The sequence below is a fragment of the Athene noctua genome, chromosome 13 (assembly GCF_965140245.1).
Source record: "Athene noctua chromosome 13, bAthNoc1.hap1.1, whole genome shotgun sequence".
Classification (NCBI taxonomy): domain Eukaryota; kingdom Metazoa; phylum Chordata; class Aves; order Strigiformes; family Strigidae; genus Athene; species Athene noctua.
In genome coordinates this window covers 4,591,889-4,663,977 of record NC_134049.1, presented here as the reverse complement: position 1 = coordinate 4,663,977, position 72,089 = coordinate 4,591,889, and the positions used below count along the sequence as shown (strand labels likewise).

Genomic DNA, 72,089 nt, shown 5'->3' with positions numbered 1-72,089 from the left:
TGAGTTGACAGTGCTACAAAGTTAGAAGAAAGGGAGCTATTTTACAGGTTGCATAATGATGACAGCCTGCATGACACCTGAAGTCATCAGTCTGGTCTCTTTGGGATTGGTATGGCCTCAACTTCTCTGTGATCGGGTTTGGTTGTCACATTTAAGGGAAGATGTGGACCAGTTGAAGAGAATTCTTCACTAAGGTGAAGAATAAGAATGATTAAGTGTTTAGGAAACATGACTTAAGAGGGAAGACAAGAGGAATTGGGGTTTCTTCACTTGGGCAAGCTTTTATATCCGTCCTTCAATATGTAAAAGGCTGTTGCAAAACCAAAATTGATTTATGTCTCTTGTGAATAAGACGTATAAATACAGCTAAATTATATTAGATACTTGGTAAATTAAGATAGAGGGGAAGAGAATACGTTTCCTGAGATGGTGGAATATCCATAATTGTTGACATTTCCAGCAACTTCTTAGGTACACTTCATACTATTTGGGGGCAGAAGGTGATCATGTCTTGGGTCAAGTCCTAAGATTCCATGAACACAGTTTTATTTATTTACTTACTGATTTTATTGGTTAACATTTGGTTTCAATCTTGAGTGTAATTTTGTCAGAAAAGCTGTTTCATATGGAAATGTTTGAGTCTTACATATCTTGGGGCAAGAAACACCTATAGTGATGAAGATTTATAAGCAACTTAACTCACCAGGTCAGTGAAAGTACACTTAAATTGAAGTGTTATACATACATACATACACAGCCATATGATACATCAGTATACACCTGGATGAGATCTGGGGTGCCTGTTAAAATTAAATAAAGATGAACTGTCATGTTGTTCACTACTTCCAGATAGTAAAATATTTACATCAAAAGATGGAAGTAGTGCAAATAAACTGAGAATGAGGAAAAATTATGTCACTTATAGAACTATGGAGAGGAAGTAGAGCTTCTTGATGTGTTATCATTAATAACTCTGTAATCTTGTTCTATCTCAAACTGCTTCTGGGTGTCAAGAAAACACCTTTAGCCAAAAGCTCTTTATAAATCAGTGTAAATTGCTTTAAAGATACTTACGTAATCTGTGTCATCTGCACACTGGATAAAGTAATGTACTGGAAGATAATTAATGCCATGCACTGTTTTGTCAGTTTGATTTATACTAAAATTGTCCATTGAATTTGTAACGGGTAAGAAAGCAAATTAATATTTTTGGTTTTAGCATAGCTGTTTCATTCCAATACCAACAGGAAAGGTGACACTAACTTTACCATTTGCTGTGAAATTTGTGTATTTGATTTGTGTATGTAATCTGTATACTTAGGATATTTTCAAAGGCTATATTACTTGTGGATTAAACAAAAAATAACTTTCTACAGCTAATTTTAATGAAGTACATCAATGATAACTCAGAAGTTAGGTTTTACAATAATATACAGGATGTGGTGATGTTGTAATAAAGTATTATTCATTTGTCTTGAGAAAGTTTAAGAAGTCTTACTCAATATAATATCTTTTTTAAAATGAAAAACCAAGGAATGAAAAAACACAAACCCAAAACGCAACTGTCTTACTTTATAGGTCAAGAGTTCTATTTTTTGCTGCATAGCAGACTGATTTCAGTAGATTTCATTTTTAAGTGGTGGAGTGATGTTCTGTAAAGATGAAGGCTTAAGAATTTCCCCTTGGAATAATTCTGTTCATGTGGTTTTGGTAGTCCTTATGAAGAGAGATTATTCTCTAAAAAAATTGCTTTCACAATACGGTTGACGTGGTCATAGATTTTTTTTTTTGAGGGCAGGAAGCAAGGGTGTATTAAGGATGCCACGTTAACATTTCAAAATATTATGATATGACGTCTTTAATGTCTGGACATTTGTATTGTAACAGTCTTGTATTTGCATATTACTTGCTCTTCCAGATGAACAATGCTCACAGAATACTGTTTTTTCTCCTGTTACAGTTCAGTGTGCAGTTCCCCTTTTTGGAGGCATTTATCCTCACAGTGTCCCTCCAGATGATAATTGGTCTCCCTAAACAAAAAAAAGTCTGAGATGGGGCAGCTGAAACACCTTGTGAAAAGATTTCTTTCTTTCTGACTCTGAGGAAAGTAATTGAACTAGTTCAGGCTGTGCATCTAAAAGTTAGATGTCTAGAATGAGTTAAAATGAATCCCACTCATGAATGCCGCAGGCTTGGCATCTAGAAAAGTAGAAACTGGTACACTGTGAGAAGGTAATTCTTTTCAGTCTTTCATGTAAATAAATGATTAAATATTAATAAAATGGAGAGATAATTTGCCTTCTTACTAGTAATGCAGACTTAAATGGGCCCAAGAGCCACAGCAGTAGTAATAACATGATGGTAAGGCAGTTTGACAGGACACTCTTACCCAGCAATAGGACACTCGAGTGTATGTGAAAAGGCAATGATAGCACCAATGTTAGAAAAGAAATAGTACCAGCAGTGCAGAAAAGTTAATTTTCATTGCTTAACTTTGTCTGTAACATTCATGTAACTTAAAATAATAGTGTAAAAATAATTCTTCTAGTACAAGGACTCAACGAAGTCTTGGGGTAAGTCATTCATGATACTGGCTGAAGTTTGTTTGCCTAGGCTGTTTTATTCGTTGCCTAAAATTTGAATGTTTTACACTGAAGGAGCAGATCAGTTTTACAGGTTTTATCAGCCTGTAAAGGTCTTTGCTCTTTAACTTTGAAAGATGCTGCCTATAGAAAAACGTGGTAGTGTTTGGCTGTGATACAAAGCAAATTCACCAGTGAGCTGACAGCTCGGGCTATCTGTGTGTCTCTTCAGAAGGAAAATGTGGGTAGAGTTTAGATGAAAGCTGCTGCTTGTTTCACTAGACCAGTTAGGAGAGAACTTGGCTGATAACATGATCAGTTTTCAAAAAACCAGGGTTATGTAAGCTTATTTTAAAAAATAATAGAACTGTGCATTCAGAGAATGAGTTAAAGGCTGTTAGTACTGAGGAGCTAAATCCAAAGGAAACCACTAGCTGTATTTTTGAGAGCCCACTCTTATGATTTCTGTAGGTTGTCAGCCCTGAAGCTCATTCAGATGGCATGGAGTACAATGGACATGTGAAATTGCAAAACTGACATCAAAGGAAAAATTAGTAAGAGTATAGGAAATTTGTGCTCAATTTTTTCCCCTATCAGTTAATATACTGATGGTAGTTAAGAAAACTACCTGAAGGAACAAAAAAAAAGAGATTTTAGGGTAAATATGTTCTGCTAAAGCTCCAGAGAAATGTAGACAGGCAGAGCTGTAGGAACTGGGTGTCACAGTGGAGTTGTCATTTTTTGACAAACAAAATGAATACATTAAGTGTGCTATTCTGTAAGCATTTATAAGAACTTGTTTATTTACTTAAAATTGGATTTACTTACGGTTGGATTGGATCCTTATTGTATTTAAACTCCTAATGAGGACAAGATTAGGTCATGAATCTCCCTGATAAACTTGACTATATGCATATGTTTTGAGGAACACTGCTGATCTATAGAGTTTTTCTCTTGGCTAATGAATTGTAGAGTGGTTTGAATTGAAAGGATTCTTTAAAGATCATCTAGTTCTAACTCCTCTGCCATGGGCAGGGACCTTTCACTAGGTTACTCAAAGCCCCGTCCAACCTGGCCTTGAACCCTGCCAGGGAGGGGGCAGCCACAGCTTCTCTGGGCAACCTGTGCCGGTGACTCAGCACCCTCACAGTAAAGAATTTTTTCCTTATCCAATCTAAATCTACTCCCTTTCAGTTTAAAATTGTTGCCCCTTGTCCTGTCACTACAGACCCTTGTAAAAAGTGTGTATCCATCTTTCTGAGAAGCCCCACTAAGTATTGAAATGTCTCCCCACAACCTTCTCCAGGCTAAACCCTAATCCTCTGTCCACCTTCACAGGAGAGGTGTTCCAACCCTGATCATTTTTGTGACCCTCCTCTGGACCTGTTCTAAGAAGTCCATGTCTGCCTTGTGCTGGGAACCCCAGAGCTGGACACAGTGCTCCAGGTGGAGTCTCACAAGAGCAGAGTAGAGGAGGTAGAATGACCTCCCTTGACCTACTGGCCACATTTCTTTTTGTTCAGCCCATGATACAACTGGTTTTCCAGGCTGCAAGCACACATTGCTGGCTCATATCCAACTTTTCATCCACCAGTATCCCCAAGTCCTTTTCCACAAAGGTGCTCTCAATCAATTCATCTCCCAGCCTGTATTGATACTGGCGTTTGCACCAGTCAGGTGCAGGACCTTGTGCTTGGTCTTGTTCAACTTCATGAGGTTCACATGGGCCTACTCCTCAAGTCTGTCAAGGTCCCTCTGGATGGCCCATCCCCTCCCCCCAGTGTATCAACTGCCCCTTTCAGCTTGGTGTCACCCACAAACTTGTTGAGGGTGCACTCAATCCCATTGTCTGTGATTTTGAAGATATTCGATAGTATTGGTTCCAGTATGGACCCTTGAGAGACACCAGTCATTACTGGTTTCCATTTGGGCATTGACCTGTCACATGTATTAACTCTCTGGATGTGGCCGCTGAGCCAACTCTTTATCTAACAGTCCATCCATCTTAAAGGCAAGAATGTTGAGGGGGGGCTGTCAAAGTCCGGGTAGATGACATCAGTTGCTCTTCCCTTGTCCACTGATGCAGTCACCCCATTGTAGAACGCCAAATCGAGGACAATTCAGGCATGAATTGCCCTTGGGTAAGCCATGTTGCCTGTCTCTAATCACTTCCCTGTGTTCCATATACTTTGCATAACTTCCAGGGCACTGGGCACTGAGGTGAGACTGATTGGTTTGTAGTTCCCAGCATCCTCCTTATTGAACTGTTTAAAAATGGGTGTGATATTCTAATTTTTCCAGTCACTAGAGACTTTGACTGCCATGACTTCTCAAATATGGAAAATGGCTTGTCAACTATATCAGTCAATTCCCTCAGGACCCTGGGATGCATCTCATCTGATAGACTTGTTTACATAATGAAACTCAATTGAATGTATTGGTATGTGTGGTCATTCATACAGTTGGATATAAAACAAATTTTAGAGGATATCCCTTGTCAGCCTGTCTTCATCAGTCCCATCTTCTTGCCTTCCTTTTGATTTCCTGTGGAGTCTTTCAGTATCTATAAGAATGTGAATAGAAGTATCACTCTTGAAATTTAAGTAAATAAAACTCCCACAATCTCTCCTCCAAATTACCTGTAATAGTAAGGATTTACTTTATGTGATGCTGAACAATTTATAGCTATTGGGCTGCATTTTCCCCAGTGATCTGAGACAGATTTATCTGTATCTAATTCTATGAACCCAGGGCTCTGAATTCTAAAGCGACTAGAGCCTACTTTGTACACTAATAGTGATGCAGACTGCCTTTAAGATTTGTGTATGTGGTTCAGAAGATCATCTTAGGTTATGTTGGTGTCAGAATCATTATTTCAGCCCATTTTATTGCTGTGATGCCAATAAGGAGAGGTTAAGAGCATGCATGTCTATCTGTTTCCCTAATGTCACGCTACCTCCTCGGGAATAATGTATCTGGTATAAACCAGCCATTTGGCCACTATAATAGTTGTATCTGGGACACAATCTTGTGCATAATAAGACCAAGATTAGGAGTCCTCTACAGTGATACTATACTACCTCTTTATTTCCTTTCTTCAATTGCGTTCTTTACTCCTTGGCTAAATCTTTTTTCTGTGTTACTTGGTTATCACTGTGACACTGCGATGATCATCCCTGAACTGTGAACTGAAGTACTGGGTATTTCTCAACTACAAATGCGTTGTTACAAAGTTTCAAGCAATGATTTTTGTAATTAAACTCTGTTTCCAGTTTACTTTGTTTACATTATCTGCTTAGGCAATCCTTGTCTGGAATGTAATAAAATAATCTCAATTACTGTTCTGTAAGAATAAATCAAACAATAATTAATATGCCATTGCTTCCTTAGGGACATTCTTTGAACATGTCAATAAAAAAGTTGAGAAAACATAAAGAGAAATCAATAGAATATGGAAACCATGCTGCCATAAAAGTATTGAACATTCAGAATGCTTAGAGAATGTTAAAAAATGTAAAATAAAAAAAAAAATTCCTATGGCAGGAAGCCTTTAATGCAAAAAGTGTAATGAATCATGTGAGGAATATTGCTCAAGTGCAGTTCCTGTTCTTAAAATCAAATGAGCTAGACCTTTACAAAGTTGTGGTATTAAGGGTGTGTGCTTTTGTGTACACATATGTGTGTGTGTGTGCATGCAACTTTGGTAGCAAATGTACTCACACAGTGCAACAGCAACTTTTTTTACTGTAATCAGGGGTAGACTTTTGGAAGTCAGAGTAAACAGACAAACAATAAGTCTGCTATAATGCTCACTGCCACATGCTATTAGCTGATCTTGAGCAAGCCACTTCCAAGCTATTTGTGTGAGTAGCTGAAACTGGATTTCTAAACATTTTTCATAATGCCCATCACATTAATTTCTGTTCCTAAATGAGGTCTTTAAATATCTCGCCATAAAAATGACCCTCTAACCAAGTAAAAAATAAAAAAAACAAAAAAACCACCCTCAACATAAAACCCACCAAAAAAAACCAACAAAAAAACCCCCAAAAACCAAAACAGCAAGAGATATACTAACCCTTCTCTAAAGCAGAGTGCAAAAAGCATTTCAAACTATTAATGCTTCTGCGTTTAGAATAGATTTTATAGATTGTCATGGTTGAAAAGATAGTGCTTTCTCTTGCTGGATACTCTACCTGTATGTAAATGAGTTATAAATGTTCTGTGCCTCACTACATATACCTCAGATATATTTGCCTTCCCACTGAAAGCAATGGCAAAACCCCAGAGGCTACTTGGTAAACTGTTGTCACTGTTCACCTAGAATCAAATGTGCTTTTAAAAGGCCTTTTTTCTTCACAAATTTTTTAATTTACTTTCCTGGGTTTTTTTTATTATGAACTTCTCAATGAAGGACTATCTGTTCCTGAATTCCTGGAAAACTGTTAGTGTGTTCTGTGAACAGTTATGGACAAATAACAAAAGTGGCTAACCCTGAATAGCCACTATTTTCTAATAGATTAAGACATATAGAAAAAAAATATTGCTTTATCCAATGAGCTTGGGCCTGGAGTTGGGTATGTGTGTATTATATAGTTCTTCTTTTTGCCTTAAACTAAGCTGTTGGGAGTTCCTTTAGAATATAAGAAGACATAAGGATGTGGTTTAGGTTGCTGCCAACTATATCCAGACTGAGGAGAACTGTGGAAAATTTTAATTTTCTGGAGGAGGTTTGACTTGGATGCACCAAGTGCTTGTTGTAAAGGGATTTAAAACCTTTAAGTGTCTGATGGATGAATTTTGTCAGAAAGGAAGAACTATAAATGATTAGACTGAATGCATGATCTATGATCTGTGTGGAATGAAATAATAAAACTAGTGATGTTACTACTAGAAGAATGAACGTAAATGTAGTAATGTAAAAAGCAAAAATCTACTGAAAACAAATGTCCGAGTTCAACAATATATTGAATATGTGGGAGGCCTGTAAGAGACAGCCGAAGAAGATTTTAAAACAAAAGAATAGTACCAATGATTTTCAGTAATTTACAATTATGTGTCTTTTCTTTCCTAATGGAAGGACATAACAATTGTGTGTACAGTAAAGATATGTAACTAATAAAGTTATTGACCTGCAGAAAGGAGCGTGATTGTAACTCATCTTGTACATATACACTGGCTAATAGTCTTAATGAGCTTGTAAATTCACTTTAGGACATGATGCTGATTATTCAAGACTATTTATATTACTAGAAGATCCCAGGAGCATGAAATTCAGAAATACTCCTGTGGCTTTGCTCATGGCACCTAAAAAATTTAATAAATTAACCTACTTCATATGCATCCTGGATAAAACCATAAAATAAAGGAAGTTACCTGAATTCTTCAAATGCAGTAGTAAAGTTTCCTGTAATTATTCTTTCTGCTGTAGAAATGGAGGACCTAAATTTATCCTACGATAACATTAATTATTAGTCAAATATTCTAAATTCAAGTGTTGTTTTCTATAAGCTGATTTACTGTCTGTGATGTGTTGTATTGCACATAGTTAATACACAGTGTACTCTGGACCATTTGGTAAAATGTGCTCACAGGAGAGTCAGGCCTGAAATAGGTATGGTTTGCAAGTGAAGACAGTATTCGTGGGAGCTCCTGCAGCTCCAGATTTATGACAGTGCTGTGTTTCATTAGCACAATTTGAAATTAATCCCCGGTTGGCAAATGAAATGAAGAGGTGTATGAGAGAAAGGAATAACACTCAGCTCCAGATCCCATTCTGTCTTGATTAGAGCCTGTCTTTAGGATCAGAACTACACTGTTTGTTTTTTTTGTTGTTGGTTTATGGTGCTGAAGAATGATTTATTTTTTTTTTTCCATTTGAGGGACAGTTACAGTATTAAGGTTTGAAATGTGTAAAAGTTTAGGCTGAGAATACAGGTGTTCCAATGACCGGTTTACCAGAGAAGAATAAGTCTGAATGTATCTACTTGACCGGCTTGCTCTCAAGCTAAACTCTGCCAATTTTCAGAAAAATCTTATGGAGTTTTGGATCCCGTTGATTCTAGGGTTGCCAGAACTTTTACTGCTTTTGCACATAGAGACATAATAAAAAGATAATTTTTTTATTTCCCAAAAAAGTGCCTATGGGCAGAATTGTATTAACAGAAATAGCAGATTTAGAATGCTTTTCTATGCTGCACAAGCTTTTAGAATAATATTTCACTTTAAGGTAATAGTCATAGATGCTTGCATGACACTGAAGCAGTGATAGGTCATGCAAGAGATTTGAGGATTCAGCCTTTTCAAATTTGGTATATAAATGAAAATACCATTTCCAATATAGAACTTGAATCTAAATCTCAAAGGCCAGATGCTGGTCTGTAGTGCTGTCATAACATCAAAGAATCAAAGTTGATATAGATGACTTATAGAATTGACTACAGATTGAAGGCTAGTGCTGAAAACCAGTTCTTCCTATATTGTGCAACCAGTTTACAAAGTATTAGAATGTTCTTATGGATTAAAAAAACCCCAACAGTTTTTTTCTGTTTGACCGTAGAATATAGGATACAAAAATTACTGAAGGTTAAATCTTCTGTTCCTTATATTTGTATAATTCCCTTAGCCATATGGAGTAGAACAGGATATAGGTTAAGCATTTCCAGAACCTACTTTGCCTCTCCTTTGGATTACTTAGCTCTTGTATCAGAGGTATTCTGTGCTTATTGCCTTCCTTCCTAGAGTAAATGGGCAGGGATTAGAGGGAGATTTTGCTTTGATTTACCTGCTACTCATTAACCAAGCAGCTGAGATACAAGTGCGTTGTGTATAGTAATTGCTGGTAGTGATGTATTAGTCTTCCTCCTGAAGGACAAGGAAGAGCTATTAATTTGAGTAGTGTATCTGACGCATGTTTTCTTTCTTTAAGGGTTGGTCGTGTATCTTTCCAGGATTGTAACAAAAAGTTTCTATTTTCTGTAGCACTTTACATATAAAGGCTTTCCTTTTTAGTTAAAAAAAAAAAAAAAAAAGTATTTTCTTTTAGTTTTTGTTATCTTAGTGGCCTGAAAATATCATGCACACATGTGCAGGATGGAACAGAGTTTTTTCCAGTGAACTCGTTATGACACTTGTCTTTGTAGAATTATAAATACTGGCAGTTATTTCCTTAGTTAAAGTTCTTATAGTTGTTCCCAGCTTTGCTCTAATGCCATGTGTATATCTTTTAAGCAAAATGTGCTCTGTACTAAATATCTTTGTTTAGAGTGTTTCTAATAGAAATGTCCCTGCCACATGTATCTGCTTGGTCTGTGTAATCTCTTGTAGAATGTTTCCTGGCATTGAACTGACAGTGTATGTTTAAGCAAGCATGCTTTAGTTTTGGCATCTCTGCTAGTAATTAATGTACAGCTTGGGGTATCCCCAGTTAATTACGGGGACAACCGAGTTTTAATGAGATGTATGCAGTCAGGCATTGGATCGTGTATAATATTTAAGAAAAACGTTATTTGCAGAAAAACTTTTGTGAAGTGATGTGGGTATGGGTGTAGTGATACATTTCATTCTCTTTTTTAATTGGTCTGTTTTGGGACTAAATATCAGGTCTGCTCGATGTTTGTGAATATTCCTGTTGAATTGGACAGGAAGAGTACTTGGGTGAAACTGATCTTTCAGGGTATCTCCCTGTTTCTGTGTGCGTGACACTTTAACAGACAGCATTGGGTTTTGACAGTATTCTGGAGGATCGAGCCATAAAGGTAAATCTAAATAGTTCAGGGAAGCAGTATCACTTATATTCTGTTTTGAAAGCACAGGCAGGATTTGGGTGATTCCTTGAACCAGTGCTCAGCACAAGGGGAGTGTAATGCTTAGAAATCCAATTTCCTTGAAGTCAGTGAAAATCCTCCACAGCCTGCAAGGGACAGCAAGCTGGGAGTATAATAATCTAGGACTTCATCCTTCTGTAGATCATCATATTTAGTATGGATATGTGTGTACAGTCAGGCATATGTATTTTTACATATTTCTTTTATATATTAAAAAGTTAATATGCATATATGTGCTAAGGGAGAATAGAGATGTTCCTTCGTCTGCTTCACAAAATGACTTCATTTCTTTATTAACAAAACAGCTTATTCACACACAAGCCAGGAAAAATAAAGTGTCCTTTCCTAATCCTGCAGTTTTGTTATTGGTTTTCCCACCTCATGTGTGAGTGGAATTGAGGTTGTCACCTCATTGTGGTCAGTTCCACACCTTTTTCAGGATAAACAGCATGTGAACTTGTATAAGCAGCATCTGAGCCAAGGCCCTTTTATAAACCAAACTTTAATTTGTTATTGTTTTGGCATCTACGAATGTGTGTGAGAGACCATGTGGGCTGGCTGTGGAAGACACTATAAAAACTAACAGTGGAATGTTCATCTGGAGATGTTCTGTGTTATTTATGAAAACTTGGGGCCCAATCCTGCCACCTTCTCTCACGCTAACCATCCCGCTAAGGTCAGCCAGTGATTTTACTTCTTTAAGGATGACTTATGCGCATAAAACTTTACTGGATTCAATAATGGATCGAATTTTCAGGCTTCATAAGGGAATTGGATAAACCATGTCTGCTGACATCCGTTAGATGTTGAAATGCAAACTGCCTTTGGAATTAAAAACCCCAACCCTAAGTTGAAAGTCTTTGTATTGAGTTGTATCTTTTATTTTATAGGTGTTCATGATAAGGACCTGGTTGTGGGAGTTACCGAAGAAACGTAAAGGTGAGAAGTGGGTTGCAGACTCCCTTACTGGTGTGCAGTCCTTGGTAAAACAAGGATTAATAGTGCAAGTGGAATATAAAGCTGACAAAAAAAGCAAAGTTCTCTGCTGAGCAATACAAACAAGCTGGAGCAGTTATTAATGTTCGGTTTACATATTGTTTTAAAGGTAAGTTTGACATTTGATATGAATAACGGATCCATATTTATTCTGAAGACCCAAAGTTTCTTTTCATATCTGTACCAATATGCCTATAGGATGAAATAGTTCAGCAAGCAGATGTAATTTAATTTATTTGCAGTAAAGGAATGGATATTTTGTGTGCCAACACTATAGACTCTATTAAATTTCTTTCCCACTGGAGATCTTGTTTTATGTATGTCCCAGACCATTCTATTAGTGATCTCTTAGCTTGTGTAACCTTTAGACAGATAAATCACTTACCTGACTGGTGGGATCCTGTTCATTTAATGCAAAATAACTTAGTCTACTTCTGTTTACTATCACTGGTTCCAGAGCCTCAATCCTGTACCAGGATCTGTTACTCTTAGTATAGGGAAGTATTGAGAGCACGGTAGAGGGCTGGATAAGGGAAGAGATTCCATACAATTATTTAAAGCTGAATCTTAAATTAGACTTAATGCTAGCTTAAATTATTATTAGTAGTATGTTTAACTAGAGAAGCATGATATATTTTGTGTCCAAGCTTAAATAAGTATCAAGGAGTGCATGAAGCAACATTGCTCAAGAAAAATGCTTGTCAGCCTTATCTATCTAGAACCCTGTCCTCCCGACAGACTTGCTGAATGCAAAGCTGCAGTTCTAGCAATGGACTAAGTTGCTCAAGGATATGATGCCCTGGGCATGATGGCCACCATCTGCAGAGTACTACCAAACCATAACATTAGTGCACTACTGTTACCCTTGCATGCCAGATCATGTTGGACTATTGTTTGTCCTGCTGTGGGCTTTCCCACACAGGTAGAACTATCTCAGAAGGGAGACTAGAAGCAATGCTGGCAGTTTCTCGAACCTGCTTTCTAGACAAGTACTGGAAGAGGAGCAGCCAGCTGGAATATTGTCTACATGAAGCAAAAGCAGAGCTAGCAAAGGATGGATTTCCTCACCAATTGGGCTACCCAGCACAACCCAAAGGAGGGAGTGAAAAAAGAATTCAATTAACCTAATCTGTGCCAGATAAATGTAATTGTCAATTTAGAAATTAGAGCAATTTGAATTTTAGGAATACTCCCTGTTTTCTGGCTTCTGCTTTACACAAGCAGTCCTCAAGAAATGGTTTTGACTGCTTTACCAAAATGTTGACCTTTTTTGGGGGCTCCTGTATCATGTTTTTTTCCCTGCTGCTTAAGCATCACTCTTTGTAAAATACACTATACGTACCTTTTCTAAGAATGATAGATATTATAGGTATAAAACAAAACTAATTTTAGTAAATCCATTGAGACATATGGTAAGAAATTCCATTGACAGCATGATAAATGTGTCTTATATTTGGCATAGCTTTAACATACCACTTTTTATGATTTTTCCATGATAATCTCTCACATAAGTAGGAGTGTAATATAAGATTGTTTGCAAAGGAAAGTGTGAACTGATCACAACAGGCAAACAGGATTGTCTTCAGCTTGGAGTAGTACCTATAATACTGTCTTTGAAGCTGCTGTGCTTATTTTGTGGCCTGGGGACAGTATGAACTGGGTAAAAGAATCTGTTACCCTTCCTAAACTTGCAGCCTCTGACAACTAAAGGTGCAAAATTCTCCCTGCTAGTTTTGAACTCTGGCTCCCCACGTAGTATCACATTGCATTAGTGGCCAAACAGTCAAGACTAGTCGTCATTCAGTATAAGACACATTTTGAAACAATTCAGATTTGGAACTGATTTCAAAGCCATTTAGATTTCTATAAGGAATTCATTAAGAAAGAAAAAAAAAAAACAACCCACAAACAACTAGTTTAAATGCTGAACCAATTATTTATGTACATAGGCTACATATTGAAATGGTTTAAGACTTGAACCAGTTCATCTCAAGCAGAATCAATTTGGTAAAGATATCAAACACATATAAGTGCTTCATTGAACAAGGCATTTTTCCCTGCCACTTGCTGCCTTGCCACTGATGTTTTATTCAGAAATCATCTGAAAACAGTTTTTCATATCGCTGCTTATGATATCATAGCATTCCACTGTGGAGGTACAGAGTGAATGCAGTCTTCTGTTTTCCACATCATGCATAACACACTGTAGCAAAGTAATTTTATGCTTTCTTTTCTGCTCTCTGAATATCCAAAAAAAGTTAAGTGCTCTTTCATAGCAAAAAGGATGTTTGGACCCATCCTTGGGCCACTCCTGCTTAGCTGTTAATATCCTATATGCAAAAGAGAAATAACTCTTTCCTGGGATTTTTGTTTCTACAGAACCTGTCCAGAACTCAGATATCTAAGTGTCTTGAAAATCAGTAAACGATAAGGTTAACCTTCAGTGTTAAAATGTACAAAATCTATACTTTTATGCAAGACTTTCTTTAAATCTTGACTAATTTTAAGAATAAGGTACAGCTGGCCTGATGTACTCAGAGGCTAATGCCTTTATCATAGTATGTCTAACAAAATAGCGATAGGACACGTAGGGAGTTAAGCTTAATTAAACCATAAGTAGTTTGCTTTCTTTGAATCTGAATGACAATTCAAACCAAGATCTCATGTTGCTTTACAGGAGACCACTTAGCAAAAAGACTTGGTATTTACTGCAGTCTGCAGAGCAGCAATTTGTACTCCCTCCTTTTCCCCACTAGAGGTGCACACTAGCTGCTGCTATTGAAGGGATTCGCTCTGGTACCTGTATCCTCATGTTGTTACTCCTTGGAGTGCCCTGTGAGTGCTTGAGGTCACATCAGCTTTCACAGAAATGCCACCTCAATTCTATTATAACTCCGTGCCACCATGTGCGAGTTTATGCTCTGTGCCATGTATATGTAGGCTTAGATTTGCCAAGGGGGGAGGAGGTGAGTGAAATTCAGTCCTTTCCACCATGTTTTCCTGTTTTCTACTTTACTGTCACAGTGCTGTCACCACTGGTTTCCAATGAAGTTCAGTTGCCAGCGTTTCTCTCAAACCTCAGCCTCACATCCTACACTGAGGGAGCTGGAAAGAGGCTGCTTTATTATATATTCTACCTGTTTTGGCCCTCCACATTTTTAGGAAATAATTTACCAATAATTTTTCCCTTGTGGAATAAAACTGACCTAGTAGAGAGGTCCCATCTCCTAGTATTTCTTATTTCTTTACCTTCTGAATCCACAAAGTCTATGGACCTTTTAATACATATATTAAATATCTTATAAAATATTAGCGTTCAAATTTCTCCATGTCTTCCCTTCTGGCAGTGGGCGTGTCTAGGGTGAGCTAACTGATCGGTATGGTGGGAGCAAGTGAAAGCTAAATGAGAACCCCCTGTCTATGATGTTAAAAACAAAAAGGTTCTTCTAGACCCCTTGGACTAAAACGTTTTTATTATTCTTACTTGCAAAACACAAATTATCAGGGTCTTTTATATATTTGAGAGAGAGCACAAAGAAGTGGCTAATGAACAGAACTCTGCAGAAGCAAGCAGTTAATTTCAGTATGCTCTAAATTAGTGTCTGGTTATTAAACTGAGATAGTTGGAGATGAGTAAACTACCCATTAACAAGCCTTATAACATAGGAAAAGAATAAGATTATGGTCCTGTTATTCCCTCAATAGAGAGAATCCACAAAATAGGATTCAATAATGATTACTAAAGAAGGAAGAGAGATCTAAAAACTCATATATATGCTGGTGTCTGGAGAGCTTTGATGTGGCAGTTTCATTCCCTGGTGTTTTCAAATGAGACTTTTGTAGTCAGACTAAACTGAAGCATATTGTATAAGCCAGAAATGATCTTTGCACTTTCTATCTGTATTTGAGAATGAAACAAGTGAGGTGAGGTGACTGAAGTTGGTGAGCAGTAAGATGTATTGATGAAGACAAGCTGGGAGTTAGATGACAGCAGGTGGGGATTAGCATTCCCCCCCCCCCCCCCCCCCCCCCCCCCCCCAAGGAAAGAGATATTAGTTCAGTGCAATCAGGAGTAACAGTATTGGAGAGCTAGAAGACTCCTTTGTTCTTCAGCCCAAATGTGATACAGTTGAAGTAAAACTTCTAGAGAACTAATAGATGTCTGATGCTTCTCTATGCAAACAACAACCTAAATTACAAGCTTTCTTGTGATAAATACATATAACCTTCCCACATCTCTAGGGACACAGAACAAGACCTTGTCCTGTATCTGTGGGGGAAAAAAAAAAGTTTGCTTTTCTTTCCAGCTTGGTGCAGTTTTTCATCTGACTTCAGTAAAATTTGAATTGGATTAGGTTTGAAGAAAGGCCTTCATCCACAGCATAACAGTTTGGTTCAGTAGGTTTGCTCCTTCATTTGTATCTCTGTAAGGAAATTCTGACTATGACCTCACACTTCAAATTGTCTTTAATAGGAAACATTTCCTAGTTAACTTTTCCAAAGCCAAATTATGTTTATGATGGGGATTATGTGTGGTTGCAGTTGGAGGAGACTGGGCCTCATGACTTAGACTGGGCCCTTCAGTTGCATCTTCTTATTTTATTAAAAGGGGTATCCTTCTGTTTTGTTGAAGAAGGAGATGAAGCTAAACAAATCACTTTCCATGTAGTCAGCCACAGTGAAGTTAAGGGGGAAAAAATTACAAGCCATGATAATGTCAGCAGTCAATATTGTTTCTTTTTACAGAACCATAAACAAAATCATGAAACTAGTCTCTAAAAGGCCTTGATGACAGCTCTGGTAAATTTAAGCAATCTGGCTACAAAGATGAATGGTATTTTCCTGTTGCACATTTTTTCTTTCTCTAAAGCTATTTAAATCTAATTAACCTAGTGTCAAACTCTCTGATTTCCCTCCAGTGTTCTAACACAGGGCCCTAAACAATGTTGATTTTTTTTTTAATACCAAGTTCTCTTAAAGTATTGTTTTTTAACATTTATCCTTCTATTTGCTTGTATACCAAAATAAATTATTACCTCAGGATTGTATGGCTATGACACTGAAGCAGATGGTATCCACAGAAGAAAAACAGTTTTTTGACTAATACAGAAAGCATGTGTATACACTGACTGTCTTGCCCTGACTCAACTTGGGTATTAGTAATTCTCATTTTAGCCAGTCTTTTATTTCCTTCCACTGGGTGAAATTTCACTTCAGTGAAGCCAGTAGAAATTTTGCCATTAACTTCAGTAGGGGAAAATTGTCACTCAGTGCTAGCTACTAAATACTAATTTTGTAGAGTTGTACAGGAATTCCCAGCATGACTGCCTATCTTACCTGGCAGTACTGAGAATGGACCAAGTTCCCTGCCATCTGTACGCAAGGAATCAGGAGAGTTTCACTGGATGCACCTTGCTTCAGCATTTAGATCAAGTTGGTTTTATATCTGTTACTCTTTTAGGATTTTATTCCTATGCCCAGCTTAGTTTAATATTAAGCTTTGAAAGAAAGAAGAAAAGGTTTTAAGTAAGAAAACAGTAAAGATGGAAAAGTTTTCCAATTGTTCAGTTTTGCTAAGCAAAGTCTTGAAGTTGCTTGGCCTTTTGGCCAAATACTGTAAAGCACTGAGAAATTTATAGTTAACTGGCATGAAAATATTTCTTTAACAAAACAAGCCCAAACCAACAGCAACTCCCCCCCTTCAAATTATTGCATACCTGCAACACTTTTGAAGAAATCAGTAATTCTTTCCTTAATTCCCCAGTAAGTAAAAAAACAAAAGGAAACAAAGCCAAACCAAAAACCCAAACCACCCACCAAAAAAAAAAAAAAGCAAAAAGCTGCAAGTATGAGATGTTGCTGAAAAGCCTGCTGTAACAAAGATATATTCTAGCATAGTCCATATAGCTATAAAATGTTGACACAAGATAGCATTTTAGTGAATATTTCTTTGGGCCACCTCCTGTTCTCCGAACAAAACCCAATAAATTGGAAAGGATTTTGAGCAATAGCTTGTTGGGAGAGATAAGTTGTACAGGAATGCTTAAACAATATACAAATATGAATGCAACTTATATGCTTCAAACATACTTCCTTTTGAAGGTAACTGAAAGATTTATCCTATTTTCCTGTTCATGTAATTTATCTAACAATCAACTCATTATTTTAGCAAGGAAATCTGTGCTGGAAATTCCTGAAATGGCAATGAGCAGTCCTGTACACTGTCCACGTTCTGTGCAAGTGAGATGACAGTCAAGTATGGGCATGTCAGCTGATATGCAGAATTAAAAATAAATAATTCAAATATTCCGTCTGCAAGAAGCACTTTATGCTGTGAGTCACCACCTTTGGTATGCATTCTTTTCCCAGCATTTGTCCTCCATCAAACATTTAATTTTCAAGCCACTGGTATAAATGGGAATGACATTTGCATGTATTGTTTCATAATTTATTGTTTTAGGATGTCCATTATGCTATTGTTATGAGGCTTCTATTAATTATCTAATTGATTTGATTTATATATTTGTCTCAAGAAGTTTTGGCTCTGCTTCTGTAATTCGTATACTGACATCTGAACTCTAGGGAGTGTGATAATTCATGTCACATTTTTGGCGTGGATACTGGAATGTTTTCTCATCTAAGGGTGTCACTACCCATCTGCGATGCTATCTCTTCACATATTACAGGTACAAATCAGTAGTGCTGGCATCTAATCATTACAGCAGGGGTTTTACTGGTCAGGTAACAGCAGCAGGACAAGTTTTTTCTGTGAAGGTGTAGTTGCTACAGCTGATGATCCCACATGACCTTTCTAAGAGATAACTAACAGTGTTTGATTCCTTGTGATTTTATTTGGGTTTGCTGGATTTTACCAGCTTTAGACATTTGAGTCATCCTGTAAAAGTGGATTTAACTGCATCTGAGCATTTCTGAATGCAGAATTTTCTTGAATAGAACATTGTAAGACTTCCCCAATGGGTCAGAATTGTTCACAGGATGGTCCCGGAAAGGATGTTGTACTAGATGTGCTTTTGCTAGGCAGGACAACAACATCAAGGGCTGCTGTCTGTTCTCACCCGCTTTAATGCGGTGCAGCTGAAGGGATTTGAAGTTTGTAGGTGAATGTACTATGCATGTTTTAGCACTGCCTTCGGTTTTTAATTTATTTTTGGCAAATACTTGTTCGATTGCTATTATTTTAACTGTAAAAAAATATGTTAAATGACATCATACCTCACAATGACCCTCACTATATTTTTAAGGATCTTAAAGCAGTCTATTTTTTCATTCTGAGACTGAACTCTGTCTTCTGATATCCATTTCAGCAAACCTTTCACAATTCATATCTGAGAAGAGCTATAGTAAAGGAAAACATAGCTGGACAAATAGGGTTAGCATCCTTTCTTATCAAAGTTTAAGGTCTGTGTTCTGTGGAACAGAAAAAGTGGCTCTAGTCACGCTTTGTTTAACTTAATCTTTTCTAACTTGTTTCTATCTTATTTTCCACAGACAGCACCTTTTGTACAGATGACCACCGCCTCTTGTAGCCTAAACCAGCGCTTTAACTATGTTGCATTGTTGAGATAAGATTTTTTTCTTTACTTCCCTGAAGTACTAATAGTTTGTAGCCTCTGATGCTCTATAAAGTTCAGGTGCTTTTGGAGATAAGGCATATTGCAGACACAGTATGTGATGAAATAAGTGAACATAAAATGCACTTTACTATCTGTTTGATCTCTCTAGATGCTGATATTGGTGGTGGCATTGCTGGGCTGGCTGCAGCAGGAACCGCCAAAGCAATGGGAGGTACTGTCAGGGGATCTGTTACCAGGTAGAGTAAGAAAATATGGCTTAGAATCTAGAACACTGCTTAATGCTTTACAAGATATTCTGGTCTAAGTTCTGCTCTGCTTTGCACTGAAGGATGTCCTTCAAAACAACCCACCAAGTTTCCCTGTGTCACAGGAGAAAGTCTTATCTTGCAGAATTTTTACTTAATTTATTGCTAATTAACACAAACTTCAAATTACAGATCTGAGTATTCAGAAAAAGAGAACATAATGTAAAAAAACCACTTAAATATGCTTCTTCCCTACTTCCCAGGCCCAACTTAATTCAAACATCATCATTTTCCTCTTCCCTTCCTAGTTTCAGCTTTCCTCGTTTTCCTCGCACTCAGTCCATCCCAGTTCCTTTGAGTGTGGAGTTGTGTGCAGCTGTTTCAGACCCACTCCTCAGGGCTGCCCCTGCTCCATCGTGGGTCATCCCTGGGTCCCTCTGATAGAGAATTCCCTTTATGGAATGCCCGCTTCCAGGAGCGTCTCACCAGGTGCCTGTCCCCTCAGCACTCCATCGGTGTCTTTATATACCTCTTCACATCTCCTACCGTAGCAGTTACTGCTCACCTGTGTGAGCAGGGGTGCCATGTGCTGCTCTGGCAGCTTCTGGTGAGTGAGAGGGTGTTTACGTGGGGTTTGGAGCCAGCTGGGTACTGGATAGCCCAGGGCAGCTCACAGCTGCCTTCTGCTCAGGTCACCTCTGCAGCCCCTGCCACCAAACCTTGCAATTTATGCCCACTACAGCGCTCACACATCAACAGATTAGGCATTCATGCATGGACTAATTGGGTGTTCATGGGTAAGTTAATTGTGTGTTCATGTGTTAACACTGCAATTTGCGCAGGATGCTGGCCCTTCTTTGATGAGGGTTCATGGTCAATGTGGTGTGCACAGAGACCCCAGGTCTACTTTTACAAAGCTCTTTTCCAGTCATTGGTCCTGAGCCTGTACTGGTACATGGTGTTATTCCTCCCCAGTTGCAAGTAAGGAGTTACTGGTAAGCAGATTTCCAGCTGGCATTCTTCTATAGGTCCTGTATTCCTGTCAGTCAAATTGCTTCATATTCAAACTTTCAAAAGCTGGAAAATAAATCATAATAATTTTGGATACAAAACCCTGGCATGTCATCCAGTCCATTCCTCTGCCTGTGTAATCCATTAACTACAGTCCCTTTTTATTTGACTAGTCAAATTTGTGTCCCAAGCAACCAAACTTCTGTGGTTCCTCTCACATCCTTTGGGAATCTATTTACTTGTAGTCAGGAAATGCCTTCCCCCCCCCCCCCCCCCCTTTTATTCAAACAGTTATGTAGATGTGCTTGGGCTCCAATTCTGTATTCAAGTCTGGGGACGGTTCATGTGGCACCCATCAAAATAAACCAGGAATCAGCACAAGTACAGCTGTTCCTCTGCAGGTATGAGATTGAGTTGGGACCTTGGTACTGTAGTGGTGATGAATAGTACTGCAATCCTGAACATACATCGTTAATGAATATAATAAAATTATGGACTAACTACTGCAATATCTACAGCAAAAAATGGAAGCACTACAAAAACTCTAGTAATCCATATAGATTATAATATACTTTAACCCACAACACAGAAAATGTGCCATTTAATTGCTGCAGAATTTATGATAAGTGGTTTATCCAAGGGAACAGCAACTCTCATTACTTAGGCAGGTAGGTTTTTTCAATAAAGTTATTAGATTGTATGCTTAGACACATGTTAGGGACAGACTCTTTGAACAGTGACTACTTAGTAAAACTAGCCTTTTTCTAGTTTGGACAAACTAACTTCACTTTTTCTTTAGTAAAATAAACACCCAGGTAAGTATTTTCACATGGGTGAAATTAATTTTAGTGATCAGTTTATTTTTGAAATTTTTGTTTGAAATAAAAAGTTTAGAAGTTGCGGAGGTAAAGTTGATAAGTTGGCACAGACTGATTTGCCTAGTGCTTATGAGAAACTGTCTCTTGCCTTTTTTTTTTTTAACAGACCTAGTTACGATGAGAGAGTCTGTTAACTACTGTTGTCTTGCCTCTGTTAACATTGCAGTGGTTGTTTTCATAAAAATAGAAAAAACCATAATCCTGTATCTGTCATCTCCATTATTTGTGCTTGAGTCTCCAGCACTGGAACAGCCTAAATTCCCTGGAGCAGAACCTCTAGGAGGATATTACTGCTGCAACAAGAAAGGGTGTTGGAGGCTATACAAAAGAAAAAATTAATATACTGAAGCAAACCCAGTATTATTTGCCAAACAGTGTGAAGTGGTGGATATTGATATTAGTACAGCTCTTTCTCCAGGTAAGATACTGCTTCTAACTACTGGAGAGCCTAAACATATGTCCCTATTAGTATAACATGCTTAGTGAAGTATGCACGTGTTCTATATATGTAGTAAAAACTATTAATGAGTAAAGGCGTCAAGATTAGGTTTTATTTCATTTTCATTCAATGGTTTAGAGTATTTCCTTCTCTTTGCTAGTAATCTTCAATTCAGATTCAATGTGATAAATATTTTATATTTATTTCTGAAAGCATCTATGTGTCTTGCATATCTCCCCATTTATTTCCCTCTTTAGTAAGAATTGTTAAACTTATTTGGTCTGCTTTCTTAAACATGAAATTGGGAAAGAAACGTCCAATTCTAAGAGTAATATGATGGAGTCAATGAAAGAATGATCAGTAATTAGGGAGCAGAGGCTGGAGGTAAAGTAGAAATGCCTCATCCTGCAGAACTATAAGGTGTGCAGATTATATGTCAGCATTTAGAAATAACTGATGTGCAGAGAAAATAATGTTAGTGTTGCTCCAACATATGAAAAAGTAATAGGTGTTATAGTAATAGACTGGCTTTTCTTGAAGCCACTACATGTCTGTCATGGAATTCTTACGATTGTGTTGTGGAGTAATGAACCAGAGTCCTTCGTAAGTCATGAAACCACAAAAGGGAGTATTACCCAGACACCATCCCATCTTCTAATGTTTCATGCATTGTGACTTTTCTAAGCATGCTAACATAATTTTTAACAATGATATCCATAAATGCTCTTAAATTCATCCCAAAGCTTTATTAACAAGAATTTTGAGTGTCCAATTCCAAATATAGAAAAAGAGAAAAATCAGTTTAGAGGTTTAATTTCAATATTAAAAGCAGTCTTGTGTCACTGTTTTACAACATGAATGGTAGAGTTTAACAGACTGCCATTAACAGGATTACCACTTTTAGATGAAGACTGAGTTCAGGTGTGATCTGGAAAAGAAACTTCATGCAGTGTCTAACGGTACGATGATACAAAGGTGCAGTTATTTGTCTGCCACCAGAGCATATGTTAGAGTATTGTCTAAACAGTTCAGGTTTTACCAGGTTGGTTTTAGTTTGGGTTTTGTTTTTGGTTTTTTTTTCAGAACAGTGCAGTCCTAAGTGGTGATATACTTCAGAAGATGGGAAATAACTTTCAAAATGTGTGAAGATGTAATCAGTCTTAAATCTTCTCTTTCATTATCTCTTCAGGGGTCACATTTCCCACTTATTTCTTTAGTTATGATATAAAGATATTTTTCTTTTTTAATGGAAGATTATTTTTGTGTAGTGAACTGGTTCTAGCAGCTAAACCTCAATGATAGACATCACAAAACTAATGATATCAAGTGTTTGTAGATTTGCTAGCCTACACTGATACTCTTCTGTGAGGGCTTACCTTTTGCCTTGATTTTTGCATCTCTAGCTGTGTGCTAAATTGGTTGTCCAAACTATTAAATTTGTAATGTTGGAGCCTGGTGAAAGATAGTCAAGTCTGCATAATTCTCAACTCTGTTTAGCAAAACTGAGAAGAAATTTGCTATCACCATTTTCCTTTAGTGGGAAAAGTCCAGTTATGCCTTTTTGTCTCAGGGAAGAAATATTTCTGCTCATTTTCTGTTGACAATTTGAACGGAAATACTTAGATTTTATGTAGATCTTGCAAATTTAAATACTCCCCTTATTGAACCATTTCCAACTATTTTGTTCTGGGCCAGGTTGTATGTGCCTGAACTGATGTAGTGTCACATATAATCAACAGTTTGGATACTGGTTGCCTCTCCTCCCCACGTGTGCTGCCTAGACTGCATGGCCCATGTTGCACTGTGTTTGTGCTGCTGTAGTAGTGTGCTTTAGGCACAGTCCTGTAGTGCAAAACCACTTCAAATACTATTGTGTATGAGAAAAATCCTCTATGCACCTGCTATTCACTACCCTACTTTCTTTGGTAGTAAGTATAATGTTGCATTTTCCCCCCTCTTCCTAGTACTGTGTCATTTGTTTACCTTGGTAAATACCCATTATTTGAAGCAATTAAAAATGCCATCATTTCAGTATCAGGGAATTTATCTGAGAAAGAAAATTCTCTCATCAGGAGCAAACTGGGGAAGTGGGCTATAAAGCAATAGCAGAATATTTGCAGCTTTTACCAGACCCCACATAGTAGATACGTGCATTCACCTGTTCTGGAAAGCGAGGTGAAAAGAACAGTTCAGCTAAAAGTACTTAGTTTTAGCTTGTATTGACTTCTTTTGTGGCTGCCATGCTTGACTATCATGTCATGCCTTACTCCAGGATGTGTACTGAAGCCAACATGTGTAGCTGCATATGGGATGAACTGGCAACTGCAATGTCCAGATGGCTATCCTGGAATGATGCAATGAAAGAAAGAACCGATAATTTAGGGTACAGTGTTCAAGATCAGAATTCAATATAAGGGTTTTTTTCAAAGTGTGGCATTAGAATTCTTCTGTGGTTTTTTGATGTTCTGCATTCATAATATTATGAAGGGATGTTAAAGAAACGTGATCTTAATCCAGATGTACTTGCAAAGAATTTAAGTTTTGAAGGTATCTCTATCTTCTTCCTTGGGATTGACTGGGGTGCAATTAATCTGTGAAACACATTGTGCAATGTGATTCTTATCAGACAATCATGAGGTGTTTTCGAATTTGAAGAAGTAGTTGATTTCTTATTCTCAAAAATAAGCACCATATGGTTTTGTAACCAGTTCCCTGACTGGCCTCCCAGCATTTTTAGTCTCTGGCTTCCTGACAAAATTGCTGACTTTCTTTGGTCATGCATCAGAGTAAGCTATTAGTTTTAAACAAAATCCTTAACTTGTAAAAGAAAGCTTTAGTAACTTATGTCTGCAGTAATATGCAAATTTGATTTACTAGCATGTATAAAACAGGCATCAGATCTGTGGAGAACATGTGAAAAGTTTCCAATACATGAAAGCTTTGACAACTATTTATTTTCCTTTCTCATCAGGGTGTGGTGAACACTGGTTACAAGGACTTGCCAAGTGGAATGGCTACTCAAGCCAGTAGCCTTTATTCCAGTAACATCTTGAAATTATTAAAGCTGTTTCTCCTGAGAGAATATTTTTGCTTCGAACAAAAGGATGATTTAGATTATGGGGCTATTGATCATGTCATTAGAGGAATTTTGGTAATGAAGGTGAGTTTCAACACCACTTAAATATTTTTGATAAAAACATAAAACGTGTTGTATAAAAGCAGTGATTTTTGCTAGTGAGTTTAGTCATTCCAAGGAAACATTACCATTCAATGTCTACATGATAATGTGGTGAAGGGAATATCTTTCATGTTCAAGCACTAAAATATGGGACAAAGAGATTTATAAAAATTTTGATACTGTAAAATGACTGTTGTGCTTCAAACTCGTGTTTTTAAATAACGTGTTACTGAGAATCAGCCCATCTCCTGAGCTACTGAACTGTGCTTTAAACAATATGACTTCAAGTGCTAGATAGTTTATGGACTCAAATCAGTATGTATTGAACAAAGGTGCTGCCAAATAGGACTAGGTGAGCTGTGTGTGATACTCAGAAGAACTTCAAGTGGTGCAAGTACTTCAAAGGCCAAATGATTTGATGACACTACGTCTTTGTGCCAAGGTCATGAAAAGCAGAACATACAGTGGTTTTCTACGGAAACAAGAAGGGGGTTAGCCTCAGAATATGAAATGTATTTCAACCCTGATATGGCAACATTGGGCTATATCCTTTGTAGTCTCTCTTGTAATAACACCAGTCCTCATACCTTCCCACATCCTTTGGCCCCTTATTGTTGGAGGAGAAAAGGAACTAGATACACAGTTAAATCAGGAGGAAGCCTTAAGATCTGTGAAAACTGATGTTACTTGTGTGTTAGCTGCAATGTTCTGTATGCAAGATATTTCTTGAGATAGACTGATTCTTTTTCAGTTAAGTTTATTTTGGATGGAGGAAAGAGGAAGGCTTTTTTTTTTTGTAGTCATGGTGAGTTGAAGATTGATAGGAATCCATATTTGCCTGCAGGTAGTATTAAAACAAAGTACAGTCATGCTAAATATTTAAATATTGGCAGATGAATTACTGTTTGGCTAAGAAAGTGTTTGTAAAGAGAAGCATATTCATGCTCAGCTTCTAATGAATATAGTCTAGGATTTAGGTACGTTTTCTTGTTTAATGTTCGTTTTCTGGTTTTCTTTTTTATGTGGGTTTTTTGAATTTTTTGGCTTTGTTTTTTTCCCTTTCCAGTGTCAAGTGTATTGTATCTGAAATATCAGGCCAAATTTGGTGCAGTAAGAACACAAAGATGGCTTTTACAACTGACTGATGGTCACTGCTAGGCCACATCCCATTGTATTTACTCATGTGAGTAATTCCACTAATTTCAGAAGGAAAACCGTGAGTAGCCATGACAGAACTTTGCCTGAAGGGTGGGTACATAATATAGTGAAAGGCAAGATCAAATAAGAATCTATCATAATGGTTCTTTTGTTCTGCAACAGGAAGGTGTAAAGCGTTATTTCAATAATATTTCTCAAGAACAGCACACCTTTCCATTTAAAAAAAATTAAGAAGCACAGTGGGAAGACCCTTATTCTTACAATGTAGGAAAATGATGACCTCAACTGGAATTGATATGAAAGGTACAAGTGAATTAATTTACCTGTATTTCTTATTGCCGGTTTGGCATTTAAATGATGAGTCATGCTAGGAATGATTATGTAAAAATAAAATGAGGTCCTGAAAGGTAGTGTGGATTAACATTGAAAAGCAGCAAGCAGTGGTAAATCAGGGTTGCTAACATATCATGTTGCTTTTCAATGAAAGGCTAAAAATTCAGTTTTTCAGCATCCTTGGTGAATCACTATATACCTCTTGTTACGAAGAAACTTCTTCTGATATTAATTATGTATAGAATAAAGAGCCAATATGGTATAGGTTAGGGACCCAATCCAGGGCCAATTGAAATTAACACAGACTGTTCTCAAAAGCCTTTGGATCAGGGCCTGTATATCCTGCAGAACTCCAGATGTCATTATCTGTGTTGAAATGTATGTATGAAATGGAAAATGAATCATGGAGCAAGGTTTTGATTATGTTGAATAATATTTTCCTCAAACAAGATCATTAAACTCTTTGCATTAACTACCTTTAAAAATAATGATAGAATGAAAACAGAGTAATGCAAATGATAACAGAAAGGGATACATAGACCACACCTTTTCAAGGGGTTCACTACCCTCAAAGCTCCTTTTCAAGGTGAATGAGTAACAGTAGAAATATCTATTAGTTCAAGGAAAGCAATTTTTACTGGTCAGAAAGTTGATTTTTAAAGGAATTTAAAAAGAGAAGGAAGTCTGTTTTACTTAGCAAACTGTTCCATAACCAGCTTTGTACAGCATCTGAAAGACCTTCCTTAATGCCTCCTCCCAGGGTTACTGACTTAAAACATTTTGTCCAAAGTATTATCCTTGTCTGAAGATCTATTTTCTTTGATTAATGTTGGACAATCTGTATATAACCTTTCAAGTTTTTATTAAAAGCTTCCTAAAATGATAATCCAACCAAAAATTAAACTCCTGTGATCTCTAAAAGTGAGATCATAATATCTTTCTACACTGGGTTTTTGTCTTGATCAGAGAAATTCATACTGCACATTGATTTGCTCAGAGCTTACTCGGGTATATTTAACAAAACATTGTGCAAGTGATGACAAAATATGTCTCCAAGTAAAATATCATATTATCTTGGATTAATGAAATGATCTAGTCTTTTCCTAAAGAGGGAAAAACATTTCCTTAAACCACCAACACATATGGTCAAAAAGACTAGTACTGGGAGCAATAATATTTTCTCCCAAGGAAGTATTGTTGAACTCTTTGTGTGGTCTGGATCTTTTAACAATGTTCAGATGCTACACTGCGGTCTGTATTCCTACTAAAGCAGTAAAGGTTGCGAAAAGTCACTGAGAAATTTATGACATACTTAATTTTGGGAGTTTTTTTGATGAACTATTTCTCCATATTTGCCCAAATGGAATGTTTTTTTATTCAAAAAATTTATTTTGGCATCCAGTATGAATCTGCTGGATCCTGGGGTCCCCGCTTCATTCTCAGGTTGACAAAGATTCTATTATTCCAGAACTAGTTTTCTGGCAAAAACAATGTATACAAGTTCTGCATGTAAAAGCATGTGCAGGAAATGCCTTCCACTGCCATGGATGTCAGTGACACAACTGTAGTGGAAATAGAGTTTGGGTTCTACGTCTGGTTTTATTTTATGATTAATAAAGAAAAGTAATTTTTATTCTTCTGAGTACTTTTTCTTTATAGGCTTGGCAGGTATTTTAGGACTGATGTTCCTTTCTCCTAATCCTTCTTTTATTCAAATAGTGACCAGATTTGTTCTTGCTTGGAATAGTGGTTATCACACTACCCAGGGAGTCACACCTGGTCTCCATTTGCCTCTCATAACAGAAATTGTATTTATTATTGCTAAATGTGCCATCTGCTGCTTTCTTCTCTTGTATGCTTCATTATCACAGTTTTGAGTTCAATTTCATTAGGAGGGATCTACAGGAAGTCAAAACAAGGTTAATGACTTACCCAAAGTGAATTACAATTGAGATTAGAATTTATGAGTTTCTGCCTCAACACTTTTACTCCAGGCACTAAACAATGCCATTGTCATCTTAACTTAGATCCATGATGCATATTCACACACAGAAATTTTAGCAGCAACCAAAGGAATGTAGAAATCATCATTGCTTGTCAACATAGGAATGCCAACATAAGCATTGGCATTATATTTATACCAGTTGTTTCTACAGTGAATATACGTATTTCTGTGAGTGATATGATGACCAAAGAACAACATGTTTAACAGAACTAATGGGAATAGTGAGACGGAACTTTGACATCTCGGGTATGTATGTCTATATCCTTTGATTATTATTTTTTTTAATCTGCATAGGACCGGCTTTCTGTTTGATCACACCTGCTCTGAGAGTACCCCTCCACAGACAGGGCTTTCTGCTGGAAACCTCTCTTAGAATCATAGAATGGTGCAGGTTGGAAGGGACCTTTAAATGTGATCTAGTCCAACTTCCCTGCAAAGAGCAGAGACATCTTCATCTAGATCAGGTTGCTCAGAGCCCCATCCAGCCTGACCTTGAAAGTTTCCAGGGTTGGGGCATCTACCACTTCTCTGGGCAACCTGTTTGAGTGTTTCACCACCCTCACTGTAAAAAAATTTTCCTTATATCTAGTCTGAATCTACACTCTTTTAGTTTAAAACCATTACCCCTTGTCCTATCACTACAGGCCCTACTGAAATGTTTGTCCCTGTTTTTCTTATGAGCCCTCTTAAGTACTGGGAGGCCACTATCAAGTCTCTGTAGAGCCTTCTCCTCCAGGCTGAACAACCTCAACCCTCTCAGCCTGTCCTCACAGGAGAAGGGTTCCATCCCTCTGATCTTTTTTGTGACCCTCCTCTGAACCTGCTTGTGCAGGTCCATGTCCTTCCTGTGCTGAGGACTCTGGGGCTGGACACAGTGTTGCAGGTGAGGTCTCACCAGAGAAAAGAGGCAAAATCCCCTCCCTCAACCTGCTGGCCACGCTTCTTTTGATACAGCCCAGGATATGGTTGGCTTTGTGGACTGAAAGCACATGCTGCTGGCTCATGTCCAGTTTTTGACCCACCAGTACCCCTAAGTCTTTCTCAGCAGGGCTGCTCTCAATCCCTTCATCCCCCAGCCTGTATTGATACCAGGGCTTGCCCCAACCCAGGTGAAGTAACTGATAAATAAATGCCCCAGCACAGGGTCCTGCAATCAGAGGGTTTGTCATGCTAATTAGGACTTTATAGTAATTTGTCTGTGGGCGCAGATGTAGCAGATCTCATAAGCTATCTAGCCAGTTTTGGAGTGGTAATCTATGGTGAACCAATGATGTGCTAAAGCTGGAAAACAGACACTAGCTTCACAATTCAATTTTTTCAGTGATTACAGACAAGAACCTTCATGCTAACATTTCTCTAAAATGCTCCCCAAAGCCATGTATAGAGGCAAAGTCTGCACTGATAAGAAAGATGTGTTTAGATTTTTTTTTTTTTGAACTGGGAAATCTATGGAATAGATAGAACTTGCAACAGAAGGATGGGTTCTATCTAATGAAAGATGAAAGGTTATTAGCATTAAAGAGAGTATAGAGTAGTTTAAAACACAAGACTGAGAAAAGCAGATAAATTAGATAACAGTCTAAAATCAAGTTCTGTAACTCTCAAGGAAAAACCAAGGTAGAATTTGATAAAAATGAATTTTAAAAAATAGTGTAAACAGCCAACGAAGACCCTTCTAGGTAGAAAATTAAAAAGCTAAACCACCATACTTTATAGAGTACCGTTGCCATGTTAGGAGTTTAGGAAATAAGATGGATAAGGAAGACTGGACTTTGAGAGAGAATAAGGAACCCATTTTAAAAGAGCACAAATAGTAAAATTCAAAATGCTCCTTCTAAATGGAAAACAAGGTCAAGTTTGACACTACATGGGAACTGAATTTGCAACTGGAATAAGCTGCATAATACAAAATGGCACTTACACTAGTTTTAACATAAAGGCATGTGCACAGAAAGTATACTCACAAGAGTTTTTACCTGCTGATTCTTACAGGTAAAATTTCTATTTCTGAACAGATGGTTTCTTAATTTCACAGAATGCTGGATATGTTCAAATGACCTACTCCACAGTATGTCTGGTTTTCTCTTATCTCTGCCTTCTCCACAAAGCAGTGTTTGCAGGAGGATATGGTACCTTTCTGGGTCATTGGACATCACACTGAACAGGTTACCTAACATTTAGTTTTCTTCTGTTCAGCAGTTAAGTAATACAGAACTAGGAGGGTGGTCTTGGCTAGAAAAGCTACTCATATGAGCAAGCAAAGAGCCTGATTCTGCCTGAAATATTAATGTTACAAGCAGAGAGGAACGAGGAGTATGTGCAGAATCAGGCCCTCCAGGAAAACCATTCACTTATATGGGCAAATTTTTGCCATCCCTCTTCATGGAGTCTGTTATCCCTAGGGCCAAGGAAACAATTTTACAGCCTTTTTGTTTTCTACTGTCCTTATTTGTGCATATTCCTTTGACTCTGCTATGTTTCATTCAAAAGAAAACAGCTTTGCATTTCCAGTTCCATAATGATCAGTCAGCTACAAAGCAACAACACATTTATCAAAGAACTTAATTCATTTGCAAAAGTACTGTATCCAGTTTAGAGTGTAAGTACCTCAGGAGAGAGGCCATATTTACTTTTATTCGTTATTTTTTATCCACCTCCAGATGCATATAGTGTTCAAAACTTATTAAAACTGAGCTATTTCTTACTAGAGGTAGAATCTAATTAGCAATAATCTTTAAAGACAGAGAAAGGAAGTACTCTGGGAAGAAAACAATATGATAGTAATCAAACCTGAACTGGTTCTCTTACCTGCCCTTAAGGCTTCCTGCAGCCTAGAGAAGTGCTCAGCACTAAATCTGGAAGAAATGAGGTGTCGGGTTTCATTAATTCTTTAAAAGTTTTTCAAATAGTTACTGGAGAGAAATTTGATGGATGTCCTGGAACTTATCAGAAGGTTACATAGCAGTCAATATACATAGTAACAAAGCTTATTTTCCAAATGCTTGTTTCACAGTTAATTTTACATTGGAACCCCATTCTTTGAAATTATATTGTATTACCATACTAGAATAGCTCATATGCATATTAAAAAAATAAAGTAAAACATTTCCCTCTGTGCTATAATGCACAGAAGGAATGGATCAACAAAATCTTAAAAGTAATAACTGTTTCAAAGACTGAGGGAGCTCAGACTGAACTGGAAGCAATGGCAGATATTTTCAGTTTATATTCTGCATACAAATAAAGGAGACTCTAATTCTTACACTTAGATTTTGACCTGATTCATTGTTAGGATCAGGTTAATAATTAGATAAACACAGGATCATAATTATATGCTGCATTGTTGCTTCTTAAATATAAGGTGTAAAATCACTGAATCTAGTATTTTCTTCCTGTTGCCTTACAAAGGACTACCTGAGTACTTGAGATACATTCTGGGAAGTTTACGTTGCATCTTTTCCTCAGGCCATAGTACAAGCCACATCAATGCAGTCAGAGAGCTGTCCTGTTTAACCCTGAATCTCCTCAGGATACAGTATCTATAAACTTGCTCCATCTCAACACTGGTAATATACTTATATGACAGTTTCCCTCCTGTGAGACTTTAAGTCTTTGGGCTTAGACTTCTGAGAAGCCTATAAATATTTCTTGAAGCCAACACATGGTCTTTGGCCTTTATGAATGTTCTAAGAATGCTGTTGAATAGTTATATTTATCTGTTAGTTATGATCTGAGCATCACTGAGTTTTCTGACTATATTATTTTGGATCACACTTTCAACTCATTCTGTGATGCAGGTTAAAAGACGACTTATTATTTAAAATTAAGTCACCATATGCTCTTTAAATATCAGAAGGAAGACCACATGTTTACTAAATGAGGTCATGTAGGAATTTCAGAGCATTTTTTTTTATATCAAAACATCTAAAATCAAAATATGAGAGAATCAGAACTTCATATTTAGCTCGATAACATACACTACTTTTACCCATAAATAATATAATGGATAAAACAGCTTTAAACTTGCCCAGGGCAGGGCAAATCTAGCAAAGGTGTAATATCTTTCAGCCTGAACTAACGCGATAAGTATTTTTCTCTCAGGACAGAGTATTAAGAAATAAGCCTGAAAACAATAAAGAATAAGGCAGTAATTGAGGCATTGTAGACTAATATTAGAAAACAATATGTCAGTGTTGATGATAATTAAAAACATGTACTCAAATATATGTCAATGGATCCTGGAACTGAGTTGCTGGGATGCTAATTAGTTTCATGGTTGCGTGGTGGATTGGTGTCAAAGAAATACAGAAACTAGAAAATGTGAAGGCAGAAATGTGCAGAAGTCTTATAATCAGAAATGGATATTGACTTGCATTAATGAGAAAGATTTCTTTGTTTATCTTTAAAGATAAACTATTGGTTCTCAGTCCTGCCAATTTTTAAAGACTATTCTTTTGCAAAGAGTAAAGCTTGAAGTACAGCAATGCTACATGTTCAGTTTTTTTCTTTGTTTTTCAGACGATGTATTTCGGCTCAGTTGTGTGCTGGCAGGGTTGTCTAGTCAGAATACTTCTGGCTTTGGGAATGCCCTCGGTATGATTGGGGTGTCAGAGGTTTAGGAGCAAGCAGAGGTAGGAGCACTGAAATCCTCACCAGAAGTGCTTGCACAGATGTCTATGGCCACGGCTCTGGGTAGCACAGTGGGTATGTACACTTCTTGTATATGTGCTCAATTCACGGCATCCTTGTTAAGTGTTATTAATTAATTTACTATTCTTTGAGAGGATAGGAAAACATATTATGAAAGTATATGAATTCCTAAAGGTGGCCCTCTTAACTAAGGTGGGAGTATAAGTTGGGGTGAAAGGTCTTAACTGCTGGTAAAAAGCTTAAGTTTTGTTGAAGTTGAATATTGTTCTGAAATGAAAAATTGATGTTTCAAAAAGCACTGAAATTCTGAGATGTTTTCTGAACTTCCCATTTGTTTTCTCAACTGAAACAATCTTCTTGACAGAAATCTACCAACTGCCTCAGTTGATCTCAATTAGAATTTATTAATTTGCAGGAAAACAAATATTTGAAAAATTTAATATAGTTTTAATGCTGATTCTCCAAGGAGGATTTTGTATCTGATACTGTGGAGGTCAATAGAAACTCTCAAAAGTTGAGGTTGAAACTTGTTGAGAGAGAAGAGGGGAAGGTACGACTTCTCTGCCAGTTTGTCACTTGGATTGTGCCAGACTTCTAATGTGTCCAGAGCCGTTTTGCCTGTCTTGATTCTCTGAAAATTCTGGCGGGTGCATCCACGCAACACTCTCCCATACATAAGAAACAGTGGCTTCAAAAGAGCTGTTCTGGCTCTGTTTCTTACAAGTTGTCATCCCAAAATGTTCTAGCACTGTATTTTTGGAAAAGACTTAAATTAGGTTAAAATTTCCTATAACTATTATATTTCTATTTCATTGTACAAAAAGGAAAACAACATTAAAAAGTAAACAGTCCTTTCTTGCTCAATGGTCTGTTTATGCTTTCAGTATGAAACACAATGTAATATTTTATTTTGGATCTAAATAATTTAATTTAAATAATAAGGTCTTACCATTGCAAAATGAATTGAAATGTCTGACCTTCCTCAGCTTGTAGCTGCATTTCACAGTCTAGTTGGGTTGGGAGCAGCAGCTCTTCATGTATCCCCAAGTAGGTAATTGAATATCCGCACCTTGATGTTCACCCTTCTGCCAAGGTTCTCAAAACTCCGGCATACCTGGGCACTATATTGGGATATAGCTTTCAGTGCTTCTTTAGCAACTTACAGAAAATTGCTGGGTGCTCTTTAGTCTGTTGTATGAAATTCAGGATGAAGTTCACTAGAAGCCCTTTTTTGTTTTCCTCAAAATACAGTGGAGTCCTAGGAGGAATCTGGGGCTAATTTTCTTAGCTCCTTTGTGAGGGGAGGGAAGTAGCCTTAGACAATTTAGCTTAACAAATTTGGTAGGACTGGAACACAAGGAGAAAGAAGTTAGTGACTTTGACTTCTGTTTTGATTACGAGAGATGTTGACCTCAAGGATTTCTTTTGGTGGACTTGCTAGAGTGTTTGTTTAACTAAGAGTCTGACAGATCCCACAGACCTTTTGTTCCTGAGATTCTGATGTGAACAGCTAGTGGCTAGAGGAACTGTAGTAAGTGATCTTTTAGTCCCTACATGTCAATTATTTCCTGCTGCAATGATAAACAGCTATTGAAGCTTTCTGTTTTGAATAATTACTGTGTCCTATTTGCTACTACAAAGCTATTGAACTGCTTTTGTTTTCCCATAATTATCAGGGCTGAAATAGGAATCACGGTGTATGACAGGAGCTGGAGCATGTCCATTTCTGAGAATTCCTTCCTAAAATATTCCTAAGTTTTTTATATCTTCAATAGGTGGATCTTTCTCCCAGCTAAACTATTTTCCAAGGAGACCAGTGTCTTTGGTATTTTTGTTCTGTATCTGTAGCCTGTCTTAATTTCTAGTGCTTTAGCATTAAATATGTTTTAGTGCTAAAGTCAGAACAGTGTTAGAGCAGCTATGTTTGCTTCCAGGTTTGCTGAACTCAGCACCATTTCTAATTGGGCACCACTAGTTGAATCCTGGCTTGCTGACAGCATCCGTGGCTAGTATGATAACTTTTACATTGGGTCCAAGCTACAACCCTGGATTAGTGTGCAGTTTTGGTGTTGCAGGACTTCCCTCAGCTATGTTAATAGTATCAAGAGAGCAATTCTTGAACCTCTTAATTGCAAATAAATGTAAGATTTTTGCACACACATCCAGCACTTGCTGAATGCTAGCCACAACTTAGTCTTGCATATTAGCTGAAAAATTTGGCATAAATGATGAGGAATCAACAAAGCACTCTGTAGAATGTTTATCTAGCCCTATAGAAATTCCACAAGAAGTCTGCAAGACCCTGCAGGATCCCACAAACCACACTGCAAGAGATCCAAAACCTTTTAGCCAGCAGCAGTGCTGTAAAATAAATTGTGGATGTTTATCCAGTCTGATGTATATGTAATCCTAACCACTGCTGTAACTGTGGACTAGTTTTGGAAAGAAAATAGAGTGAGGGTCTTGTCCTGCAAAATAACAAATCATTTCAGCTCTTATTATGCCTGTATAATCCTGCAGCAAAAATTCTAAAGGCATATCTGCTTACATGACCAAACCCAATAATGACAGGTAACAATCTTGTGATAACTAGCTTCTTGAATGAACTTTTATTTGCCTCTGTTTCACTTACTCGATATTTTAGGAATGATATAACTTCTTGAAATGTGAATTTTTCTTTTCCTTATGTGGCGTTTACTAAATTGCAGGGACTGATGCTGACAGCTGTAGGTGGAGCAGGTATGCCTGTTACTAAAATACCAGAGAGTTAGTCTGGCTGAGCCTTGTGTGCCGGAGGATTTCTTCTTGACAACAGCCTTGACAATTGTGGGTGCATTGGTTGGTTCCTCTGGATGGAGCTATCCTGTCACATGTTGTGTGTGCAGTAAGGAAATACCACTAGTTTGTCCCCTTTTCTCTGTGAAATAAGACTAGGGCATCTACTCTGGAAACTTTTAGAAATAAGATGCTGCAGGAGATTGGATGACTGGACTGGCTTCCTGACAATTTTGCTCATAATGGCAGTAAGTAATGAAAGGTTACGACAACCGGATAAATGTCTGGTGGGTTTCTAGAATTCGGATATGGCAAACGAACTCCTTAAATGCCAAGGACAGCAAAGAAATCAGAACATGTCTGGGTTGCATGATTGGAGCTATATAGAGATACCCAGCCAGCTCAAGGATTGCAAGCAGTATGTATGTACTAGGAGAACTTTTCCTCATTTTTATCCTGTTTTTCAGTAGCTCCCTTACCCATAGCTCAAGGACTTCCACATGGCACCTCCCTGAACAGTGTAAATATGGTAACAATTCAGTTCCCGTGGTCACAGGCATGGTGAGGTGGGCGCTGACTGGCATGGAGGTTAAACTACTGGCCTTGAGAAAGTTGATTCCTGCAGATCAGAGTGTGGTCTTAAACCACAAGAGAACTTGCATAGCTTTGCCAGGGTTCTAGCCTTTCTGGACGTGAACAGTTCCTAGTACACCAAATCTGGCAAGTGAACTTTAAAAACAACTAGGAAAAGTAATAACAGCATTGTGATTTACTCGCAAACCAACAATGTAAGTTAATATTTTATAAAACACTGAATGGCCTTCACTGAAGGGTCTCACCCAGCAACTGGTTTTAAGGAAATGGGAAATGTGCTGTTTCATAACAAGCAAGATGGGAGATGTTATTTAAACAAAGAACATCTTTGTTTGGCTAGGGAAAAATGTGAAGGTAGTTTAGGGAGAAGAAAAATTGTTTAAAAATGGCTGAAAAACAAGGTTTTCTCAAAGGCATATCTGAAAATGTTTGAAATGTGTGATTTTTATGCCAAGTGGGATGCTGAAGCTTTCAAAAAAAAAAAAAAAGGCAATGCAATACTGAACTGTTGAACCATTGCTGTATCAGCTTCACAGCTTGTTAAAGTAAACTTTAATGAGCTGAAGAATAATGCAGTCTGCCTTCCCAAACAAACTACATGGGAATTTACAGCAAATGAACTATTTATTTTTGGGATTCTTTTAATGGACTTGGAACTGTTGTTTTGACCAATATGCTCATTTAATATGTTCACATTTAGGCCACGATCAGATCTTTGCCAAATGTCATTTTTGGGTGGATGTGGCACAGCATCTACAGCAGGAAGGAAACCTATGGAAATTGTTGGAACTTGTACTGGAGCTGGATTAGACCAAGTTATTACAATGACAGAGGCTAATTCTATCATTACCCATGGTGAGAGTTTGTTGTTCAATTACTCAATAGGAGGCTTTTCAAGCTACCTCAGGTCTTGCATCACAGTCTGTGTATTTCATTGTTCACTGTCACTTTAATCATGTCAGACCCTGGTTTGCACTTCCTTTGAATCTATCCACTTCATGCTTGTTAGCCAAATATTAAAACTGTTAAATTCCTCTTCTCTCCTCCTGTGCCACCTGTCTCATGTGATGTTAGCAGCTATTCCTGCCTGGGCTTTGCCCATAAAAGCAGAGCTCTACAGTCATTAGTCAACGTCATGCCTAATCATCTCTGTTCCTCTGAATATGCTGTGCTTCCTTGGAAGCTGGAGTGTCCCGAGCTTTCCAGCAGAGTACCATTTTTCTTGACCTTGAAATCTGTTCCGAAAGCCTAAGCCTGCCAAGTCATTTACTTGCAGACTCCTTGAGTGCACGCTATTAAAGCACTGCCCAGCTTCACCTTGACAAGTCTACTCTTCCATCTTTGCTTTTATCCTTGATTTTAAGTGTTTCAGGACACAGATTTTGCTTTCTTGTGTGTTGCAGATTAGTGCCAAGTATTAACTGTTAGTTTAGTGAGGTACAAATAAGCAAGAGACTTGAAAGTTTGCGCTATAGACATTAAAAAACCAGTATAAGCTAAGAAGGAGGTTATAACAAATGTTTGGTCACAAAATATAAGGCTTTATTTCTTCTTTCCTATGTTTGCAGTGAAACCTTTTGTTCCGATGTATTCAAAAAGTACATTTTTGTGAGTCATTGCCTGCTTGTCACCAGGAAACCCATCTGATAGTGTCCTGAATGTATGTGACATTAGAGAAAGCTGAATTCTTCCTGATGTAGGGAATTACAACTATAATCAATGTTATAATTCTAATGAAAAACATCAATTAGCTAAAAGTATCCCACAGCATACATCTTGGCAGTATTACAGTCCTCATCCTTTTGTAATGATACAGCAAAGGGCAGAAGGGTTCATCAAGGCCCTAGACCTAAAAGTACACTAATCTTAATTTCATCAGGTTTACACTATTTGTCATATCCTGGAATTCTGAGGTTTTACTATTGATGTCTATTCCAGCTATGCTGTAAACCAGACCTGTCCTTAATGAACAATGCCTCACTTTTATATAACTGTGAACTCTGCTGGGCATTTTTCTCATGTTAAAAAATAATGAAGGCCTCTAGAACAGAGCTGGGGTAGTGGAAATACAAAGAATTTGGGCATGAACCTTAAATGGATTTTTTTCTTTTTTTTTACCATTTGAATGGTACTGGTTTATAGCAGAGAAATCTGAGATGAAGTCACTGAAGTTATTTCACTGGGCCTCCCTCTTTGTGTTAATTCTCATAAAATAATAAATTTCTTGATTTTCCTAAAAATGGGTAACCCACCCCTGCCAAGATTTATGCAGGGTAATCAGCTATTCGCTCTGAGATTTCTCTAAGAATGGCAAGCTTTGGCCAACATTCATTTTCAATTTGCAACAATAACAAAAGTGTGTGTCATGATATTTTAGGAGAGTTTAATTTCTGTAGGATAACTATACATGGAAAATATTAACAGAGATCAGGAAACATTCAGTTTTCACACATCCCATCTATGGGACAGCATAGCCACTGAGTTGAAACGTGTCAGCTAATCATTCTTCATAAGAAATCACAAAAAATGAGTGTGTGTTATGAATACACGTGAACAAAAGACTATGGTTGCAAATATGTAGGAGAAAATCCTTAAATAAAACAGTTTTGATGCACTGGGCTACCTGAAGCTATTAAGCACTTGCGACATAACCAGCTGATCTGTTTTTTACCTCTACTGAAACCTGAGGTGAGGGTCGAGGTCGTCTCTCCCCTACGTTACAGGCGTCAGAAGCACTGTATATACCTACAGTTGTAATCAAGCAGACTTCTCCAGCTGACCCAAGAATACAGTTGGCTTCTTTCAGATGCAGCTGCATGCAGCCCTTAGCCAAATGGATGGGTCATCATGATGAGGGGCCTCTGAAAGGAGAGGGATATGGAAAAAAAGGAAAAGAACTGCCAAAGTGCCTCCCCCAGCAAAGCAGGCTGCTGTATTGTTAAGTGCTGTTGTTTTTGTATAGTCACATTAAAAAATCCAACAGAAAACACTCAAAGTCCTAGAAATTTGTTATTAGTCAAGAAGTTTATATACTCTTTCCTGGAAGATTAAAGAAATTATTTTTAAAAGGGTCAAGGGCTTTAGCTGCAATAAAATAGTGGATTCCAAATAGAATGCTGCAGTGTTAAAAACACACACACACAAAATCAATGTTAAGGGTGTTAATGATTTGTGGTTTTAATTTTCACTCACTTAATTGTCTCTTTTTTGGATTTTTTTTTTCTGTATAAGTGCTAAGTTTGTGAAGATGGCAAATCTTTCCTAATATATTCCCCACTGCGTAAGTAAGGAAGGCCGTAACAGCTGTGATCATTTCCCTGGAGATGTGTATGATCTGTAGCATCAAAAAGAAAGGCAAAAATGGCTCTACACTGCCTCTAGGCCTTTCCCCTCCTTCTCAGGCTGCCAACTATTAAACCAGAGACTACGTAGGCCACTGACAGGTGGAGATCTGGTAATTTCAACAGCACCTTTTCAGATCTTTGTATCACCTTGCACTGGCAGTATTTCCTTCACATAAGAATTTTTCACTGTTTTATCTGTTTTAGAGCTGCTTTGCATCACTGAACCCAGCTTAATAGATGGGAGTCAACTATATCATTTTGTTCCAAGCAAATATGCAGGTGATAGCTCATAAAGGAAGGTTTACAAGCTAAAATTTAGTACCATTGGATCTTGAATTTACTGCCTCTGAGAAGACTCCATGTCGAATCTTTTCAGCTGACCATCTTAAAAGGTTTCTGACTTGCTGTCCATCCTATAAACTCAATCTGGAGAAGCAAGATGATGTATCTACTTTTCAGAAATGTCTGAAAGAGGTGTAGCTTCATTGCTGTGAATGAGGCTAATCTGCTTGCATTGTTGTGTATGATGATGTAAGTTTGACATATTTGCATGCATTTTAGGAACTCAGAAACAGCAGGGACAACAGACATTTCTGTATCAGACTGCTTTTATTCCCTTCTTTGCTCAGAGTAGACCTATGGTTGTCTTAACCTGGAGGCTGTTCTCTGTGTAACAATACACTAAATTCCTTTGGCTCGTGCACCTCAGCCACTTGGAGGGCTACTGCAGAAGATATAAAAATGGTACAGCCAGAACATCCCTGCCCTCTCTGGTTGCCAGGCTCCTGGGAGGCATAGCCAGCCCTGTGGTTAAAAAGGTTAAGAGGAATGGAAGCTGGAATGTGATGCTGATTTTAATAAGGACTCTAAGAGACTAAACAGATGTACAGACCATTAAGCTTGACTTTACTGGGCAAACTGTGAACAACGGTTTTTTTTAAAAAAGAATTGGTAGGCACATGGGTAAGTACGTTTGGCAGAGGAATCACTGATGCTCTTGCAGATGTCACATTTCACAAACCCATTAAGAGATCCTTGAAGGATTCAGTAAGCATGAGGGTAGGGTCATCTAGTTGATAGCTGCTGCTGTTACAGCTCTAAACTAAACCCCATTTCTTTATCAGTAGAGGAGCACTGTGACTAGAGGTTTTAGGAATTATCAATTTTTAGAGCTGTGTTCTATCATCTTAACCCCAAGTTGTGGAGTCTCTTGGACTACAAAATGTTAATTCCTGGTCATACAATGGCTTGTGCATAAATGGAGTGCTTCTTGAGCCATGGAACCGAGGAACTGAACAGAATGGAGATTTTAGATTTGGACTGAGTAGTGTTGAAATAAACTATATGGTATAACATAACGGACGTCATCCTCGGTTTCCACATGTCTGCTCTATTTAGCAACCTCACAAGGGCCTTGTGTAAGATTGCCTCTTAAATCTTAGGAGTATTTATTTTTATGATATCTTACACAGAGAATGCACAAAATTTTTTTAATAGTTTTCATTAGCACATGTAACTGCCAAGATTCGATTCTAGGTTTGAACACCAACAGATGGACTTAATTTTTTCATTCAGATGAAGCAACAAACTGTCATCGTTTATTGTATGCTTGATTAATGTGCTTTGGTGTTGTCTTGATAACTTAAAGCAGTGGCTTTTCCTTTCATAATAACACATTTTGTAATATAGTTCCTTTTTGTCTCAGATACAGACTTGGCTCTGGCCGTTGGTGCAAATGACACAGTAAACTCAGCAGCCCAGGAAGATCCCAGTTCTATTATCACTAGCAGGCCAGTACTGGAATGATGGAAAGAAAAAAAAAAAAAAAGTACAAAAAAAAGCAATGACAGAGTTCAATAGTGTTAATTATGGTAGGTTAATTTCTCACAAAAAAAGTGCCAACAGAGAGGAAACGTCTTTTCTAAATTGATGCCTCGCAAGATGAATATACATAGGCACATGTTTAACTGAAAATGGCCACTGCCTCTATGGAGAGGGCAGAACTTTGCAGAGGCCTAGAAAAAGAAATCTTGGCCATTTGCATAGGACTATCCTTATGCTGGAACCTTGCTTGCTTGAATTTACTGTGTTAGTTTTCATGGAGTTCAAAAGATTGCTTGTTTCTTACCCCATTATGTTTGCAATGAATCCTCCTTTTAAAATGAGCAAAATTAGTTAGGCTACGCCCATGTTAGAGATTATTCTGTATTTAAGAGTTCAGTAGTATAGTTTTGTTGGCAAATTCCCTGGCAGCTGCTTCAGGCATTGATTTTTAAACCAGTTCCCCAGATAAAACAAGCCATACTCAAGGAAATGAGGAAGCTTTTGGCAATGTAAAGGTTTCTACATTGTATTTTTTGCCAACGGAGTCATGATAGAAAAGAATGCAAGCATTTTTGTACCCTTAACTGACATAGGTATGCAGATTGAAGCCAATATTCTAAACACACTTAGACATGTGTGAGGTTAAAAGGGGAAGTAGCGTGATCCAACTGCTTCAAGTAGACTGAGGTGCTTTACATGTTTCTGAAAATTGAAGCTGTACCAGGCTGCTTCCTTGTCTGCTGTGAATATGAAAAAATTGACTCTGCAGAATTGACTCGGCCCAAAGGAAGCCTATGAACAGAGAAAGATTGAACGTTTCAGCTGCACAGACTAATCACTAGAAAATGCAGGTTTAGGTCAGCTAGAATTCATGCTGCATTTGATGAACAATTTAGTCATGACCCTGAAGCCCCAAAAATAATTTTTAAAGAAATAAAGCATTTATGATGTTCCTGAAATACAGAATTTTTATTCAGTATTAGTAGCAACGTTTGAAATTAAATCTGTAGCTTCAACTTGAGTAAACTGTTTTGCTGGAACCCAAGGTATTGTTCTGTGGAGAAGACGCTAAGGATACTGCTTTTAGACTTGCAAAGAGTCTAATTCTGCTCAATTCTTTAACATCCATCTCCAAAGCAAACAGCTTCAGAAACTGTACTAAAGCAGATCTTTTAAGCTGTGAGGGTGGCATTTATTGAAGTATGGTTTAAAAAAGCCATCACAATTATATGAGGCACTTCAAAATGGAGTGCATCCCAGCAATGTTTTTTACAACTCAATTTTTAATTGAGTAGAGGTAAGGCATTTCATATGAAAACCAGCCTAGAAAGTCTTAAAGTATGTTTAAAAGCAGGACTTGTAGACATTAACAGATATAGACATTAATATGACTAGAGTTTATATCCAATCATTGTTGATAGGATGTCTATTGAAGGTGATAATGAGACATAAAATGCCTCAAAAAAAATGAAGGGTCCATGTTATTTACCTCACAGAAAACTTGTTTTATTTAAGTTACATATTATTCCGGATCATATGCACAAAAATGTATTCTCACAGAGTAAAGGCCAGGTCCTATCTCACTTTGGTAGGACAGAAGATATAAAATTTACAGTTACATTAATAGGCTTCCATGCTGTTGTTTGTCATAAAATTACATGGAAATATATACTAGCATAAACCAAGGAATTAATAAACTAATTGCATATTTATTAATAAAAAGCCAAAACACGAGAAACACTGACTCTGGTTTGATTATTTTATTCTCCAGTAAGTAACTAAAAGACAGCAAGGAAAACATCATGTTGCATGATGTATCATACGAGTTTCCCATCGAGGCTCAGACACGTGCGTGTTCACTCCAGGTGTCCAGGCGCACACTTTCCTTAGTACAGGGTGGGTGTGCTCCTGCTCCTTCCTCCCCTGCTGAGCAAATGGTGGAGCAGGATCCATGGCATTTCCTCTGTGCAGGTGAGTCAGTTTCTGTGCAGTTCAAGGCCCTTAATTTTTCTTTGCTGTTTTAAATTTTTTAATTGTTTTGGAATAACCTGTTTACCCTTTTGGTGTCTCTCAGCATGCCCTGTTAAGCCTGGATGGATGTGCTTAATTTTCTTTTTTTAACAAATAATACTTCACTGCTTCTTGGAGATGCAAAGAAAATATGATGCTTTATGAGACAAGTAGGAACGACATTAGACTCGTTAGCAGCAATATTCAGAATGGTGGAAAGGTATGAAATATTATTTGTTTTCCCAAAGTACTGTTTGGAGGGATAATGCAGACTTGTGCTGGACAGTGCATCCAAACTTAACAGATGAATTCCCAGTCAAACTATTCATCTGCGTACATTAACAGGATCAGCTATATGTCTGTATCTGATTAAAGTATATATTTGCTCTGTGCATATAACAGTTTATTCTTTAATTTTGTAAAATCTGATACCACACTTTGATTTTTTTCTTTATGTTCTCTAAGACAGAAATATTGTAAGAGAAATCTTTGGCTTGTGTCCTAATGCATTTATCACTAGGAGGGAGGTACATATTTATTGATTTTTACACATGTACACATACTTCTGTGTAGCTCTTCTAGCCCTGTTGCTGGAAAATTTTACCACCAGAACCTTTGAAGTAATAATACTCAGCCTTTGGATTTCATGCTGAGTTCAACTGGCTTATGGGCCCAGTTTCGTATGTAGAGACATGTTATTCAGAGGCAGAAGTTAATTTTACAGGTAAGGGAAGTGAAACGCACAGGATCACAGGTCGAGTAGGACTCAATCTTGAGTATACTGGTGTGGAGCATTCTCTTCTGCTCAGTCTTCTGTGGTGTGTTTCTAAACATCCTATTGCAACACCAGTGGTCTGAAAAGTCAACAGTAAAATCATAGTTGATTTGAATGTTGTAACAGCACCAGTATTGCTAAAGTTAGACAGAAATTTCCATTTTCAGTGGGGTGAAAATATGAAGTCTGTTTTGAATTAGAGAAGTAGTCCCCACCTCTTGCTGTGGGACTCAAGAACTATCTGAATTTTTTTTTCTGGCAGGTAGTAGTGAAGAAACCACACCACTACTGCGTATTTTTCATATTTAATGTGACACGCTACTTTAAAAACTCTACAGCATCTGATTTCTCTTCCATAAAATGGCAGCAATGTGTTATCTTTCCCAACAAACGAACAAGAAGAACATTGTAAATTTTTCATATAAATGCTTACTTTGGTGGAATTACTAAGTGTCACCAGTCAAAATTTGCATTTTTACTAATAACAGAATAGGAATTTTACTAAAATAATGTCTCAAGACAAAGGACAACAGGTCAGGAATTATGCCGAGTTGTTCAATACCTTAATAGGTGACCTCATATTCTGGTATCAATGGATCTGCATCTTATTGCCACAAGATCTTTTCATCCTAGTGGGAAAGCTTTCCTGTTCTAATACTGCTGCAGTCACCATTAAGTTTTGTGTCATGACACAGGTTTGAATTCAGCTGATGTGCAGCTTTCTGGCATACTTTGAGACACAAGCTAATGCTACCTGGGAGTGTATTAACTGCATTATAGTAAATGATGGGAAAGCAATATGAAGTCTTCCCCTCTCCTTATTTTGGTATTTCAAGGATAGGGATAGGTGGTATGGATTTTCACATCACGTGACATTTTATATAAGTATGCAGTGACCATCATTTATGAAGACAGACTGATTTTTAAAGCATTCAGGCAAAATACTGAAACCCAGTGCAAGAAAAAAAGCAATAACAGATGACTACATTACTCTGCAACTGGGCTTGAAGAAGCCTATATGGAAAACCAGATGGACTCGAACTGAAAAAAAATTGCAAGAAGCAGTGGCTAAGGATTTAAATCAGGTAAGATTACAAGTGCTTTGGAAAGTTCTGCTGTAGATTCCAAGTTGCCATCTCAATGGTTTTCAATCTCAATGTATCTTTACTCCATGTACTGACATGACCCTTTGTTCAACCTAGGCTTGGATGACATTTGTCCTGTCTTCCAGGAAAGGAATTGTTTTTTGCAGCTCCCTCTCTTACTCATTTTGAGAAGAGGATTAAACACTCCCTCTGACCAAGCATACAGACACGCTAAAGTGAAGCCACTTCATGCTCCTGGCCAAACAAAGAACAAAAATACCCACAATAAGCAAAAGCAGATGGCTTCAGTGGCAGGAAATGAATGAGCCAGACTGCAGGTAAAATGGTTCTCTGAACACATCGTGGAGGTTTGTAATGACAGGTTCTTTGTTATCTGGGGCCTCCCCACAGGAGGCCAGATGTCTTCTGTTGTGAAAGGAGATAGACAGAGATGCTCTTCCTTTTCCTCCCCCTTTAACTTATGGCTGTTTAAGTTACAGCTAATGGAAGTAGAAGCCTGGTTTCCCCCTTGCTCTCTGATGTTTTTGGAAATGAGATAGTTAGTGAAAGGGTATTCTGATATGAAAGAAAAGGCCCAGAACTGGCCTTTACCTCCCCATGACCCTCGTTTTAAAGAACGGAGAGGTCAGTGCTGCTAATTGCACTTGAAAGGATTAACTACTTGATCGCTTTCATTTGGTGGAACAAAATTATTGTTTATTCTCAAAGCTGGAAAGATGTATCAGCAGTACTGAGACATTTTCAGTGCGGTGGATGACTTTTTATATGACTTCTTGACGACTTATACCAGTACTGAAATTAAATGGAGGATTTAAATATTTTTACAGAGGGAAGAGCAGGAGATGGGAGAGAAGGGGGAACTACATCTGCTGCTCAGACTGCAGCAGAAGTGACAATAACTTCCTTCCTGCCCTCATAAAAGGTTATCATAGGGATATCAACAGACCATAATTAATTACAAATATTGGATGTGCCCCTGTCACTTGGTATAAGAATGACTCTTGCATTATACTGAGGTTGCACTGGAAGAAAAAGAATGTGAACCCAATTCCTGGACACAGTGTTCCAGACTTAAAGTATTTTCTGTACATTGATTTCACCTGAGAATTAAAATTAATTTACTTTTGGAACAGATTCTTAATTCCCATTGTTCAAATAAAGTGAGGTACAGAAAACTTAAATTTGGAAACCATTTTTAACCTTATGAAACTATTTTCCAAAAGTAACAAAGAACAGCTTATATAAGCTTTTATCTGACCTCTGCTTCTTAAATAAAAAAACATGTTTTCAGGGAAATGTGTCTTGGAAGTAACTCCCCCTTCCCCCCCAGATTTTTCTCTCTGGTTCTTGTAAAACATTAGGTCAGTGGTTCATTTTATTTTTGTTTGTTTAAAGTGGGTGAAAGTTTCCTTCTCAAGCTATTATACTTGTGTGATTTTTTAAAAAATATTACAACAATCTTTGTTTAAGAAATACAAGAACAGATGGAAATGTCAAAAGACTATCAAAATCCATACCAAAGGAAATAGCATTAATCATTGTAAAAAGCCAAAATAACCTCTCAATAGCAGTAAGAACCAAATGAGTAAGAAATGTGTTGTTTCAATAGCATCAAGACATGACTGATGATTTTTCTCATTGCCTGGCACATGAACTCAATATATATGTATATTTAAAAACAATCTTTTTCATTCTGACTTCAAGCCTGTGTTTCTCGTGGTGCTGTTATAGTTCAGGCACACTTCATGTGCACTCATGTAACTTAACCAGCACTTTGCTCTGCAAATGGAGGAGACGTGGTTTGGTTGTCCACTGAAATGCCTTCTTGTATCATTCCCTTGTGCAGATAAGCATACAAATCTGAAGATAAGTATGACTTGCAGAGAGAGTGTATTTGTATCTTGTATTTTAAGTAATATTAGCTTTGATTTCAGTATCCTGAAGCATTTAAAAACATTGTACAAATCAGTTATTTGAGCCTGTATGGATTGCTGTGGAAGTGTATAAAGATTTTTTTAAATTATTTTTCAAGGCACTCTTTCTATGTTCACCAGGGTATGATACTGCCTTCCTGGAGAGTATGCTACAGGTGATAATTCAGGCAGATTTTTTTTTGAGGGAAAAGCTACAACAAAAATTTTGGAACTTTTGTTTAAATACTATAATTTTTCAATCTGTGTCACTTTGACAAGATTTGATTTTTTTAAGTAACACGCTTCTGAGAAGATTCAGAAATATTTCTCTCTCTTACACTGTACTTCTAATGAAACATTAAGACTATAATTTTTACCAACGCAAATTTTTCTGGTAGAACATTATCGTATGATAAAAATATATTCATATAACTCTTGTGTAAGAGTTATAGGTCCATATAACTGTATGAGAGTTATAGCCTAGGTCTATTACCTCTGCCAGCATTAGCTGTACTGGTACAGCTTGGCAAAGTCACACTTGTGTAATTACATACACATGTGATGTCTCTGCCTGCAGTGCTGTGCTACACACACAGCAAAAATTTCATCAGCACAGGCAAAGTCTTATTTATGTTGTTCAAATTTGCACTATTACTGGAAAAGAAAACACAGCAGATTCACAGTATGCCTAATTTAAGGAAGTCTTGAGAAAAATGGGGTTGTTGGAACCACCATCTTCCCGATTTCTTGTCTCTGCAAATTACTTTCTCTTAGGTCCTGCGAGAAGATGTACATTTTCAGACAACTCCTACAGTGTGGTGGTGAGCCCCTTCTGCTGCTTAGAATACAAGTGGCATCTACAAAATTTTACTGTCTATGATACGCCATAGTGACATGTTAAGTTAGTGTTCACAAAATAACAATGATATTATAGAATGATAATAAACACTTAACTAAATTAGTTTGAAGGAGTCTAAAATTATTGAAGAAGTTGAGAATATTCTTAATGTAACATTATGTGAACGGCACTACAGAAATCATGTACTGTATAATGATGTTTAAACAGATCACTTTTCTATTACTAGGACAATTTTCCAGAATTTATCTTGAAAGTACAAAATTTATATTTTGTTCATTTAATGTGGTCTTTTATTTTGTATTGCTGCCCACAATTAAATTCCATCCTAATAATTTCATTAAGCTTCTCATGTCACGAAAGCGAAATCAGTATTACTGTGTAAAACACAAAGAAAACACCTGAAACAAAGCATTAACAATAATAAAAAGCTATCATGCTAATTCCTTTTTACATGGCAAGAGGGGCCAAGTCGTCCTATCCACACCTCAGGAATTAATCTCAGTGTGATGAGCGTATCAGGTCTGTAGGTTCAAACACAGCAGTACGTAGCAAAGCACAGCTGTTTCCAAATAAGCAGTTCTACTCAGACTGCTCCTCTGAGTAGTTCTACAGCATAAATGTGCAGGACATGAGGTCTACGACTTCCTTTTGGACAAACACTGTGACCATTATCAAGAGTACAATCTATTTCCAGATTTCAGTTAGAAAAAGTGTTACGCTTGTGCAGTTTATCGTTACAAAGAAACAAAATAAAATGCAGTTACTTACCTAGAGGCAGACATCTTACTCTTTTCCTGCACAACACTTGGCATTTTTGATCAATGTGTACATAAATGAAAAGAAAAAAAGCAGATTATCATATTGTCCTTTGTAGTTCTCTTTCAAAATCTCCTGATGATAGTCCACAAGGAAATAATAAATTGCTTCTATTGTGGAAAGGTATGTATCTGGCTTTCCCTTCTGATGACGCCAAAAGCAAGTTTTCCTTGTCTTCAACTCAATTTGCAGCAGCCCTGTCAAGAAAAAAAGGTAACATAGATTAGACAATGTGGATTGGTGGATAGGATGCTCTTCTGCTGATTGAGGATGCCAGTTAAACTCAAGACACCAGAGTGAAAAGAGTAGGCTGATTTTACTGTTAATAATTCAAGGATGTAACTCAGTAATACAGAAATAAGCACTAAGGAAAACACAGAATAGTACACTTAATTACTACTACATACAGTTAAGCAAGGCAATGCACCTAATCATTACTACACCACGGGGAGAACAGTGATCAAGAAAGATCCTTCACCACTTGCACAAGTTACCAACATGAGATCGGCAGTCGCTGGGCAGCCCCGGCTGCAGCGAGGACTGCAGTACCTCTCCCTGCAAGTGGGAAGTCCAGCGCGGGGTGTCCATCCCTAGGTGAGGCAGCCAAAGTCACGGCAAGCGGGCCCAGCCTTATATACCAAAAATCAGCAAGCCAGAACAGCTTGCACCTTTGTTTTGAGCAGAAACATCTGGTTTCATCCTCCTGTTGGATTCTACCCAAAGCCTGGCCAGGGCTTGCGGGGGGAGAACCAAGGGAGTTTCTGACAAGGCCAAACACTTGGGTTCTCACCCTGGATTACCGTCTCACAGCATTTCATCCTCACGACTGATTATATTCTGTCTGAACTACATCTTTCAATAGTGAGCATACACATTTCATTAATGATCAGATACTAATAATTAACATTAATGGTAATATGATTTTACTAATTAACAGATACTAATAATGGATAATGTTTGGTTGTGAGGTTCATCTAGAGGTCAACTTTGTTTCAGGGCCTATTATTCAGGCCCTAGCACTACAGACGCCAAACAAGTCTTGAGCTCTGTTTCCTGACTTTGCTGCTAGTCTGCTAGATGCCTGCATTTCTCTTCCTGTACATTCATTTTTCATCTATAAATTGGAGGCAAGAATTTTATCCTCCTCTGTGGACCACTTTTTCATGAAATTTCAAAGTGTTTGAAGTTCTAGGTTACAATCTTCATAATTGCAATTAAAACTTGTAAGTTATCCTTTCATTCATACAGCCTCACAGCCCTCAGTAAACTGCAGGGTCTCTTCAGATGGGAAGAGTGAAATCCACACCTGCAAAGACTCATCAATGTTCATAAAATGATTAATAAATTTCACCTTTTGCAAAGCTAATACCTTTCAAGTGTAAACCAGAATCCCTCATACTGTTAGTTTTCCTGAACCGAGGAATATTTGCTAAGAGCCAGACACTTTTCATTTATGTTTGTTAAGTAACTGAAATCTCACAGGGATTACTCAGGAATAAGTATGAGAGAAGCAGGTCATTAATTTTATTGAAAACTAAAAGCATTCCCACTTGAGAGGAAAGAAAGAAATTTGGACTCTGTATGGTACATGGAAATCTTTTATCTACTATAGTCTCTGTAACTATTTTATTATTCAGATGAATTTTAAACACGTATCTTGGTTTTTATGTTCCTTAAAATGGACAAACTACTTGAAATTAAAACCTCCTTAATGTGTAAGCACTTTGTAAACAGGATGGGCAGTTGGATTATAAAGAATAATACACCTGTCAATAATACCAAGATCAGGTTGTAAAATTATATTTTTCTAAAAGCTAAAATCAGATACTACGTGTGTCATGGGATAGTTTAGTACAAGTGATAGTATAAATAACAATATGGTTTAAGAATTGCTTGGAAGTTATGGACAGAGAAGCTGGCCTATAGCCCAGCACTTGCAATTCAGTACTTTCTACCTTCAAACTACATTTAATTCTTTCTAGTGTAATTGCAAGATGGATTTAGTTGTTTGCTTTGCAGTTAGTAATGTATGATATCTCACATAGTAAAAGAAACCTCTCCTACAGCGAGTGTTTAAAAAACCTGAACAACAGGAGATTCCATCACTGAATTTAAATGTTATTGCTGGCATTTCAGAACCAAAAATTCAAAATAACATAATCAGTATCTCTAATAATCCTATACATGTCTATTGAAAATAGTAATAGGAAAATGCATTAAGCTTGCTTCTCTCAAAAGGTTTGAATACTTGAATACTCAGCCCAAACCGAAGTGAAAACTTTCACCGAATTCAGAAATGTTTCCACCTTAACAGCAGGGAACTAAGTTTAAGGGACGATTCCTCCAAGGTAAACTCCCACCGATTTGTGGCCTGAATACAAACAAAAGTTCACTGAAGGCGAGACCACTGACACTACCGAGTTTACCACAAATGCAAGAACATTTAATTTCAAACAGAGAATTCTAGGAGTTTCTTAGCAAAAAAAAAGCTTAGAGGAGGTTAAGGGTTACAGTTTACCAAGCAGGTTTTTATCATCTGTAAAGTATCTGTATCTATACAGCCAAAGGCAGTGTTTTATTACAAATACTGACTGTTCACAAGAAAGCTTACAATACTAAGGAAATCAACAGGTTTGGTTTGGTTTTTTAGCATCCACATACTTTTGAGATCATTAGAAAGAAACATTTCGATGAATTTGGGATCAAGCACAATGGAAATACAGCTACCTTTAAATCTGCTTAGGTAATGTAACCAAATTTCCCCTATAAAAGTTATTCTCCTCTATATGCATCTTATGGTGCCTTTTCAGAGATCTCCCACCTTTCCTTAAACCTCAAATGCTACATCCTGTTACCACAGCACAGTTCTGTGTTCCCCCCCCCCACTATAATAATCGAATGCTCAAACATGTAGGATTCTATATTTAATCATGTCTGGTCACTGATGTTACATCTAAGAGAGATTTGCAGTTCTTATATCAACAAGATGTTAAGTTGTAAAGTTTATGCACACGCTGAAGCCTGTTGCTTACTCTGAGCCTTCTATTACCTATAGTTTGTATAGTGAACTGGGAGATCCACCACTTCAAGAAATACTAGTGCTGAAAATTGTAAGTAACGAGTAATTATGGTTTTGCACTTATGGTAGCTATTAAGAGTCTAAATTCTTGCTAAAGTGTCTATTGTTATCTTAATTATGCTGTTAATTTCCTAAAGAGGTAGCAGCTTAAAAAGCTACTTCAGTCAGGAATTCTGCTCCTTTCCTAATCTTTTAGATTCCCAATGTTTAGGAGTAATTTAAGGATTTAGGCTGAGGAAGAAGTGGTTTACACACCTTGGATTCACCTTGCCTCTGCTGTGGCGCCCTGAATGATGTCAGCATGTATTCTTTGAAAAAGAATGTGGAAACTCATGACAGAACTCCTATTTTTGCTTTGCGTCATAACTCCGTGTGATTTTGTGGGAAGAAGAAAGATGAAAATATGAGAAGATGACAAAAGATTTGTCAGAAAAAGAGGATCAGGAGATCCTCTTTGCCTCAGAGGACATCAACTTACTGCTCTCAAATACCCCAGCTGTGCATAGGCAAAGGCTACTGTTTTCTTGTGGAGATGAAAGAAGCACAGAAACTTTAAAAAAAAAAACACAAACAACAAAAAAAATCCCAACTAGAGCAGATGTATGATTCAGCCTTGTACAAGAGAATGTGTAAGCTAATAAAATAAGACATTTGGCTAATACAAAGTGGATCAAACTAACAGAAAAAAAATTACCAAAGCGATCTGTTTAACAACTGTGTTGATGATGCCAATAAGCTGCATCACTCATATGAGAAAGTAATCATTCACATTAGATGCAACGTCTCCTTTCTGATCTAGTGATCACTTTTAATGTTATCAATTCTAGACATTGCCAACTTTAAAATATTTCCTGTCTTTAATACAACTGGTTTAGTTTTGCTTTCTAAAGACATATTACACTACGTTTCCAAGAAGATATAGAAGTATTTTTTTGTCCAAGTTTTCTAGACTTTTGTTTTTAAAGATTGATGTACTCATTTGCTTTCTCTTGCAGTACAATTAGTTACATTTACCCTCTAGATAAATGTAGGCTTCCAAAACACAAAGCTTTTCTTTACATTTTCTTGGCTTCATTAATGTTTCCATCCAGTATTTCTTGTAACTTAATCTTTCTGAATAAGTATGGCAATTACTTTTTATTTGGAATTATGAACGCGCCTTTTTGAACTTTAATATATGCGTAATATTTTGTTGGATTACTTCCTTTGTAGTTGAACTGAAAAATGACAACAGTTCTCTATTTTTCATGTGTATACAACATAAAAATGTCATCATTTTTGCCTAAGGAAACTGCCCCATTCATCTTGGAAGTCAAAAAACCGCAATCTCCAAAAGGAATATTAATGCAACTTGTGACCTTTATGACAGGCACTAAGAAAAGCAATGAGTACAGGGGCTGTGCACACTGTTATACCCGCTGTAGGGAGGGTAAAAACCTCTCCTGGGTGTGAGTAAGAGACTGACTTGCATGACACTAGTCACACCTTACAGCAATCCTGAAAGGTGCTCAGGGAAACAGAGGACTGGAATACAGCTGGAACAGAAGAGTCAACCAGATCACCCTTCACATGGGGTAACTGGAAAACACTCTTTAAGAGCTCTACAGTAACACTAACTGTGATTTTTGACTAATATACTACATAAGCTTCCACAGAAATCTTCAGTTCCCCTGGCTGCCTGTTACTTTTCTTAAATTCATCCTTTTAAAATAAGTTCCAACTCCTTTCCAGTAACTTGCAACATGCAATTACTCTAATCTTTATTTGAGAGAGTATGTTTTGTGTTAAACTAAATACTTAGTAACAGATTTTAATTAGCCAATAGATTATACTAACATGTTGCATTCTTTAATAATCTGACTAGACAAAAAGGCAACATTCATCTTGCATGTAAGAAGTCTGTGAAACTCCTTGTAGGGCCCAGTGCAAAGCATGCACTAGTAAGCAGTTATATATATTACCTATAAACCTGATAGCCTGCCTCCCAGCTAAGTGCACTTTTTTAACTAATGAAAGTATTTTCAAACTCCTATTTATCTCCAGGGAAATGGAATGCTATTGCTAAACCGGTTTATCTTTCCTGGTTTTATTTAGACTACTTAAAATGTAAACTTCTTGTAATGAACCTAAGACAAAAAACCTTTGCATAATAACAAGCTTTTGCTTTCAGAGATGAGAGGGTGCAGAGGGCAAGCAGGCATTCCCCTTTTATCTGAAAAGTAGTGAGAGGTCATTGTAATGACCATGAAACTAAGAACTTCACTAGAAAAGAAAGATGAATCTTTCCAGTATACTCAGATACAGGGTTAGGTATACACTTGTATCACGCTCAGGTCTGTTCTACAGACATGTATTTCCCTTAATCATTTCTGTAGTAATAACATCTCAAGATCAACTTTTTGTTTTTACCTTGAAGTCGTTCATCAGTTATTATTTTGTTAGTTTGATTCCAGGTACTGTCAATAAATATTATTTTCTTCAGTCTGGTGCCTTCACTCTTGTTGCTTGAGATGTGTTTATTTACATTTTTTTCTTCTTCTTTAGGTTCTATTTTTGCTTGCTTAACAGACGGCTCTCTGGAACAGTCATCGTCATTATCACAAACACTTTTCTCAGTGTGCTTTTGGAGATGGGAAGCAATATCTTGTACTGAAACTGAATTGGGGCCAGGAAATATAAGTGCTATCTAAATGAAGAAAAGAAAAAAATGTGTCAACAAAATCTGTTAAAACACCAGGAATTCGTCCATTAAAGAACAGAAATTTTCTATCCCCACCCACAAACATTTAGGTCAGGGCAAGACAAAAAATTATCTCTTTAAAAATATTCTACTATCTAAAAGGATAAAATACTATGTTAAACTAGTGAATAAAGACATTTGAACTATTTAATTAAATGTCACCTCCTTGCCTCTACTACCAACTCTAACATTTTTGTAAAAAAAAAAAAGCTTTTTCAGCCAAGAGAATGGCATCAGCCCTGAGGAAGCTCAAATTTCACTTGACATTGCAGTCTATGGGGTAGGAAGGCCATAAAGAATAGTTTCTAATTTCATTCACAAATTTTACATGAGAAGAAATAACCTCTAATGCCCTTGTGTCTATTGCAGGTCCCACAAATACCTTGCATGAAAAAGACCAGTGATAGCTTTATTTAGTAGTTTTTCAGTTGCTTATTGCAGCATTCAGAATCTGTGACTTGGAAAGCCTGGACCATACAGTGTCACTGCACTCTCTTCTGACGTTTGCCTGCCTTCCCTATTGCTCTTTCTGTTTTCTTTTCAGCTTCCTGCCTCTTTGCCATCTTGCTTTCCTTGACTGCTCGTTCCCTGAAGAAAATAATGTCTCTATGAGATATGTATATTATCCTCTTCTTCAGGTAGTCCAACAATAATGAAAGTGTTAATTATGACATCACATGTGTAAATATTAGATTTCAGATTAATCACACCATTTAAATGCACACATGACTCCAAGTTCATCACTCACTTTTTTCAGGCTCTGTGCTGACCGTGATAGAAAACAGTTGAATTTTAGTAGGTTTTCTCTGTAATAACAAATGTTAAAAATTCTAAGGAAGTTTAAATACTGCAGCTGCTGAGTATGACGAGCACAACATCAAACTGCTGTTTAGCTTGCTGTAAGTCAGATACTTTCATATGTTTGGGCAAAATATTTCTCACGATACACAACAAATCAAATTATCCATTACCTCAGGTGGTGAACATAGGAAAATCAAGGTGGTTAGACAGTGCTAGAGGCTTTTCTAAGCTTTGGAGGACAGTCCATAACCACTGTACATGTGCAGGCCCAAACTTTGCGAGAGCACAAGATGAAGTGGGCTGGATTAACAGACCAGTGCTTTCCTCCTGCTCCCTCCCAGCAGGGTGCAGTACCACTGCAGAAGTACAGAAGATGCCTCTGCATCTCCCCAGCACAAAGCCCGGCTATCTATATAGTTTCTTACTTCATGTCTTTTTTCTTCATATTCTGGAATGCAGGGGTATTTATAAATTGTAACATCATCAGGTGCCAGGAGCTTAGCATGCACAGCAGTGCTTTTGCCATCTGTTTCATTTGGGTGTTTAATAATGTCAATCTTCAAAGGTAACTACAGTAAGAAAGAAAAAGAAATAAGCAATAGTTGTGATCATATATACAGGTACAAATATTTATGCAAAAGCTAGGAGAAATCCCTATGGGCATGCAATTAAGACATATTTGACAATTTTTGACAACGTTTTTGTTTTAATAGGTTTAGAACTAAAGGAGAGACAAGTGACAAGAAGCACCTGTTATATTCTCTCAGTTTGTGTAAATACTGAAGTATGCAATGAATGCAATTTGGAATGCTGCAGTACTGGTGTGGTAAAACCTCTAGAAATCCTATCAATAAGTTAAATAAGATGTGGTCTTAATTTGAGCAATATAACAGTCCTAAATACTTATCTGTATTAAGTATTTACCCTACTGCAAAAATGGCCATTTCAATGAAAATATAAGGTCAAATTTCCAAAGTGCTTCTAAAGTATTTTCATGATGCTTTCAAACCACAGAGAGTCTTCAAAATACCTTTTAGTTCCTATGTGATTTTGCAAAACATCTCAGTCCTCTTTGATGGTTTCTCCAAGTATTTTCGCTGAAAGGCATTATGCTCTTTGTTCTTTATTTATATTTTAAGAGTAGTTATCTGAATTATACAACCATGACATCTAGGAATGCCTTTTAGCTCACATTTTATGTAAAATTCACTCTTGGTTATGGACAAATCATATTTTTTGTTCACAATATACTCTGTTCTGGCCAGAGTTCATAGAAACTGAAGAATGAAGGCAAGAGCACTGTAAAGAAGCTTTTAAGAACTAAGTGAAAACAGTAATTTGCACGAGAAGCTGAGTGACTTCAGCTTATCTTCTCATCTAGTAGATACATAAATGTTTATGTGAGGACTGGAACACTGTCAGTGTTTGTACATGTAATTCCTCAAGTAAGAACAATAATTTTGTCTAACTGTAGTTTATTCATACTTATAGCTGTGTTAAAGATGAAGGTCCATAAAGAATGAATCATAAAAGAAATGGTCACAGACGGACTGTCTGTTCTCTGTCCCCCGTAACTAAAAAGCACACGAACATTATAAAAAATCCAGAAGAAATATTAACCTTCACAGTCGGAATTTCTTTGGTAGGGACAGTTTCAACAGGAACAAAGCATGTGTAACAGTAAAACATCCTTGAACTACTGCATCGGGGGCATTTTGATCTCCCGCTTTTTTTTGCCTTTTCAAGTACTTCCTGTGATGCTAGCTGTAATTGTTGAAGTGGGTTATCTTGAAACGATGATGGAGTCTGCAATTCCAGACTTTCCAAACATTCAGTATTTCTTTTTGGTCCTTGAGAGTTTTCTTCATTTAAAAGTGTAGATGAATTTGAAGACATGGTTAACTGAAACAGACAGTATGTTGTAGCTGTTAAATACAATCCAATATATGACAAACTAATTTACTGGAAATGATTCTGTATGATCCTATTTAGCAAAAAATACTCATCAAAGAAGGTACTTCCTATAACCGAAAGAATAATAATCTGATCTAGCTGTTACAGCACAAAGAACTCCAAACAGGTTTCAGGAGACCATGAAATAAAACAGCTAGAAAGAACTTGAGCTCTGTATCCTTAATGCACATTCATCATTTTACTAAGGTGAGTTACTCCACTCAACTGGTGCAGAATTGTATTTTTTATATTCATAGGATCAGTGTCTAAAAGCTTGTGAAAACACTAGTAGACACTATTTACCTGGATAAGCAGTCCCATTATTCTTCAACGTAAGTACTGACAATGAATTAAATGTCTATAGGACAGAAATCCCTAAGAGAAAAGTTAATTGTTACAGATTTAGATCTCTGCCCTGAAATTACTGTGTGTGGGCAAACCAAACTACCTGAACGAAATCCCTGTGTTGACAGAACTTTGTGATAGAAGAAATCTTCCAAGAGCAAAGCCTGAGGCTGAAAAATTAGTTTCAAGAGCTAAAACTATTCTGGTGCTCCATATACTGGATAGCAAGGGCTGACCCAGTCTAGACTCATCCTACAAGTCTGTATTTATTTAGTATCACTGATGGGTTTTTTTTCAGTCTTTCTTCAGAACAGATGTTGTCTCACCCTCTGCAGCTGGCATAAAATTTTCACTGTGTACTCTTAAGTAATGCGTCAGGCCCACACCCGATCCAGACAGAATTAGTTTGCTGTGTGCAGAGCTTCGTAGTCACGGTTTTAGTGAAACCCTTCTGACTAGTTCACACAGGGTCCTCTCTGGTCTTCAAAGCAACCCACAGTCAGGAGCCTGCACAGCCCGTAGTAGTTATGAACTGCCTTTTGCACTCTGTGCTGCATCACTTAAAATAAGAAAAAAAAGTCATTCTCAGTATTTACTTTCAGCTAATTTACATTTACTTTTCCATGTCAGGGATCACACTTGTGAAATGATGTAACAGAACAGCCACGTTTAACAAAAACAAACAAACAGTAATTCCTGAGATGTGGTCCAAAGTTAAGTGTTTAAATAAAACCAAGTGTAATTTAATTGGGAAATAACAAAACCAAAACACTCTGCTAACTGTCCAATAAAAATTTAAAATTAATCCCAGAAAAATTAGTTGTTATTTTCTGGTAAAACTAAATACTCATGCATGTTATGATACATTCCCCTCCCCCAACAACAAGCTCTAACTTTTGAAAGGTCGGGGACGTCCACTCCAATAAACAAAATCTAATAAACATACAAATTTTATAGTGCAATTTGCTTTTAAATAGCTCTGAGAGAAAGCAAATACACCCTTCATAGACTAACCCATGCTATTATCAGGTTTCCTCAAGAAGCAAGGAGGGTGAGAGGCCCTGTAATTTGACATGCATTCCCAGCCTACAAACTGATTCTTTTCAGTGTAATGTCTCATGGCACCGTGGTGGTCAAGTAAGACACCCTGCAGCACTTTCATTATTGATACTGACAAGTTATATGCTGCTCTAAGGGCACAGGAAAACCTTCGTGGTATCAAAATCATACCTCTTCCCAAAGTTATAGCAGTATACATGCAGTTTACGTTTCAAAGAGAAAACAGTGAGTTTACACAGCTTTAAGATCCAACTCTCGATTCAGACATAAAATTTTAGGACCGTAACAACTCCACCTAGACCTAATCTCCAAAACCCAGAAGAATCACTGCCGCTGGAGGGTACCCTCCTCATTCCCACGGCAATTCTAAACCAACTTCCAGTCTCGGTCAGGCCATAGGGGGTTTGTTCAGGTGTCAGGAAGCACGCTGATCTCGGTACTGCCATGTGCTCACGCGTCTCCGCTCCCTGGGCGATGTGGAAGCAACGCGGCTGGGGCTCAGCCTGCAGCGGTGACCCTCACCAGCAGGAGAGGGTCTGCGCGGCCTGGCCATGCACAGGGCTGGGCCTTCCAGTGGCAGGAAAGGCCCAGGGCAGCATAAAGCGGGCTGTAGGAAACGTGGTGGATGAGGGGCACAGGCCTTTGCTGTTGTGATGTCTCACGGAAAATAACAAAAGCCGTTCTCCTGCCTAGGCGTGACTGAACGGCCCCCGACACCGCAGGGGCGCCGAGGCCTCTGCGGGCGGAAAGCCGCGCTACGGCGGGCCGGCCTAGCCGCCGGCCACCGCGGGGAGAGCGGCCAGGCCGCCCCGCGCACGGCCCCAGGCCCCGCCCGCCCCTCACGGGCCGCGGGGCTGCCAGGGATGCGCTGGCTGCACGCCCCGCTCCCTCTCCTCTCCTTCCCCCCCCACAACCCCCGTGGCCTCGACGCCGCGGCGGCGGGGAGCTCCCTCCGCTCCGTTCTGTTCCTCACCCGCTCGCTGGGCTCCCGCCCCTCGGCGGGCCGGCGCTGGCCGCAGAAGGCCGCTGGGCCCTCCCGGGGCCCGGAACGCGTGTGTCGGGCCGGGCGGCGGCGGGGAGGAGGGGGCCGGAAGAGCGCGCCCGGGCGGGCGCCGCGCGGCGGGAACGGCCGCCGGGGGCCTTAGTGCCGGCGCGCGCGGGCCCGCGGGCAGCGCGTGACAGCCCGCGCGGGGCGGGCAGGGACGGCGGGCGGGCCCTGAGGGCATTTCCCCGCACACCCCGCGGGCAGGGGGCGGCTCGGGGCAGCCCGAGGCAGAGAGTGGTTCTAACACCGCCTTCCGGCGTTTGCGTGAGGGACTCTCGCCCCGAACCGGCTTTTAGGCGTTGTCTGTCACAAAAACCTGAGCGGAAACCGCATCCTGTCACCTGCGGGGCAGAAAGCCGCCCTTTCCCGCGGGTCTCCCTTCCAGGTTTTCCCAGCCCGTGTGAAATGTCCCCGAGGGTTCGCTCTCCCTGAGGCGATGGCCCCAGGGGAGGGGGCAGCGCCCCGCGGGGTCTGCCCGCCCGCTGGAAGTACCTGGAACCCCGGCTGAGGGGAGCCTGGAGGGTTTGTTTCACTCCCTCGTTACCTTCAGCAAAGCTAGGTCAGAATTTTTTACTTTTTTTTTTTTTTTTTTTTCCACCTAGTGGTATACTCACTGCACATTAGAGTTGACACCAAGGGCTGGAAGAATTGTGTTGCTGTATTCCTTCCTTCTTTTCCATCTCCCTTTACAGGACACTGGATCTTTTCCGTGGAATTCCTTGGCCTGGTTGATACTCCTCTACAGTAGTATTTACCCAATACCCAGTGTTCACTAACTGCATTTTAGGTTGAAGTGACTAAACCAAAACAGTAATTTTGGTATAGAGAAGATTTCTCTCGACTCGGTGAAAAAAAGTCTGTGATATATTAGTTGTAATAGCTTTAGGGGAAAAAGTTGACATTGTAGGCAGATTTTATGCCAGACTTTGATCTCGGTTACACCCCAAAAACCTCACTGTCTTCAGTGGTATTACATTCAGTGGCAGAGGATTTCTACCACTATCCTGTTGTTACTGGGTTTGTTTTGACTTGGATCTATTTTTCGTGCTAGCAGTATGTAATATATTGCAGTAGTAGGAAAAAAATGCTACATTTCACCATCTGTATTTTTTTGTCTCCTTATGCTGTGACAGTGCTTCTTGATGTGCAGTGGTTGTGTCGAAATAATGAAATGTTTATTGGACACAAAGAAAGCTTTTATAATAGCTTCTAACATTCTTGCCAAACTTAATTATAGAAGGTTTTATTAAGTGTACTATCTCTTACTTTGAGTGAATTCTTCGGGTGCTTAATCCAGAATTTGTTGTTTGGGAACGAACAGAGCCTGCTCGTTATTTAAAATCAGGCTCTGAAATCTGCATTACTTCTTTGTATTCTTTTATCCTACACAGTTATTTGTACAAAAGCTGTGAGATTAACAAAACCATTTTTAGGAATGGTTGCTATATGATTTGGGGGGGGTTCTTAATTTCACAATTTACTAAAAAGATAATTTCTTTCTAACCAGTATTTCTCACACTTTGTTTCTGCTCATATCTAACAGTGTAAAGTTTCTTTTTATTATACTGGACTCAGAAGATACCAGTTGATTGATTTCAGTAAGACTCTTGCTAATCTGCAACCCTCACATTTCTTCCAACTTCTGAAAAAACTCTGAATATGTAAGAACAGAGCAGATTTGCCAGGTGATTGGACACTCGCTTTTTCTCAGTATGTATTTTAGAAGTACATAAATAATAATAGTATAAATATTTTGTATGGAGGTACTGAGAAGAAAATGCAAGTTCTGACTTTATGATTAAGTGTCCTCACATAGTTTTCACATTTTTAGCATGTTTTTCGACATACAAGAATGTGTAGTATTCTTCTGTTTATTGGAAGAAATTACAGTGAAGATGCTCTACATATGCTATACTGATAGCTTTGTCAGCTTTTGTTACCTATCTTAGGGGTTTTATTACTGTGTGTCAGCAGAAAATGTAAAAGCCTTCTTTTGATTTTGAAGAATTCTTACAGGCTCAAGATTTGGTGAGTCTGACTGCTTATTATTTTAACTACCCATGTGTATGGTGAAGCGAGCATGCAGGAGTCAGATGCTGAGCAAAGCCATGTGAGTGTAAATATTGAAAATTGAGTTTGGCCATAGATTGTATTTCCAAGACCCTCAGGCACTAGAAGCTAAGAGGTTTGTAGAAATGGCAAAGCTTTAAGAGAGCAGCCTCTATTGCTAACTTCCTTTTTTCTCAGTGCTAAACCATGGAGGAAACTTTGTCTGCTGTAGAGCAGTTTTCTATTGTTGGAAGCATGCTTGAGTGACGACCTTCAATCAAGATTTGTTTAAAATACTTGATCGGTCCATGGCATTGCTGACATAACAGAAGGTCCTGAACCCAGAGGCAAAAAGTTAGGATGAGTATGAGAAGGGGAATAGCTAGTTTTGCCTTTTAATAATCTTGGTTTCCTTTCTTATACTGATAAGACTGCTATGAAAATCATTGAATATGCCTGCTAGGAAAATCTCTGCTTATACCTTTGTATATTGTTAAATAATTTAATAGAATGGGGTTACCAGTGATTTCTCAATTACATGATTTCTGGAGGAAACAGAACATTCTTTTTGACCTGCCTACATAATTTGCAAGAACTGATACACTCAAAGTCTTTAACTACATTGCTGTAAGAAAAATTGCTCTTTTGCTTTGAACCAGAATTTTCTCTCTCACAGGAACGAAGGAACAAAAAGTGTTTAGAAGTGTTTTGATGGGTGGAACTTTTCATTACAAAATTTAATTTTTTCTTTAAAAAGTATATTTTTAAGAGGAGCGGACATAAAAGTGCAAACATTTTAATTTGGAATAATGTCAATCCAAAATATTAATATGTTTTATTTTTCTAATTGGTTTTACTCACCTTTTCCCTGCTTATCCTAAAGTGAACATATGTGCATTGATAGTTTGCATTTAATTTGATTTTTTTAAAAAAAGAAATAATTTGTCTTGCTGTCCTGCTATTAAGATAGAACACGTCATTGTCTTTCAGTTATGCTAGAGGGTTTAAAAACACATTACTCTGTATTAATACTTACTAACTTATTTCAGGAAAGTGAGCAATTTGATGATTAACTTCAAATGACTACCACTGGTTTTAACAATTTGCTCAAATATTTAAACTACCAGTTTAAATTCTTTGCTAGATCAAGGAACAAGGTTTCCTCCTACGCTTCCAAGGCTGTTCTCAACAGATGGAAGACGTTACTGTCCTTTCTGAGAACTTAAATTGCACATGATTTTATTTGTCTCTTTAGAAACATAATAACCCTTTTTTTTTTCCTGAGTTATCTCCTTCTCTAACTAAAAAGTTATAGTCTTTTTAATTACTCTGTGTATGCTGTAATGGGCCTCCCTGGCCTATTTTTGTTTTTCAGTCTTTTTGAGATGATGTAATCATCTCTGAATGCAGTACATGGGAGAGGAGGAAATTGCAGTCTACATTTAACAATGTTGCCAAAATTAGAGATTCTTAGAAGGTATATGTCAGATGCATTTATACTGGTATTATAAATCTTTATGCAAAAATAAAATTCACAGATTAGCTAATTTAATCTTTGCACTTGTATCATTTTCAGAAATAACTATTTTTACCATGTACTGATTGCAGAAGGAATGGCGGAGTTGTTTCTCTCTTGATGAGTCTTATTCTATGGTAGATAAGTTACAAAAAAGATCATTCCTTCAATGCTATATGTAAATATCTGAACAAACACGTTCCATTGAATGACAGTCCACTCTCAGATTTGCAGAAGAGAATAAGTACATATGATATCATTGAACTAGAGAAACATGCTGGAAAAATACTTTCATTACACTCTGGACCAGCATATCTGGAGGAACATCTTACTGCTCTTGAACAGATTAAGTGACAGATATTGGCCCAGATAAGTATTTATAACTTTTCCTCAGTTTGCAATTGTGAAAGACCAGATTTTCAAGTTTTTTTCTTGGATCCAGAAGGGGGATTGCACCTATATCTGTATGTTTGTTGGGGGGGGGGGGGGGGGGGAAACTAACAACCAAAAAACTTGAAGAGTACTTTATTTTTTTTTTATCACCAGAGGTATTTTGTAGTCACCTAACATCTCAATTTTGGACCATTGCTCTTTATCTGAAGTATATTCACAGTTCATGGTATGAATTGTCGTACCTGAAAATATTCTTTATATCATTGTGTGAAATAGCATTAATTATGAATTATTTCAACATTTTTCAGGTTCCGAATACTTTGTTGTGCAGTCAAAGGGTAGAAATGCAGACATGATCTTTTTTATGCTACATGTAAGAAAGCACACAGCATTCTGTCTTACGAATATGCTTTGAATTTTAAGTCAAATAATTACCCCTGATACCAGACCAAGGGAAGGAAAATTTTTCGAGATTCATTCATTCAAGAGCCAGTCAATTTTTCTAAGACTACATGATAGATATATTGGGTAATGGAAATTCCAAATACAGTGTAAATATGATGATTAATTTTATTTATTTGGTGTATTATGGTCAAATATTTGGAGCCTAGTGTCTGGGATTTTCCAGTGTGCTGGATGAGGGACTTGAAGGAGAACAAATGTGTCTCTGGGAGTTTGGAATGTCTCAATCCTGGTATTTCTTGGATGTTGGTTAGACTTCAGGCATAAACAGGTTCTTTATTTGAAATATTAATGTGAATACTGACAAAACTGGGTCCTAAATTATTAATAAGCCATTGAGTTAATATGTTAAGTGATTCAAAATTTTTAACATGAGGCTATGTTGTATTTTTAATTTGGCTTATTAAAGGTCAGTTAAAGTTTCTGTTGAAGAAAATATTGAGATATGCAAAAATAAGAAAAACTTTGTTAGATTCTTGTGAGACATCTTGGAAATTTGTCATGACATCTTTGGAATTTTTTGAGAAAGTAGAAACAAAAAACAAATGTCAAAGACTGAAGTAATTTCATGTACTTTGACAGACTCAGGGTAATAAAAGCAAATACTGAAGAAAGAATTTTTATAAAATGTTGTTACTGGGAAGCGAACACCTCTATTGTAGAATATTTTTTAAATTTTGCTTTAGAAATAAAAAAGTTTATATGTTTAATATAGTATTTTCTCACTGGAGCAGTTGTTTAACACAAAGGGACCGTAATAATTAGCTTTTCTTGCTAAATGTTTTTATTTTCCTTTTAGAGCTATAACTACCCTGGTTTCAAGGTAAAACAACTTTCAGAATTACCAAGACATTTGGAAGCTCCAAAGCTTTGGGACTTAGTTATAAAAGCTCAGCATTTCCAAGCACATACTCTCTTCCAGTATCCTAAACTGAAGCTGCTGGTACAAGGTATTGCTATTATTTTGACACATTCATCTCTATGTTCTATTTTCATACTCCTTTTAGTATCACTATTAGCATTTCTTCAAGATACAAAATTGAGAAATCTAGCAGTCATTTATTGCTAGGAGCCATTATTGTTGAAAGATTCTTCTTGCTGCCCTGTCCTTATGGCCCAGAGTTGACCAATGGTTAAAGTACTGAAATAAATAATGTTAAACTAGTATTAAACTTGGAAAGAATTTCAAAAGTAAGGTAAACCCAGAATTAGAATGTAGAATATGTAGTTTTATTGCAGTCCCCTTTGGCATATATGTTACACATCATCTTAAATTACATGATCAGGTTTTTTTAATGTATCATTGAGTACACAAACCTGACAACGCTGAGGGAGTGATTTAAGATTATGCAGTGAGGTGGTTGTTTGTAACAGCTGTATCTGATTTGCTGCAGGGATTGTAGATCAGTAGAGTCAGAGATTTCAGCAAGTATGTAAAACACTTGAATGCTATTATGCAAATTAATTTCAAATTAATTTCTTCTGTGGGTGGTGATTCATTTTTACTCTAGTGTAAGGAAGCATGAACCTCAGGGCTGTGAATCTGATGCTGCAGCAGCAGTATGTACATACTCCAGTACATACTCATGCCTCTCACCTGAGGGCGTAAAAAGTGAAGACATTCCTTATTTCTTTCCTATGACCCACAGCACCAAAATGAAGCCCTTACATTCTCAGCTTCTAGGTTCGCTAGTGATTAATGCCAGTTAACAGCTCTTTTTTGTCAGGCAAGGCAAGATTTATTTGATGATGTGCTAATTGCCTCAGTGTGCATGCGCCCATCTTTTACATGACTAATGTGGGGTACTAATTCTATGTAAAGATAACGGTTTTGCACCTGCCCTTGACTTAATTAACCACAAAAAATTGTAAATGACAATTTAGAGTATGAAGGCAACCCTAAGCTTTCTGTTTTGATTTTTTTTTACTCACCTTAGTGGGAATTAGCTATGGCTTTAAATACTTTCATTACTTCACTAGCAGACAAACCAGAAGTCATAGACTTTCCTTGTGAATTCAGTATTTTAAGTAGCAGTTGGAAAAACAGGGCTGATGTAGAGCCATGTCTCTCCTGTCTTTGTAATCTGCTTCGGGCAGTGATCCCTATTCCTGTGGCTCGTTGGTTGACAGGAGGGTCAGAGTAGCTTTCTCCGTGGGAAAGTCAGTTTGGGTCAGAGTCAGGTTTCATGACACTGTGAAAGGCCAAGATACAGTACATTAGAGTCTTTTTATAACTTCCAATTGAAGTGGAAATGTGTAAGCTTTCATTAATACTTATCTGTAAAATGTAAATGTTTAATGTAATAAGATACAGACTAGATAAGTATACATACTTCGAGTATAAATTAGACCATAAGGAAAAAAGTGATTTATTTTATGAATAAATTTGAATTCTCACTATAGAAACATTTCTAAAATTTGCTAAGTATCTATCCAAAATTATTTTATGCTGTAGGCTCAGTAGGATTGCATTGGTACAGAAATATATATAAACAAGAGGAACAGATTCCTGATAGTAATGTGATCATAGTTATCACCAGCATAATCGCTAATTTGTTACTGGTAGCAGATACTTTGAAATCCCGACTTTTGATCCATTTTGAATATTACATTGTTAATATCAAAGTAAAATCTATTTTAATGACTTCTTTTCCAATGTGTCTATCATTAAATAGTATTACACAGACTGAATTTCGCAATCTCTGTTAAAACAGTTACTAACTGGTAAGACTGAACAATATTGTAAATGTTATGTCACGTACTGCATTTTTCTGAATGAATTTTGAGTGCTTCAGATTTATAAAGGAAGGAAACTGTTAATTCCTGTCATTTGTCCAAGTCTAAATACTGTCAAGCTGATAAAAACAAGTTGTGCAGAGTGAAGGATAGATTTAAAATTCAAATTGTTGTGCAGCCTTGATAAACTCTATGTCTAAATAGTGACCTGTTGATAGTATTTTCTGGAAAACACATTGCACGAACGTAACATTTTTGAGCAGAAGTGTTTAAATACAAACAGAAACGTGCTAGGTGAAGTTAACAGTGAAATATTGATATACGGAAGTAATCACTAGTCCTACAAAATATGTCATAATTTTTTTGCATAAAACCTAATGTCTTGGCACTTGAAGAATGGCTGTAGATCTTACTTCTTCCAGTGGATGGAAATCTCATGTGAGTTTATAATCTACAGGCTATTCCCATTACAGGCTTTAGTAATACACTGCCAGAACCTGGTGTAGCTTTCTGAAATGCCACATCTGTGCTTGTAAAAAAAACCCTTTGGAGGCCCGATTTTTAAATTCTGTTTATTTGTGCTTAAATATGTGCAAATGTACCCAGATAAGCGAGGCATATGGAAATCCTACTAGCACTTCTGCAGACAGTTCTTACACAATTCAGAATTGATGCTTGCCTCCTAATATAAAAGGAAGTAAATTATTGCAGTGTCTTCATCTGCTTTGTTGTGGTTATTTACAATATTTCTGTTCTTACATGTTTTTAAATTATTTAATAAATTTAATGCAACAAGTGTGACTTGCTGTCTTACAAATTTTGTATACCTTCATTTTTGTATTTTAAACTTCAGATATTTAGACTTTTAGATTTACTAAAAAGAATAGTAAAAAAAAAAACAGTAAAAAGTTGAGGGAGTTGCAGGTATCCAGCAAATGCTGTCCCTATTTTTTGATGACCTAATGTACCCAGAGAAGCTGCTTTTGTTCTCAGTAAAAGCTAAGCATTTGCCCTGCAATTTTTTTTCCCTTCGGTATTTCCGCAAACTGAAAGTTCTTATTTACTTGTGGATTGTGTTCCAAATGAAAAACCTTGTACTTTTTACCTTTGGCTAGTTTCAGTTTGTCTTGTGGTTTTAACATTTTTTAAATCGCTGCATTCAGTGTAATCAATATTTTATTGCTGTTTTGACAGAAAAATGTTCTCAAAGTTTGGAGGTTTGTCTATTGCAGTGTTTCAGGATTCTTTTGGGTGGTGGTTCCTCCAGATTTTAATGTATAGATTAATTTCAAGCATTCTTAAATCTGTTATCAAGCAAACAAGGTGCATATTCTGCAAGCACAAAAATGCGAGTGTTTTACTGATAAAGCTCAACTGCACTCAAGTGTAGGCCCAAGACTAACTTTTCAAGTGCAGTAGTTGAACATATGAAGAACTAATTTAGCAGGTTTATACCATAAAGCTTAAAATAAACCTTTAAATCAAATCGACAATTTTCCTTTGCTTACTTTGTGTAATGGTTCTAGGATTTATAAAAAGTATGAGTTTGCAATATTTAGGCTAAGAACATAAATCGAAAGTATATGGATTCTGTTACCTCAGGTGATCACTGTGTTCTTTATTAAGCAGAAAAGGAAAATATTCATGTGGCAGGAGATTGTGATTATGTACATTGGCTTTGATTCAGTACAGCACTTAGATTCCATCTTAATTGTTGGCTGATAGACTTAACATATGCTTCAAATAATGTGTGTTCTTAAGTGCTATTCTGAATCAGGAACTCCTGCTATATACTGGGGAAAAAAAATCCATTAATACATTTAGGAGAACCGCCATATTGGAGTAAGAGGTGGAACTAATTTAAGAATATGTGTTTTAGTGGTATTCCTTTGTGTTGTCAGTGCCTCACATCATAGGGTAGATAAACATGAGCTTTAAAAATGTCATGCACCAGTATATTAGCACACAGCTATATTTGAATTTATGCTGATACATGATTCCTGATTTTTTTTCCCCTTGAAGCCTAACCAAGCAGATCAAGACCACTTGTTTGACAGAACTGCAGATTCTGTGGCACGTTTTCTTCTTGTTCCCAGGGATGCTAAAGATGTTTTTTTTTCAGGTAACAGTACAATTGGCATTTTCAGTAATATATGTATGGGTGGATGCTGTATTTCAGTGTACAAAAGTATTAACACGTCACATAAACCAATTTACATGTATCCACATTGGCAGCATTTGGCTCCAAAATTGGGCTGGAAGCACATGCATGTAAGTGCCAGAGAGAACAATCACAAATGATGAGGAAAAGCTAGAAATTATCATGGGCAATCAAAAGTGAATCTTTTTGGCTCATATAATGTGTGAATAGTAAAATTGAATGAGAACATTAAAAGATGTGATTTTTTTTTTAAAAGTATTTGTTTTCATTTAAGTATGATGATTAGTTAAATATTAGCAAATAATACTTTATTCTGCATCCTAATTTTAACCCTCTGCATCCTAATTTTAACCCTGACTTGTTCAAAGTACATAATTTGTTGAAATCAGTATCCTCCAATTCAAGCTTAACTGGGAACTTTGATTTATCCACTGATTAAGCAAATTTTTGCGGGGTGAATTCCCCTATTGTTGATACAGTTGGCTAATGTTTAGTTGGGTGATGTTTCACATAAATAATAAAAGGTATAATAAGCACCTCTGTGCAAACACAGGTAGCCTGGGGAATAAACAGAGAGGGGCAGCACACACCTGCTGGGCTACAATTCTCTTGGCATCAGAGACATCGTGGGATGGCTTCTAGGACTGGAGTGTTGGGATGAAGGGTACAGGCTCCTTAGGAAGGACAGGCAGGGGAGATGCGAATGGGGGGGTTGCCCTCTATGTTGTATAAACTATGCTGTATAAATCTTTCCTGAGAGACCTGTTTAGTACCCCACAGCTGACACAGTGGAAGCATACTGCATTCTAATTATTTGTGTAGCAAGATTAGCTGGACTGGACCTCCCAGTGTTCAATAATGATAAAGTCTTACAGCAAATATGAGACGTTTCTGACAACTTGCTTGTGTTTCTGTCTTTCTATCATGATACATATTAGATCCAGTTTGGGAATTGTTCTGTGTAAGGTGACTGAGGATGAAGCTAGATGGGCATTTTTCAGTTGAATTTAGTGAAATATTTTTCCCTATTAAATTAAGCTCTGATGTCACTCTATTTAAAAACTTACATGCCTCAGGCTTTCAGTGATGGGAACTGATAATTTCTTTAGTGTTGGTTGCAGGATGATACTGAAAAGAAAGTACCATATTTTTAATGTTGTATGTAGGTGCTAATCCAGTCCAATCATTGCCCTATTGCAGTGATTCTGTTCTGTAGTAGCTCTTTGAGCTGTAAAAGTACTGAACTATTGCAAAATTAGCTACTAAGGGTATAATCACATCCAGAGACATAACTTATAATTAAACTGATGAATGCAGATTTCATTTTACTGCTTTCTTTGTGTTACTGTGTAGAAGTATTCTAGAAGAATCTATGGTAAGCACATAAATACAGTCAGGGAGGAAGCTTTAAAATTCAGTTCCTTAACAAAACTGTACTAATTCCTGGAAAAGCTGCTCAACATGACAAGGTTTGGCTTTTTTGTTTAAAACAGAAGACTAGGAGATCATCCCCAGTGATTATTTGTAGATGGCCTTGAAGGTATCTCTCTATAAAAACCAGTCATTTTGTATAAATATTCTTACAGGGTTCAGAGCATACCTGTCCTAGAAGTTTCTATTGGAATAGTATTATATTACCATTAAATATCTGCATGTTTTAACAGTAACGGTTTATGATTTTTAGATTGTATAAGTCATTTAATATCCATTCCAAAACTTAGATTTAGAGCAGATTTAGTGCTCATTTATTTAGAGTTCATGACAATGTGGATTTCATTATCTTGTATGTTGAAGCCGATTGACAAAAACAATAGAAATATGTTTTTGAAGTAGATATAAAATACAGAAATATTTTTTGAAAACCTTTTTTCTGTGTCAGTCACTGTTTGTTGGGCAGAATTTTCTTTTTAGTTACAGACGGAGAAAATTTTATGTAGAAAAAGATCACCCTGAAAAATTTAATTTAGAGAAGGTTTACATACTTTAAAGTTATATATGCACCAAACTCCAAATGGGCCTTTAACTTGGAAGAGCTGGGTAAAGCCACAGTATACTCTGTAATGTGTAACCACTATAAATAGATAATGGATAGAATTAACTGAAATTTAGTCAGACCAGAAAAATAATCCAAGAAACTAGGAGACCACTGCTGTGGCATAGATTCTTCATCTGATGAAACTTAGAGTGTGGGAGCTGTGCAAAATTCTGCTGGGATGACTGTTGAAAACCACTGAATAAAGTAAATTATGTATATGCTGCCAGAATAATTCAGAACCTCAACAGAACATATGCAAATGTATTAAATTACCAGAATTGGAACAACCACAAAGTAAGGATAGTCACCTATCTGTAAAACCAAGCAGAAGGGAGATAACAAAAACTGCCCTGGCTGACTTTAAGTACATGGATATAATTATTTCCATTAACAGGCTTGAATCCCAGGTCTAAAGTTGACCATGGGAGTAAAAATCTGCATGTTGGGGACAGGAAATAAAGCAACTTTAATTTCATTTGGGAATATTCATGGGGTGATTTTCAAAATTAACGTAAACATTTTTCTAAAGTAAATTTTTCATTTTCAAGTCTAAAACCAAGGAAATGCGTATGGAAGAAATGAAATGTCAAAAACTTTAAGGCTGCCACAGGAAATCATACTAGTGCTAACGTACAAGCTAGTGCATCTGCTAGTTCTACAGCAGGCAGTAAGTCTTCTAAATATTTTAAAACAAATAATGCACATTATGCATTTTGGAATGAAACTTACAGTACGTTGTAAAATCTAGCTGTCAGCATAAATCATTAGTAATATTTTCAGTTTGTTTTGCACAAAATCAAAAT

The 72,089-nt window shown here is 37.4% G+C and overlaps 1 protein-coding gene and 1 pseudogene across 2 annotated transcripts; one reads left to right on the top strand and one right to left on the bottom strand.

The window, feature by feature from the left end:
- The first annotated feature begins 19,116 nt into the window (after positions 1-19,116).
- LOC141965637 (NAD(P) transhydrogenase, mitochondrial-like) lies at positions 19,117-41,415 on the top strand (annotated as a pseudogene).
- Positions 41,416-43,178: 1,763 nt separating this feature from the next.
- Positions 43,179-59,969, bottom strand: DTWD1 (DTW motif tRNA-uridine aminocarboxypropyltransferase 1). Of its 2 annotated transcripts, XM_074917504.1 has the most exons (7): positions 59,863-59,943; positions 58,157-58,389; positions 57,153-57,434; positions 55,958-56,101; positions 54,401-54,677; positions 48,865-49,109; positions 43,179-44,297 (listed from the first exon to the last, which is right to left on the bottom strand). In XM_074917504.1, the coding sequence occupies exons 3-6, from the start codon at positions 57,426-57,428 to the stop codon at positions 48,880-48,882; spliced, it is 927 nt and encodes a 308-aa protein (XP_074773605.1). In that variant the 5' UTR covers positions 57,429-57,434; positions 58,157-58,389; positions 59,863-59,943; the 3' UTR covers positions 43,179-44,297; positions 48,865-48,879. The 2 variants fall into 2 exon arrangements, with proteins under 2 accessions (XP_074773605.1, XP_074773604.1); XM_074917503.1 differs by lacking the exon at positions 58,157-58,389 and having other exon boundaries at positions 59,863-59,969.
- Between the last annotated feature and the right edge of the window lie 12,120 nt (positions 59,970-72,089).

Coding starts and splice junctions, on each gene's coding strand:
- DTWD1 (XM_074917503.1), bottom strand. CDS start 57,428: ATGTCTTCAAATTCATCTACACTTTTAAATGAAGAAAACTCTCAAGGA. Junction 56,102..57,152: donor AAGAAATTCCGACTGTGAAG/GTTAATATTTCT, acceptor TTCTTACTGTAG/TTACCTTTGAAGATTGACAT. Junction 54,678..55,957: donor ATGAAGAAAAAAGACATGAA/GTAAGAAACTAT, acceptor TTCTTCATTTAG/ATAGCACTTATATTTCCTGG.